Genomic DNA, 65,460 nt, shown 5'->3' with positions numbered 1-65,460 from the left:
ACTTGGAACTGGGGGGGGGGAGGGGGCGGAGGACTGTTACGGCGTAAAGTAAAGCGCTTACACGCCAATGGGAAACGAGAGAGCAGAGACGGCTGTGAGACAACGTCAGCCATTTGCACGCTGACCGACCCCTCTTCAGGAGACAGCAGCTTCCTCTAGGCGACGAGGACATAAGCGTCGCGCCGACTGGTCGCAGTCCATTTCTACAGCAGCATCAAGATAAGGTACTTCAAGACCAGCGACTTAGAAGCTTGTTTATTTTGTTTTATTTTGTCTGTCACCCTCTGCTTCGGACCCATCTAGTCATCCTCAGAGTTTATAACACTCCTGTCTGCTGCTGTTGTACTATAACCTTAAAGCTGTTAACAGGTTGTGAAATAAAACTATTTTGTTAAAGCAATTATGGTATAAAGCAACAGAGCAGTGTTACCCTCTGAGAGGAATTTTGTTATGTTGACCGTGTTGTACCTAACGGAGGTGGCTTATCGGAAATGAAAGTCAGAATTACGTAAATGTTTGAACAGTAACAAACGAAATTTTGCCTATCTGCACTGTTTAATTAATAAAGAATACGGTCGCCAGCCTAACTAGGCAAGAGAATGATTAACATTCTCGTTCAAGAAAATAGTTATTAGTAATTTTAATAGATAAACACAACCTATACTTTGTCACACGGGAGTGCAGTGAACTCTGACACATACATTTGTTTACGTTAAGATTGAAGCTAGCAGCTAGAGCAGCACAAACTATTTGCAAAATTATAATAGATAACGAAACACACTATTATTTTCAGGGATTATTCAAACTGAATGGTCTTTATAAGGTTACTATTTATATTCACTGCAGAATCATTAACTGGATATAGGTTAAGTCTCTCTCAGTTAAATACTTTACTATTTAAAATGAAAGTTAATTGGAATCCACTGAAAGGTTGCTTCTCACTATCATTTGAAGAAAGAAATTATGATTTTCATAATTAATGGCCTTTCCGTTACTTGTTACCGAGCATTAACACAATAGACAAACTGTGGATCCAGTTATACTATTAATATGCACTTCCAATACACAAGAGAGACAAACACTTAGCAATCATGAACATATAATTTCCTACTATTTCAGTTTTCCACTTTTACTACAGCGAAACACAATGTTGACAAAATTAACATATGTAAGATACTGACTCACCTTCTGCGATTTAGAACAGGCAGTAATGTGATCATTTACTAAGCAAAACTTTATAAGCCTCAGTCTTAAGAACTTTTAAGTTGAAGTTGGCAACAACACATTAATAAGCAGTTTTACTAGGAAAATTATTTTCATCAAGCATCATTAACTTTAACTCACTCTCTTGCCACATTAACTTTAACTTTCTTTTTACTATGTTCAAGAGGCATCAATTAGTAAAACACTGGGCTTTAATGTTCTTTCAGTAAGGACACTCGGATATCACTTTAGTTCAAACGGAGAGGAACCTGAGAGGTGTTATGATAAGGAAAAAAATCGAGGTAGGTACATAAATTCAGTTATAAATTACCTTATATTTGAGCACACTAACACTTCCATTAAGCTGATCCTTCACTGTACATCATTGTAGCATTCCGATGCAATGATTGCGCAATAAGGTGGCGATTGCATGTTGGCAGGTGGAATTGCAGGTCGAATTGCTGGACTCTGTCATTTCTTGGTGGCGATGATAGATACAAATTCCAGAATAGTTCCAGCTATTTATCCATCCATCCGACGCATTGGAAAGTAGCAGAAAAGCCTCTCTCGGAACCAGCACAATATGCAATTTTTACATGGCAGTGCACAGTTTGGTAGATCGTCCCCGACTCACTCTTGTTCCACCTTTTCTACCTAGGCCAACCACAATTTGCGCGCGCTACACAGTTCCGTTCCCGAGGGGAACCACTACACCTTTTATACATTAAAGAACTAAGAACCCTAAGTGAGGATCAGCAGTTTACATAACAGCAAACAATCATTTTAAACAAAACAGAACATTTGCACATATTGACATTTCTACAAAAAATTACAATTACATACAGTAAGTTTTGTTCCCTCCAAATGGGTCAAAGAATTTAAATGACAGATACACTACTTTGCATAGAACCAAACCATGACATCAAAGTTTGTACAAAGAAAGGAGTACACAAATTTGTGTTACCTACTCAATCAAACACATTTACAGAAGCTCAGGGATGTAATTTTAAATAAAACAAAAGCAAAATAAAACAGTAGAGCATTAAAGCTATGGTGTTACAAGTTAAGTACTGTCATTGTTCATTTCATAGTAAAACTCACTATTACGATTTGTTTGAATTGTTTGTCTAGCGATCCGAGAAAGCTGGTCTCCTAGAAACCCCCTGTTCGACGACTAGACAGGATTCAATTTGAATCACACATTTTCGAAAACTGGTCCTTAACTTCCTCAGTACTGATTCATGATGCTGTTGTACGATGGCTTCACAATACGTATTCTTAAAATATCTAAAATTATGAATTACAGCTAATATAGTTTTTATTTTCTAATGTCCTGACGTACGATTCAAGACTGAAACCAAAAGAATGGTTGAAATGGCTCTGAGCACTATGGGACTCAACTTCTGAGGTCATCAGTCCCCTAGAACTTAGATTTACTTAAACCCAACTAACCTAAGGACATCTCACACATCCATGACCGATGCAGGATTCGAACCTGCGGCCGTAGCGGTCGCGCGGTTCCAGACTATAGCGCCTAGAACCACTCGGCTATTCCGGCCGGCTTCAAGACTGAAACCGGATTGATTGATATACAGGTGAATGGCTATATCTTAAGAAGCTAGATGAAGCTTTATAAAGTGTCTGGGAATTCACTACATATTTTATAATCTATCTGCGATACAATAAATCACACGAAGAACTTTTCTGTAAAATTTTGCAGATATTAGTCCCAGCTGTAATAAAATTTACTGCATCTCATTTTCCAAACTTTCTCGTCCCGCGCTAGCCCCCTATTCCAAGAACTCTATCCTACCCACCCTCCCACCCACCCACATACACACACACACACACACACACACACACACACACACACACACACACACATATCCCGGTCCCCAGAACTCCTAAAGATAGACTGTGGATATTGTATCACAGACACAGTCCCTTTGACTGTTCAGAGATGTCACTAAACCCGCCAAGATGTAAACAACCTTGCATGAGCAACGCCTATTAGACGGAGGGGGGCCGACAGCCGATCAGTTATAGTCATTCCACCAGGAAGGAGGTACACGGCTCGTGTTGTCTGTAGTTCAACTGTGCCTAGACGCTCAATACCGCGGTTCCATTGCGTCCGCATTGTTACTTTGTGCCAAAAGGGCTCTCAACAACGGAAGTGTCCAGGCGTCTCGGAGTGAACCAAAGCGATGTTGTTCGGGCATGGAATAGATACAGAGGGACAGGAACTGTCGATGACATGCCTCGCTCAGGCCGCCCAAGGGCTACTATAGCAGTGGATGACCGCTACCTACGGATCGTGGCTCGGAGGAACCCTGACAGCAACGCCACCATGTTGAATAATGCTTCTTGATAAGCCACAGGTCGTGTTACCATTCAAACCGTGCGCAATAGGCTGCATGATGCGCAACTTCACTCCCGACGTCAATGGTGAGGTCCATCTTTGCAACCATGACACCATGCAGCGCGGTACAAATGGGCCCAACAACATGCCGAATGGACCGCTCAGGATTGGCATCACGCTCTCTACACCAATGAGTGTCGTATACGCCTTCAGTCAGACAATCTTCCGAGACGCGTTTGGAGGCAACCCGGCTAGACTGAACATCTTAGACACACGGTCCAGCGAGTGCAGCAAGGTGGAGGTTCCTCATTGTTGTGGGGTGGCATTATGTGGTGCCGACCTACGCCGGTGATGGTCATAGAAGACGACGTAACGGCTTTACATACGTGAATGCCATCCTTCGACTGATAGTGCAACCATATCGGCAGCATATTGGTGAGGCATTCCTCTTCATGGACGACAATTCGCGCCACCATCGTGCACATCTTGTGAATGACTTCCTTCACGATAGCAACATAACTCGACTAGAGTGGCCAGCATGTTCTCCAGACACAAACCCTGTCGACACATGCCTGCGATAGATTGAAAACAGCTGTTTATGGTGGACGTGAACCACCAACCACTCTGAGGAATCTACGCTGAATCGCCGTTGAGGAGTGGGACAATCTGGACCAACAGTGCCTTGATGAACTTGTGGATAGTATGCCACGACGAATACAGACATTCATCTATTCAAGAGGACGTGCTACTGGGTATTAGAGGCACCGGTGTGTACAGCAATGTGGATCACCACCTCTGAAGGTCTCGCTGTATGGTGGTACAATATGCAATGTGTGGTTTTCATGAGCAATAAAAATGGCGGAAATGATATATATGTTGATCTCTACTCCAATCGTCTGTACTGGTTCCGGAACGGAACTCTTGGAATCTAGGAGATACAAAACTTATGTATTTAGCATTTATCTACCTCAGTTTAGCATGTGTCCTGTTGTCTAGCAGGTACAGGGTCCAATATGGGCCCTAATAATATGTTCCTTTCGTGGTGGCATCGCCACCTATAAGGCGCGAATGGCGTCCTGTGGTATAGCCATCCATTCTGCATTAATATGGTTCCAAAGCTCATCTCTGGTGGTTGGCAATGGGTCACAGTCTGCACCCATCGTTTCAGCATATCCCAAAAATTTTCGATGGGCGACAAGTTTAGTGATCTGGTGGGCCAGGGCAAAAGGTTGACATCCTGTGACACCAAGAAGGCTTGTGTTCGTGCAGCAATGTGTACTTGTGCATTCTCCTGCTGGACTATGGCGTCTGGGATGTTGTGCAGAAAGCGCATGGCTACTGGTCGCAAGATGTCATTCACGTAGGTCACACTGGCCGCAGTGCCCTCGACACGCACTATCTTTGGTTTTTGGTCGTACCTGACAGCGCCCCACACCATAAGGCCATGAGTTGGCGCTGTTTGCCTTGTGCGAATGCAGTCATTGTGACGCCGCTCCCTATTTCTGCACCGGACCAAAATGCGACCATCATTTTTAACCAAACAGAACCTGGATTCGCATGTAAACACTATCTGACGTAGTTCCATATTTCATTGCCGTCTACCACATTTCTGTGCATTCGTCAAAGGTAGGCGAAGAAGTGGACGACACACACATAACCCATGCCCCTCCTAAAAAACGGCGAAGGACTGTCACCCACCACTGATAATGTACGATGTGTTACACCGATCCACTGTCGCACCAGAGCCGAGTAACACGCAGATCTGTCCTGAAATTCCATGCGAACGAGATGTCGATCTTCTACTGTGGTGGAGGTTGGAGAGCGGGTCTGGGTGGTGCGGCCTGACCCATCTCGTCGTGTTCTACGGGCATCCGTGAATCCGTGAACCATTTGGCACACACACATTGCACCGCCGAAATACTTCGTCCCACACTAGCAGCAATTTCCCAAATGTATCCATCACACCCCCACGCTCGGCATGTACACCCCTACCCTCAGCCATGGTGGTGCTATGGGTGCGAAGCGACATGTGTGCCAAGTCTGATAGAAATTGCTTTAGGTGTTATTATTACTGTCTGTGAACTTCACGCAACCTCTTTCCAATCTCAAGGGTGAACCTTCATTGTGACTGTCATCAACGAGTCTAGCGACCCCGAAAACTGGGTATTCGACATTAACATCGATTGTTAATGAACGCCGGCAGAAGTGGCCGTGCGGTTGTAGGCGCTACAGTCTGGAACCGAACGACCGCTACGGTCGCAGGTTCGAATCTTGCCTCGGGCATGGATGTGTGTGATGTCCTTAGGTTAGTTAGGTTTAATTAGTTTTAAGTTCTAGGCAACTGATGACCTTAGAAGTTAAGTCGCATAGTGCTCAGAGCCATTTTTTTGTTAGTGAACGTGTTTACGTATCACAGTTTCTCACCCACATAGGGTGGTAAAGGCGTGTTATCCTACAGTATTATCTTACAAATAAGTACAGTAAGGGCATGTTACCAGACAATATTTCTACAAATAACTACACAAATAATGCAGAAAGTGAGTCATGGACGCAGAAAATTTATTGACATTACTTAAGAAGTTCTTGCGTTACGCTTCTACTTCACCCTCTTTTCACCCTTATGCCCATGGGGATGTAATGATTTTTACTCCCACAGTGCTTGATACGTGTACCGATTGAGGACGGAATGGAATGCTTCAGAGGCGATGTGGAACGTACGTGCATCAAGACACAAAATTTCTTTTGTAAATACACTCCTGGAAATGGAAAAAAGAACACATTGACACCGGTGTGTCAGACCCACCATACTTGCTCCGGACACTGCGAGAGGGCTGTACAAGCAATGATCACACGCACGGCACAGCGGACACACCAGGAACCGCGGTGTTGGCCGTCGAATGGCGCTAGCTGCGCAGCATTTGTGCACCGCCGCCGTCAGTGTCAGCCAGTTTGCCGTGGCATACGGAGCTCCATCGCAGTCTTTAACACTGGTAGCATGCCGCGACAGCGTGGACGTGAACCGTATGTGCAGTTGACGGACTTTGAGCGAGGGCATATAGTGGGCATGCGGGAGGCCGGGTGGACGTACCGCCGAATTGCTCAACACGTGGGGCGTGAGGTCTCCACAGTACATCGATGTTGTCGCCAGTGGTCGGCGGAAGGTGCACATGCGCGTCGACCTGGGACCGGACCGCAGCGACGCACGGATGCACGCCAAGACCGTAAGATCCTACGCAGTGCCGTAGGGGACCGCACCGCCACTTCCCAGCAAATTAGGGACACTGTTGCTCCTGGGGTTATCGGCGAGGACCATTCGCAACCGTCTCCATGAAGCTGGGCTACGGTCCCGCACACCGTTAGGCCGTCTTCCGCTCACGCCCCAACATCGTGCAGCCCGCCTCCAGTGGTGTCGCGACAGGCGTGAATGGAGGGACGAATGGAGACGTGTCGTCTTCAGCGATGAGAGTCGCTTCTGCCTTGGTGCCAATGATGGTCGTATGCGTGTTTGGCGCCGTGCAGGTGAGCGCCACAATCAGGACTACATACGACCGAGGCACACAGGGCCAACACCCGGCGTCATGGTGTGGGGAGCGATCTCCTACACTGGCCGTACACCACTGGTGATCGTCGAGGGGACACTGAATAGTGCACGGTACATCCAAACCGTCATCGAACCCATCGTTCTACCATTCCTAGACCGGCAAGGGAACTTGCTGTTCCAACAGGACAATGCACGTCCGCATGTATCCCGTGCCACCCAACGTGCTCTAGAAGGTGTAAGTCAACTACCCTGGCCAGCAAGATCTCCGGATCTGTCCCCCATTGAGCATGTTTGGGACTGGATGAAGCGTCGTCTCACGCGGTCTGCACGTCCAGCACGAACGCTGGTCCAACTGAGGCGCCAGGTGGAAATGGCATGGCAAGCCGTTCCACAGGACTACATCCAGCATCTCTACGATCGTCTCCATGGGAGAATAGCAGCCTGCAACGCTGCGAAAGGTGGATATACACTGTACTAGTGCCGACATTGTGCATGCTCTGTTGCCTGTGTCTATGTGCCTGTGGTTCTGTCAGTGTGATCATGTGATGTATCTGACCCCAGGAATGTGTCAATAAAGTTTCCCCTTCCTGGGACAATGAATTCACGGTGTTCTTATTTCAATTTCCAGGAGTGTATAATGGCTGCAAATGATAATTGCTCCAACATAACACCGTGGCGTAGGGGAAGGTTTGGTCGGTAGGTGTGGGGTGTAAAGGGACCAAACTACAGGGTCATCAGTCCCTGGGGATGGGGGGGGGGGGGGGGGGGGAGGGGGGTAGGACAGTCTAATAATTTGATACAAGGCATTTGTGTGCTTCTAAGCAGGGAAACAGCCTCAAATTTGCGAGATTTTCATTTTCCTCTTGCTCTCTTATACCATTGACGTTCGCTGACATTAATAAGTTGACCTTTCCTCTGAGGGTAGTGATAGGAAGAGACATTTGAACACGTTATGCCGAAACGAATTACGTTTGAAATTCGATCTAAACTTAACACCTACAAACACACCAGTCTCAGAAGCCCACAGAAACAATTTAATCGCTAATTCGAAAATTGTGTAGTAAAATTTGCTCAAATTCTATCTTTACAATCTGTAAAGGCAATCCTGTGGTTGAAGAGAGCGAGAGGATATCTTAAAATCTTGGGCGGCGTGCATGCGCTGTATCTCAGGTGCCTTTTACAGGAAAATTTGGGATTGTTCAAATGGTTCAAATGGCTCTGAGCACTATGGGACTGCTTCTGAGGTCATAAGTCCCCTAGAACTTAGAACTACTTAAACCTAACTAAGGACATCACACACATCCATGCCCGAAGCAGGATTCGAACCTGTGACCGGAGCGGTCGCGCGGTACCAGACTGTAGCCATCCCGGCCGGCTTTGGGATTGTTCCTCGGCTTCATAGAATACTGGAATCTCAGGTCAAATTATTCGACTCTGCTTCACTTGCATCGCTATGGTGGGTTGTAAACATTGTTTACACCCTGTATAGAGACAGATTAGCCGTAACTGTAAGCGAATTCCCCATTACATTCGATGTTGATGAGGTGCTGCCGGCCGCTGTGACCGAGCGGTTTAGGCGCTTCAGACCAAAACCGCGCTGCTACTACGGTCGCACTACGGGCACGGATGTGTGTGATGTCCTTAGATTAGTTAGGTTTATGTAGTTCTAAGTTCTAGGGGACTGATGACCTCAGATGTAAGTCCCATAGTGTTAGAGCCATTTGAACCTTTTTTTTCTTTTTTTCTTTTGATGAGGTGCTATTCCCATACAGTTGGAGAGCCTCGACAATTCTGTCCGATTTTAGAGGGAATACCAAGTGGGCTGAGGTGAACAGAAATTAGGATTGAGGAGAAATGGATGCTAGGATAGTCTGTGCAGTTATGCAAAGCCATTGTGCATCAGTGACGTAGCAGTTAGCGAATCTGCGAAGTGAGCGAGGCACCCGGTTTCGAGTCCTGGCCTTGCTACAAATTTTTATTCCTCGCTTCAGTCTGCATATGTACATCATAGATGCTTGAGGCACGAAAGGTCTCTGCTACCATGTACTTTCATTTGATGTTGAGAATTTACAGTCTCCTACCTACCAAACTCGCTCCCATCCCTCCCCGCACACACATATGTTCTACCAATTATACACTACAGTACTGGCCCATATGGCAGATACCTTTTCAAAGAAAATCTCTTTCACAAATGAACTGGGAGATTAAAGAGAGGGAAAAAGAAAAAAAAAGAACAGGGAACTGGCAACGTAACGTAGAAAGGCAATTGGCTGACATTACCAGGAATCACTGTGCCGTAAGTCGGTCGCATGGGGCCGACCGTGGCACTCGCCACAAACCAGATTTAAGAGCCGCGACAACCAGCAGCCCGAAGCCCCGGCCGCAGAGTTGCGTAACCCAGCAAACACGACAGATGCGCGAACTGGGTCGGCAGCTGTAGAAACAGCAGTTTCCACACATCGGTATGAAGTTACAAGCCAAGGAAAAGGCGTAAGGCTGTTAGGCTCACTTTGATGAATCCGGGAAAAAGTGTACTGCGTCGTGTGTCGTCGCCACTATCCAGTGAGTGCTGCTTAAAATTAACATCTGTCACCAATTTGCTTGTTTCTTTTTCGTCTTTTTTCATTCTCGAGACGGGTTTAGCACTGTCCTATATTCTGTCTACTCCGTAGAAATCTCATTATCTCAGATAATCCCTTACAACTCTGTCGCAGTCATAGCAACATCGACCTCAACTCGCAGGTTGTGCCTCTCCACAACCCTCCTCTACAAAATTAGCTACTCCTAGATACTTCACCACACGTCCCACCTTTGTTTCTGTTCTTCTTCTAAGATTTTTCGACTGACTTCATTTGTTGTTTATTCTTTCTGTCTCCAATCTGGCTCTATTTGCGAATCTAGTGTCTACAACATCTGTATCATCTCATTAAAGATATAGTATCTTCTCATTCTGCTTCGCTCTTGTCATTTTCAGAGATCACGTCGGGAGAGAAAGGCTGCCCCACTTTCCCTTCTTCCTTGATGTGAAAGCAGAATTTCAGCGTGGCGCAGCTAAAAGTATGCCATTAAGTATAAAAGAAATGCAGTGAAATTCAGAAACGAAGAGCTGAAATAAACTTACCATTTATTAACAATGAAATATACTTTTATGGAAGATGCTGAAAATGATCCCCTGCAACATCAATACACAGTTGTGCAAGTGTAGGCATATTGAGATTCTCCCGGCGTAAAATTCGGATATCGATGGTGGCAACTTTACGGCCGATGTTGTCTTTTATTTCCTGACTTTGTGTGGATTTGTTTCATAGACCTTGCTCTTCAACCGTTCTTACAAGACAGAGAGGAAAAAAAAAAAAAAAAAAAAAAACACGTTGTTAGATCCGGCGGATGTGGTGGCCATAAATGTTTGCTGACAACTCATTCCTGAGTGAAGACATCACGGACTCGTTCCAGGGATATTTTAGACGTGTGGAATGTTGCCCCTTCTTGCTGGAAGAAGCAGTACTGCCTTTCATATCTGTGGTAAGTTCCTGTGGGACCAAACTGCTGACGTAATAGGTCCCTACTAATCTAAGTAATCTAAATTTTAGTAACTTACGCTAAGGACGCGCGCACGCACACACACACACACACACACACACACACACATGCCCGAGGGTGGACTCGAACCTCAGACGGTGGGAGCCGCGCGAACCGTAGCAAGACGCTGTCTTTCATATTCCGTGAGTTGAGCTCAAAATCTAACAAAAAGCTCCATATATGCAACTGTGTTGAGGGTAGTGTCAAAAAACGACGATTTTTTGATCGTGGAGCGGTTGCTGACACACATTGTTAACGTTCTTAGTTGCCCAATAGCTCGTGTTCTGTGAAATCACATAAATCAGAAGGATGAAACCATTCTTCATCACTGCTAATGTAATGGAAGTGTCTAACAAACCATCGTTGATGTTATTGAAAAGCTTCGAGCGGTAATCTACACGTTTCTGACTGTCATCCTTTCGTAATTGCTGTACGGCCTTCAAGATTTATGGCTTCAAATTAAGACTTTTCAATATCTGCTGGCAATTACTTCTACTCACATGAGCCTGTTGGGCCAATTTACGTGTACACTCATTTGGTCTGTGAATAATTCTTCGGCGAATGGCTGTAATAGCGTCTGGTGTGCGAACTGAAGTAGTTTTTTTGTCAATTTACGTTTTCAACAGATCTGTAGGTGCTCCAATTTTTATACAAACTCTGTTTTCCTCTCTTTGCTGATAGTGCTCTATCCGAATACTTCACCCTGAAAATTTCGCTAGTTTCCCCTGATCTAACCTGTTTTCACGTATGCTTTCACAATTTCAGTTGTTTCTTATATTGAGAAAGTCATTTTGCAGACTTCAAAGAGAAGCGTCTAACTTCACTGATGACAAAACTGAAATGCTGACAGCAGAATCCTAACAATCGATTACTGCACAAAACTGTCCACTGTTATATCCGTTTACTCTATTTCCGAAGTCGAAATATTGTATCCGTATTCAAATGAGAGACGGGCTTTGTTTAACTACGCTACCCTATGTTTTCTGAATGTCTTGACATTTCATCATGTAGACTTTTAGTATGAATCGATAAAATCTGAAACTTCCCATTTGCATATTTTTTGCAAACTGAAATAATGGCGAATTATATACCTTTGAAGGTAGCGATATTTATTATGATAGAAATACCTCATCTCTACTTAATGGTTCCAATGCTATGAATTATTTTACTGTTTCGTTCAGAAACGCCTCATGTCCAGTGATATGAGGTATTTCTACGCTTAATGAGTGGAAATATCATTTTTATTTCTCGCTGGCTTTCTTGGTAGTCTACTTTGTTTCATAAGGTCGTTGTACCTGACTGCTAAGATGCTGACAGTCAGTTATATACACAAGCGTTATATGACTGTAGTGCAGCTAATATTACACTCATTTGTCATTGCATTATTACATTGTTTAACTATTACTTCTGTATTGTTAAAGGATTTACAATTTGAGTGATGCAGAACCACCAAGGAAGAGAAGGAAAGGCGTTAGCAGGCAAACGTAAATGTGATATTATAAAAGACGCGAGACTGAAAACCAGAAAATACACAAACTACAAGGGGCAGGACGTTTTTCCCAAAGCTCATACTTTATTACATTAATAAAACACTAAAACGTCATTTTTTGCAGTTCGTTTGATGTTGAGACAATCATGTCCACACTTTTGGCCAGGAACCCCACATGTCCATTAGTTATACATATTAATGTATCGGTTTCTATAACATGTAAGTGAATTCTTTTGGGTCTATAAATAACAAACCGTGTAGTAGAAAATTTTAGACTTTTCTGAAAAAATTTCAATTATTGATCCTTGTGATAATCACGTTTCTGCTTCTCCTGCTTTTTTTGTTGTACTGGATACCTACACCCATCTACATCTGCATGGCTACTCTGCGAATCACACTTAAGTGCCTAGCAGAGGGTTCATCGAACTACCATCACATGATTCTCTATTATTCTAATCTCGTAAAGCGCACGGAAAAAAACGAATACCTACATCTCTCCGTGCGAGTTTTGATATCCGCTATTTTATTATGATGATCGTTTCTCCCTTTGTAGGTCGGCATCATCATAATATTTTCGCATTCGGAGGAGAAATCTGGTGATTGAATCCTCATGAGAAGACTCCGCCGCAACGAGAAACGCCTTTGTTTTAATGATGTCCATCCCAAATCCTGCATCATGTCCGTGACACTCTCTCCCTTATTGCGCGACACTGTAAAACGTGCTGTTCTTTTTTGAACTTTCTCGATGTTCTCCAGTAATCTTACGAGGATATCGTAATAATCCCAGACCGCGCAGCAGTGTTCAAGAAGAGGTCGGACAAGCGTAGTTTCTTTAGTAGATCTGTTACATTTTCTGTTCTACCAATAAAATGCAATCTTAGGTTTGCCTTCCCCACAACATTTTCTATTTAAATTGTTCGTAATTGTAATTCCTAGGTATTTATTTGTATTTACGGCCTTTAGAAGTGACTGATTTATAGTGTAACCGAAGTTTAAGGGATTTCTTTTACCACTCATGTGGGTGATCTCGCACTTTTCATTATTTAGGATCAACTGCCAATTTTCACACCATACATATACCTTTTCTAAATCGTTTTGCTATTTGTTTTGATCTTCTGATGACTTTACTAGACGATAGACGACAGTAGCATTTGCAAAAAACACAAAACGGCTGTTTAGAATGTTTCCTAAATCGTTTACAGAGACAAGAAGCAGCAGAGCGCCTATAATACTACCTTGGGAAACGCCAGAAATCACTTCTGTTTTACTCGATGACTTTCCGTCAGTTACTACGAAGTGTGACCTCACAGACAGGAAGTCACGAATTCAGTCACATAACTGAAACGATATTCTACAAGCACGCAATTTCACTACAACGTGCTTGTGTGGCACAGTGTCAAAAACCTTCTGGAAATATAGAAATACGGAATGAATTTGAAACCCTAGTCAACAGGACTCAACACTTCGTGTGGGTAAAGAGCTAGTTGTGTTTCACAAGAATGATGTATTGTAAATCCGTATTGACTGCGTGGCAATAGACGGTCCTCTTCGGGGTAATTCATGATGTTCGAACACAATATATGTTCCAAAATGGGTTTCTCACTTTATCAATTCATTTAATCTTCACTTTACTTTTGTCGCAACCTAGAAATATAAGACTTATTCCTCTAAAAGCAACGATCAACGAGGAGGTGGTTTGAAACCACCGATGCCCTCCAGTGCATAGTCTTATTTTAGTTGGTAAGGGCTTTCCTTCCTCCTTTCCAGGAATCGACCATCCTAGAGTAACCGAACTACTGCGGAACTCGACATTTATCACATCTACATAGCACTTCCGGGAGTGAAAATCGCGTTAAGTGCATTTTAGAGGAGCAAACATTCGAACAGGGTGCACGTGAGTCATTTTTATAATTAAAAAGTACTGGTTTTTAACTATCAGACTGTTAAGCACTATTACTGAAAGCTGTTAACATATTTAATTTTATACTTGATGAATTTTATGCTCCCTTAGAGGTACACGAGTAGCACTGTTGTCGATAAAATTTGCGACCAAATCAAAATTTGTTAGTGTAATACTGAAATATTGTCTATACTCTTTTAATTGGCAGAACTTATTGTTGTCTTGTACAGTAGCACTGATTCCACAGATGCCGTTTTGAGGTCGGTAAAGACTGCAGAGGAAATTAATAAAAAAGGTCATTGCAGTTCAGGGTTCATTCAGCATTTTTATTATAGCAGGGACGAACACCATTAATGATTACGTCAGAATCTGTAGTTGCAGCGAAAGATACAACGTTGCAAATACTTATTAGAAAGAGGAAGCTTGTATCACCAGCAATACTGACGACGCTTGAGATACTTTCAGGTTATCGAGAATGTACCATCAAGATTCTTAAATAGTTTACTGTGTTCAGTTTTCCCGAACTGATTTAAATATTAAACTTCCTGGCAGATTAAAACTGTGTGCCCGACCGAGACTCGAACTCGGGACCTTTGCCTTTCGCGGGCAAGTGCTCTACCAACTGAGCTACCGAAGCACGACTCACGCCCGGTACTCACAGCTTTACTTCTGCCAGTACCTCGTCTCCTACCTTCCAAACTTTACAGAAGCTCTCCTGCGAACCTTGCAGAACTAGCACTCCTGAAAGAAAGGATTTTGCGGAGACATGACTTAGCCACAGCCTGGGGGATGTTTCCAGAATGAGATTTTCACTCTGCAGCGGAGTGTGCGCTGATATGAAACTTCCTGGCAGATTAAAACTATGTGCCCGACCGAGACTCGAACTCGGGACCTTTGCCTTTCGCGGGCAAGTGCTCTACCAACTGAGCTACCGAACATCCCCCAGGCTGTGGCTAAGCCATGTCTCCGCAAAATCCTTTCCTTCAGGAGTGCTAGTTCTGCAAGGTTCGCAGGAGAGCTTCTGTAAAGTTTGGAAGGTAGGAGACGAGGTACTGGCAGAAGTAAAGCTGTGAGTACCGGGCGTGAGTCGTGCTTCGGTAGCTCAGTTGGTACAGCACTTGCCCGCGAAAGGCGAAGGTCCCGAGTTCGAGTCTCGGTCGTGCACACAGTTTTAATCTGCCAGGAAGTTTCATATCAGCTCACACTCCGCTGCAGAGTGAAAATCTCATTCTGATTTAAATATTATTACCGAAGGCTTGGTGTATTTTACTTCCTAGTCACTAAAAATCGAATATAACATTTTCATGATTTCCTCGTTTCATTACAGCAGTCATCGAGCAGGATCTGCGCGCAGTCTGCCACATAAGAGTAAATACCTGATACTTTTCAAAACAAAAGTTCATAGTTCACGAACAGCATGTTACAATTATTATATTTGTTGTTGTTTAAGTCATAAACCCAAAGACTGTTTTGATGCAGTACTCCTCTCGAGACGCTTCTCAGCAGCAGTCTTCATGTTCGTGAAACTACCTCCTCCACCACCAACGATCTGTCATATACAGTGCGTCCCAAGAGGAATAGTCACTAGTCATGGATATGACAGGAACGCTTGTTTGAAGCCAAATATCTTAATATGGACGTGTACCCTGTTCCCCACTGTTTCCGAGATTGAGCACATTTAATGTACTTTTTTGTCATTAGTGTTTTGTAAGTGAGAGGGCTGAGAGTGTATCAGAGAGAAGCATCGGTTACCTAATTGTACACGAGCTGGCTAAAGCGCTTCACATCTGCACTAATGACGAATATGCGGATGTGGCGTGTTTACAGCTTCTGCATTGATAGTGCTCCTGCTGACGTCCGATACGTCGAATTCCTCACCTATGTTTTTCAACTAAACGCATGTTTTAATATTCACTAAATGTTGTGGTTTACATATACCAACCTGACAATGTATTGAATAATTCAGAAATAAATAATATTGTGCAATAAATTTATTACATCCCGAAAACCATTCGGAATGGAGCATAAGTCCACATGAAGTCCTGTGCTTCACGTCATCGTTTCTGTCATATCCCCGAATATTGATCATTTCTCATGGGACCCCCTAGATACTCATATCCTGACCAATGCCAGCTATATTTTCTTACTACAGACAGTTTTCACCAACGACTCATGACGTAATGTTAGCACAACCATTGTATTTCTTCCAGTCATTTTCTTTATTTGGGACTTTCTCGAGATGACACCTTCCAAGACGTCTCATTCCTTACTCGACCAATCGATCACATCTTCGAGTCATCGTTTCCAAAGGTTTCTAATCATGTACCTGTTGTTCACATTTCTGAACCACTGTGAACCAAACATAGCTTTCAATGAATCTTTCTCTGGTCTCAAGACATGTCTTTCCAATATCTTGTGTTGTGCCTAGGAATCCGGCCTACTGGCTACGCTAGGCAAACAATCAAACAATTCGTATTAATAAGTTTTATTACAATGTGAAAATTACAAATATTCAACTCTAATAAATGTGTCGCAAGCAAAGAGTGACATCAAGTTAATCATCTTCTTCAGAATAGACAAGCATTAGTCTGTGCTACATAGAGATGACTAATGTAGAGGCTATGGAAGAGGCTAATAGTGACGCTGCTATCAAAGTGGGCCCCACCAGTCGTTTATGTCAACTTCACTTGGGGACCGCTAATGTCACGTTGTCGTCCTGGAAGGGAGGTCGGTCAGCATGCAATTGGCTGACTTCTTATCACAGCTCTCTCTTCCCTATCGTTCCCGAATCGCGTGCCGGTGTTGACTTTATGCCATAACATTCCTCCCCCCCCCCCCCCCCCCCCAAAAAAAAAAGAGTCGGATCGTCGTCGCGTAAGGAGGACTGCAACGGAGGGAGGGGGGAGGGAAGGGCAGGCAGTAGCGTCGACACCCTGATGGATAGGAAGCTGTGGCTACAGGGAACGTCAGACTTCCGGTCGTACCCCGCCATCCGCCCTTCGCTCTGGTGAAAACGTCCACCGAAAAACGCACATGAGTGTACCCGTCCACCTCCTGTGGCACATACCACGACATAGAAGGCGTCGACTGCTGCTGTGTGGGCGGGTCCAGCTCCATCTGTAGGACGAGAGGAGGCGGAATAGGCGGAGGCTCCGTCGCCACGGGGTCGCCCCACGATGTGGTGATGACAACCTCTGATGCTGCATGCTGCATGCCATTGCGTTCAAAGAACGTTTCAATTTATTTGAAGTGAACTAAGGGCCTTTGTCTGACACTATAACTTCCGACAAACCGTCGAGGCAAGAAACAGAGGACAACGCCTGAATTGTTCTACGTGCCGTCGTCGAGTTCATTGGTAAAGCAACAGAAACTTGCTATAAGAGTCTGCCACAGTCAACCAACGAATGTTCCAAAAAGGACCCGCAAAGTCTACGTGCACACGTTGCCACGGCGATTGTGAATTGGGGCAAGCAGAGAATTTTTGTGGTGGAGCGGACTGATTTCCCGCACATGCGTGACACTGTGACGTCATCTGTTCTATTTGGGTGTCCAAATCCAGCCAAGTACAGGTTCGACGGACTAACTGCCTCCTATCAACAACCCCCGCGTTTCCTTGGCGAAGTAACTGCAACACGTTCTTTTGCAAAGCTTTGGGATCAACACATATGACTGTCCACTGTCATTTTGAACAATAATCAAACCGTGCTGAACAGTGAGGCCGACGTGGAAAGTATTGGTGCACTACAGAGTTCTTTATGCTACGCAATGAGCGAGGCATGTGTGAATGCATTTTAGCAAAATGTTCAATCATGAATCAGCTCCCATGGCCTGTGGCCTGTGCAATTTTCCTGTAATTCAGAGGAAAGGACTGAAGCAATTCAGAATCCTGAGCATCGACGTAACAAGATGCAGCAGAAGCGTCAAAGTCTGTATCAGGGCTAATCGGAAGACGTGAAAGTGCGATCGCATTACCATGTTGAGCTGTCGGACGTTACACAATCTCGTAGTGGTATTGAGACAACAACGAAGCCCATCTTTGCAAGTTTTGGGTAGTTAGTACATTAACCGGCTTCGTCGGATGAACGGACTGCAGTGGCTTGTGATCCGTTACTAAGTAGAATGTTCTGACATGCAAATAGTGGTGGCATTTGGTGACATCAGAATAGCCAATGCTTCTTTCTCAATTTGTGAATAGTTACACTGAGCTTTGGACAACACTTTTGATGCGAAAGCAATAGGCCTGTCTTCATCACCAAATCTGTGCTTAACACTGCACCGAGTCCGTAAGAGAAAGGGTCAACTAGCAACGCAACTGGTTTGTCAGAATCAAAGTGGACCAATCGTCGATCACTGAGAAATTTATCTTTAAGTTTCTGGAAAGCTGCTTGGCACTCATCTGTCCAAACGAAGGGGACGTTCTTGCGACGCAAAGGAGCTGCGATTTGTGCAGCATTCGGTATGAACCGAATACAATAGTTCATTTTCCCTAAGAGTGACTGCAATTTGTGACATTTCGAGGAACTGGCAGATCACGTATGGCTAAAAAATGTGACTGAAGAGGATGTACACCTTGACTGTTTATGACGAAGATACTGCTATTCAGGTTTTAAAAATTCACACTTGTCCAGTCTACACTATAGTCCTGCAGCAGACAACACGCGGAACAAAGCACGCAAATTTGCAATGTGTTCTTCAGACGTACGACCTGCTACGAAAATATCGTCCAAATTCTTTGAACAGTTTGGTACTTGAGCATTCAGCTGTTCCAAATACCATTCCAAAATAGCGGGTGTGGAAGCACAGCCAAAAGGCAAACGCAAATATTTAAACAAGCCCAAATGCGTGTTCGCAACACATACGGCTTGATATTCTTCGTCTAGCGGTATTTGAAGATATACGTCGCGCAAATCAAGTTTTCAAAAGTAGCGACCAGCGCCTAATCTGTCCAAGAGATCCTCTGGGTGTGGCAATGGATAAGTGTAAATCACAGTTTGCGGGTTGACTGTAGACTTAGTCAACACAAAGGCGAATGCGATCTGAAGGTGTGCGTAGCAAAAACAGTGGACTTGCTCACTGACTAGCTTGTAGGAGCGCAATAGCTTCTGTATCTTGCAATTCTGTAAGTTCAGCAGCAACTTTTCTCCGTAATGCAATGGGAACAGTTCTGGCTCGGCAAAATTTCAGCTGGATATTGTTTTTCATAGTAATATGCGCAACAAAATTGTTAGCCTTGCCTAAAACTTTAGAAAAGAGCCCAGGAAGTTCTTTCAGCAAGTTAGCTGCACTGTCTTTGGCATTGAGTGCAGTCACTGACAACACATTGTCCTGAATTTGAAAGCGTAACAAACCAAACGAATCAAGGCCAAAAATGTTCTCACAATGACGTGATTGTAGCACAGTGAAAGTCACAGTTTACGTATGCGAGCAATACATGGCAGACAAAGTACATTTTCCGAGAATGGGAAAGTCCTGTCAATTATAAGCAGTCTGGTGCATGCTAGTTCTTAACAGGCGTGAGGAGCCTAACGTGTTACGATTCAGCACTGTAACAGAGGCACACATGTCCAACTGAAATTTCACACGTTTTCCACTAAGATGCAAACGAACAAAAAATTTGTTAGACTGGCTTAGCACTGAAGGAACTGTATGCTTGCTAATTTTGCTAATGCCTGGAGCAGGATTTGAATACACTGCATTAATTACATGGGCCTTGTGATTAGATTTTTGTGAGTAGATAAAATTCTCATGTCTGTTCCGTAGCAAACATACGGATTGTATGCGACCTTTCTTGCCACAAGCGAAACACTGTGCTTGTCTGGACAGGCAATCTTGGCGTTTGAGCCGTGAATAGCACTGACTGCATTACTTAATTCTGTTTTCGGATGTAGCTGCTTGTTTAGAGAACCGTTTACACGGCTTAGTGTGTTGCTGCCTACTGGGTCGGTCTTGAGCAAGGGACGGCTCAGCCTGACAAACTGGTGGCTACTCAAATTTATCGGTCGATATGGCACCTGAATCATACTGATTTAGAATTTGCATTACGTGATGAAATGATGGATCTGGCTGTTTCAAAATGTGATCTCTTAGACTGACATCAGTTACACTGTACACGATTCCATCATGCAACATAGCATCCGAAAATAAAGCACCAGAAGCACATATGAATTTGCATTTCCTCTTCATACCTTGCAAATCTGTTACCCACTCGCGGTAAGTCTATTCTGACCTTTTCTTGCAATGAAAGAATTGGTACCTAGCTGCCACCACATTCACTTGTTGGTGGTAATTGTTAGTTAGGTAACCCATAACCCGAATCACAAGAAGTTCACTTGGAGTGGCGTTAGGGAACAATTTCTGAATGAGGCGAAAGACTGCACTTCCTATCATTCACAAAAAGTAATGTAGTGTCACAGTACCTGATACGTTGTGTGCAATGATGTGGGCTTCTAATGTTGCAACCGCTCGAGCCATTCGTCTTCTTTTTAGTGAAACTGGCGAATAGGCAGTATGGCACTCGGAGCTACAGATATTGCATGTTGCACAGCGTTCGTTACTCGGTTTACGAGGAACCGCTGTACCATATTGAGAAGGGTAGCAATCTGCTGCGTCTGAAACAAGCATCTCACTTAGCTGAACTGCATCTGTCGCTTGCAGCTGAGGCGCCTGTGAAGGGGGTGGGAGAGGCTCTTTGCTCATTTTAGAATAGGCAGTTGCAATAAACAGACAATGCAAGCAATAAAAATAAGTAGACAAGCAAGGAAAATTTCTGGAACGCCCATCTAAAAACACTGAACAGAAAAAACTCTACAAGAGGCACTGTTAAAACATGTAAACACCCCCCTGCAAAGAAAAGACAATGCAGAATTACGACGCCAGCAAAACACAAAAGCCCACCCCAAAAAACAGAATCTGTGGCAGTGGATGGCTCTGTTAACAGGTCATCGCTATGGTATTCATTCACTTTGTCGCCATTGTCATTCATCCATCCTCGTCGTTAGTGTTGTTGTGTCTATGAATTCCGACCACTCGGTACGCTGCGCAAACAATCAAACAACTCTGATAATAAATTATATCACAATGTGAAAATTACAAATACCCAAATGTGTCGTAAGCAAAGAGTGACATCAAGTTAATCGGTCTTCTTCAGAATAGACAAACATGAGTCTGTTCAAATGGTTCAAATGGCGCTAAGCACTATGGGACTTAACATCTGAGGTCATCAGTCCCCTAGACTTAACAACTACTTAAACGTAACTAAACTAAGTACATCACACGCATCAGTGCCCGAGGCAGGATTAGAACCTGCGACCGTAGCAGCAGCGCGGTTGCGGACTGAAGCGCCTAGAACCGCTCGGCCACAGCGGCCGGCATAAGTCTGTGCTACATAGAGAATACTAATACAGAGTCTATCGAAGTGGCTAACGTTGGCGCTGCTATCCAAGTGGGCCTCACCAACTGGGCGCGGCGCTTATGTCGTCTTCTCCTAGAGGATGCTGCTGTCGCGTTGTCGTCCTGGAAGGGAGGTCGGTCAGTGTCTTATTGGCTGACTTCTTCTCATAGCCTTCTCTTCTCTGTCTTTCCCGACTGACGTGCCGGTGCTGACTTTACGCCGTAGTATCTTGTGCCATTTTACATTGTCGAACACTTTTTCTAGGTCGACAAATCCTATGAAGGTGTCTTTATTTTAGTTAAGACTTGTTTCCGTTATGAAGTCAGAACTGCCTCTCGGGTGGCATTAACGTTCCTAAACCCAAACTCATTGTCATGTAACAGACGCTCATCTATCTTTACCTTTTTTTGTGTATTAGTTCTGTCAGCCAATTATTCGCTTCGGTGAGACTTTAAACTCTCTGTACGAAAGTTGTAACACTTACCTTCGGGACTGTGTGGACGATACTTTTCCGAAAGTCTGATAGTACATATTCTGTCTCTGACTCACCTGCCACTTTCCCAAATGAAATTCCGAAAGTTAGTTGGTTAGCTTCTCGCACCCCAGACCATATGGAATCGTGCAGGGCCAGTGTGTCCTTGGATAAATGGACTGTTTGAGGCAGCACTCGTCATGTCTACGTCGTACTCGCAAACGACCATCACATTTGTGCAGCCAGAATATGCTTTTATGACTGAAGATCAAGTGATCCACTGCCGACACCAACAGAGCTGTGTACGTCGATGCTGTGGTGGGAGTGGAAGACGGACGTGCCCTTAGTCCCACTGGTAGTAACTGGTTCGCAACAGTTCGTGTTGACACGTCTATGCTGTATTCCTGAACATTTTTGTACCGCCTTTGTTAATCGATCAGAATTTCTTCTATTATACAATGTTTCTTTACAATTGCTTTCCTTCAGCATGTCTGTTAAAATTTTTTGATTGCATTTTTAACCATTTCCATTTCTCTTCAACTGAACCTCCTACTCTGAGCACCTATAACCTTAGAAAATCTTATCGTACCTCAAAAGTTCCGTATCCCATATCTTTCCACATTGATTTTGCCGACGATTCTCATAAACTGAACTGTGTCATGCATCTGTCTCTGCTCATGGGTAAACCTTATAATCCATTAACTTATTTCCGAATGATTTGAAACACTTCAAATGGCGCTAAGCACTATGGGACTTAACATCTGAGGTCATCAGTCCCCTAGACTCACAACTACTTAAACGTAACTAAACTAAGGACATCACACGCATCAGTGCCCGAGGCAGGATTAGAACCTGCGACCGTAGCAGCAGCGCGGTTCCCGACTAAAGCGCCTAGAACCGCTCGGCCACAACGGCGGCCCGAATGATTTAATCAAGCAGATATCTTCCCGTGTCTACATGCAGTTTCCAAAAATATCTACTGCTCTCGTTATTTTTGAACAAGGTATTTTCTATTACTCGACGAAATTTGTTGTAGAACTTGGTTAATGTTTCTCTACTCTCATTTCTAATACGGAGTCTACATCTGTCTCCTACCCTAATGCAGTATCTTAGCCCTCCATGTTTTTATTCATCTCCTTTTACGTATTGAATTACTGGTTTAATGTCTACTCAATTAGTGCCAGGCAGCGGGTTCATCAAAGCACCTTCAAGTTTTTTCTTTACCGTTCCACCCTCGAGAAGTGCGAGGAAAAAAGGGAACACTAAAACATTTCCGCACAAGCTCTAATTGATCTTATTTTAATATGATGATCATTTCTCTCTACATAGCTGGATACCAAAAAAATATTGTCACACTCTGAGGAGATAGCTGGCGATTAAAATCTGATGAGAAGGTCCCTGCCACAACGAAAAACACCTCTGTTTTAATGACTGCCACCCCAATTCACATATTATATCCGTGTTGTTGCTGTATTACTCAAGACCCCCCCCTCCCCCCCCCCCCCCCCCCCATGAACCATGAACCTTGCCGTTGGTGGGGAGACTTGCGTGCCTCAGCGATACAGATGGCAGTACCGTAGGTGCAACCACAACGAAGGGGTATCTGTTGAGAGGCCAGACAAACGTGTGGTTCCTGAAGAGGGGCAGCAGCTTTTTGAGTAGTTGCAGGGGCAACAGTCTGAATGCTTGACTGATCTGGCCTTGTAACACTAACCAAAACGGCATTGCTGTGCTGGTAATGCGAACGGCTGAAAGCAAGGGGAAACTACAGCCGTAATTTTTCCCGAGTGCATGCAGCTTTACTGTATGGAAATTATTCAGGTAGTGAAGGGAGACGAAAATTTAATAGTCATGGAATTCGATAGTAAGGAAAAGGGAGTGAAGGAAACATAGTAGGTGAATATGGATTGGCCGGCCGAAGTGGCCGTGCGGTTAAAGGCGCTGCAGTCTGGAACCGCAAGACCGCTACGGTCGCAGGTTCGAATCCTGCCTCGGGCATGGATGTTTGTGATGTCCTTAGGTTAGTTAGGTTTAACTAGTTCTAAGTTCTAGGGGACTAATGACCTCAGCAGTTGAGTCCCATAGTGCTCAGAGCCATTTGAACCATTTGTGAATATGGATTGGCGGTAAGAAATGAAAGAGGAAGTCGTCTGGTACAACTTTGCACAGAGCATAACTTAATCATAGCTAACACTTGGTTCAACAACCATAAAAGAAGGTTGTATACATGGAAGTATCCTGGAGATACTAGAAGGTATCAGACAGATTATATAATCGTAAGACAGACATTTAGGAACCAGGTTTTAAATTGTAAGACTTTTCCAGGGGCAGATGTGGATTCTGACCACAATCTATTGGTTGTGAACTATAGATTAAAACCGAAGAAAGTGCAAGAAGGTGGGAATTTAAGGAGATGGGACCTGGGTAAACTGACTAAACCAGAGGTTGTACAGAGTTTCAGAGAGAGCATAAGGGAACAATTGACACGAATGGGGAAAAGAAATACAGTAGAAAAAGAATGGGTAGCTCTGAGGGATGAAGTAGTAAAGGCAGCAGTCGATCAAGTAGGTAAAAAGACGAGGGCTAGTAGAAATCCTTGGGTAACTGAAGAAATATTGAATTTAATTGATGAAAGGAGAAAATATAAAAATGCAGTAAATGGAGCAGGCAAAAAGGAATACAAACGCCTCACAAATGAGATCGACGGGATGTGCAAAATGGCTAAGCAGGGATGACTATAGAACAAATGTAAGGATGTAGAAGAATATATCACTAGGGGTAAGACAGATACTGCCTACAGGAAAAGTAAAGAGACCTTTGGAGAGAAGAGAACCACTTGTATGAATATCAAGAGTTCAGATGGAAACCCAGTTCTAAGCAAAGAATGGAAAACAGAAAGGTGGAAGGAGTATATAGAGAGTCTATACAAGGGCGATGTACTTGAGGGCAATATTATGGAAATGGAAGAGGATGTAGATGAAGAAGAAATTGGAGATATGATACTGCGTGAAGAGTTTGACAGAGCACTGAAAGACCTGAGTCGAAACAAGGCCCCCGGAGTAGACAACATTCCATTAGAACTACCGACAGCCTTGGGAGAACCAGTCCTGACAAAACTCTACCATCTGGTGAGCAAGATGTATGAGACAGGCGAAATACCCTCAGACTTCAACAAGAATATAATAATTCAATCCCAAAGAAAGCAGGTGTTGACAGATGTGAAAATTACCGAACTATCAGTTTAATAAGTCACAACTGCAAAATACTAACGCGAATTCTTTACAGACGAATGGAAAAACTGGTAGAAGCCGATCTCGGGGAAGATCAGTTTGGATTCCGTAGAAATGTTGGAACACGTGGGGCAATACTGACCCTACGACTTATCTTAGACGAAAGATTAAGGAAAGGCAAACCTACGTTTCTAGCATTTGTAGACTTAGAGAAAACTTTTGACAATGTTGATTGGAATACTCTCTTTCAAATTCTAAAGGTGGCAGGGGTAAAATACAGGGAGGAAAGGCTATTTACAATTTGTACAGAAATCGGATGGCAGTTATAAGAGTCGAGGGGCATGAAAGGGAAGCAGTGGTTGGGAAGGGAGTGAGACAGGGTTGTAGCCTCTCCCCGATGTTGTTCAATCTGTATATTGAGCAAGCAGTAAAGGAAACAAAAGAAAAAAGAGCAGTTGAACGGAATGGACAGTGTCTTGAAAGGAGAATATAAGATGAAAATCGACAAAAGCAAAACGAGGATAATGGAATGTAGTCGAATTAAGTCGGGTGATGCTGAGGGATTTAGATTAGGAAATGAGACTCAAAGTAGTAATAGAGTTTTGCTATTTGTGGAGTAAAATAACTGATGATGGTCGAAGTAGAGAGGATTTAAAATGTAGACTGGCAATGGAAAGGAAAGCTTCTGTGAAGTAGACAAATTTGTTAACATCGAGTATAGATTTAAGTGTCAGGAAGTCGTTTCTGAATGTATTTGTATGGAGTGTAGCCATGTATGGAAGTGAAACATGGTCGGTAAGCAGTTTGGACCAGAAGAGAATAGAAGCTTTCGAAATGTGGTGCTACAGAAGAATGCTGAAGATGGGATGGGTAAATCACATAACTAATGAGGGGGCATTGAGTAGAATTGGAGAGAAGAGGAGTTTTTGGCACAACTTCACAAGAAGAACTGACCGGTTGGTAGGACATGTTCTGAGACATCAAGGGATCACAAATTTAGCATTGTAGGGCAGCGTGGAGGGTAAAAATCATAGAGGGAGACCAAGAGATGAATACTCTAAACAGGTTCAGAAGGATGTAGGTTGCAGTAAGTACTGGGAGATAAAGAAGCTTGCACAGGATAGAGTAGCATGGAGAGCTGTATCAAACCAGTCTCAGGACTGAAGGCCACAACAAACCACAAACAACATCCGTGACACACTCCCTTATTTCCTGATGTCATCCTGTATTATCTCTGTCTCTTCTTTTGCTTGTGACCCGGCATATATATCTGAACTATGTTGTTTACCTTCGTTTTGTGTCAATGTTGGTGAGAATAATCCGACCATCGAACCGTTTCCCTACCACATTCACACTTTCCGCAATCCTAGCTGCAGCTCATAGAATTTTCGTTACTTTTCTCACTGCGGTTTCTCTTCGCAGTCCCCTCCAGGAGATCGGAATTCATTTGGAACATTTTGTCAATGGAGAGATCATCATCACACTTCTTACTATCTCTGGCCACATAACCAGTGAAACCAACTTATGTGCCTTTAAATGCAGTAACTTCCCCTGTATTCTTTATCCCCATTCCGTTGACGATGGCTGATTCGTCCGTCTTTTAGGGGTAGTTTCCCACCTGAAGGGCAAGAGCATGGCCCGAATCTCAGTTCGTTTCTCCGAATTGTTGCAGTCTAACTGCATGCCTTCATGTTTTTCTCCGACGGCGGTGACATTTTCCAGTAGAATAACTGTCCATGCCAATGGGCCTGAACCGCGCTACAGTGATTTGAGGAGCAGGATGGTGAACCCATGTTGATGTCTTGCCACCAGACTCTTCTGACAGAAGTCGGAAGGGACACACCCAGGAATCTATTGGGCACCAGCGCCTCACCCACAGATTTCAGGTCTCTAATTTGTGCGAACTGCGTCACCTGTGCGTCAACATCTGGTGTTGCATACCTCCAGAAGCCTATCGAAGTGATGCCGATACCAGCTTCGACGAATTTAATTGATTTCCTTCAGCAAAATTTCTCACTGAACAACAGAAACAGCTTGACCGAATTTAGTAGTGTCCAGTAACAAAATTAGTATTATTGTTTCAGGTCGTCATCTTTTACATGTCATAGGCAAGCAGCGTGGAACAAGATGCAACGTAGGTCCACTCAACTGACAGCAGTCCAAAGATATTACTTATCCTATTTCGTCGAGTATTGTGTGCAAAATATCCAAACTCATGTCTACAAAACGACTTCTGACAGTATAGTGAGTAACAGAGTGCCCTTACCTATCTTTTCCACATATTGCTCTCCTAGAACTATCTAGTATGCAGTGCTTCATGAGGTCCCTCCTATTGTATTAGGTTTTGGTTTCAGCAATTCGATGACTGGAAAAAGTAGCGTCATGAATCCACGCTTGAACATTACAGAGCAGCTTCTTTGAGCTTGAAGAATTCAATGACTTTTCCAGAGAACTCCGAATGACTTCTTTCAAAGTGGTCTTTTAATTTAACGGGTTTCATACCCTCTGCTGTTAGCACTTCACTGCAAAGAAGACATTGGCCTCATCAACTATCAATGTAAAATCCCATTGCAGAAAAACTTCTTTGTACGATTTTTGTCACCCAGTTGCATGGTTCCTCATATCAGGAAGAACTGTGTACAGTACGAGTACTTAGGAGCAAGAAGGTATCCATAGTGCATTTTTGTAAAAAGAGCTTTGCGAAAATGTAACACTATCAGTCAAGTTATAATACAATTGATGTTTACTAGAAGGAGTGATCAAAAGGTTTTCGTTCAGAGGCCGCACAGTTCAGAATAGATACGGCAGTCAGGTAAAATCGCTGTGATCATTGAGGCAGTCATCCCACTGATGCATGATATTGAAGATATCCATTTGATAAAACACCGTGTCCAGCTGGATTAAGAAGTCCGTAATTTCCTGCTCCACATCCTCCTCCGATAGTAAACGCTGGCCATTCGGCAAGTAAGAAAGGAAAAACACTACGTTGGTCCTATTCGGACGCATTTTGTGATAACGTCGTCATAGTTACGGCACGCACAAATTAAAGACACGAATAAATGGCACTGCTTGTATACCACGCGTCGGATTTGCTCTACCTTGCATGTAAGTAACAGCAACGCCATCAAAAGGAAACTTTTTGATCGCCTGTCATATACTGATTCGTTTGGTTTACGTCAATATGCAACTGAATTAATGCAATTTCTGTTTTTCCATACACATTTCTCTTGAATTTATTATGAAGCATCTTCAGAAGCATGAAGTATACACACATTCAAGTGCTGCTCATGCAGTTATTTGGCTGGTGCATGAATGTACTCATCAATGGAGTATTGCTACACTCTGTTCGGCATGTTTAACGAGGACGTCGATATCGTGTTACGTATTGTCTGGCAGCACCTTGTTTGGATCCGAGAATGAGAGATGCGGAGGTAATAAAACCATACGATGCTGTAGACTTAAGCCTAGTCCGCACTGCGATGCAAAGCTGCGACTCATTATCGCAGAGCTGTTTGTAGACCGCAAGTGAAAGAAGTCCGAGGCGTATCTTGAGTTTCGTGGCTGTGGGGCAGTATTTAGCAGCCGTTTTGAAACCAACACTATGAGCCGTGCTGCGGCTCGCGTTGGTGCTGTTTGTAGGTTTCCGCCCTCTATTGGAGGCCAGACGGTATCGTTTACTTGGCATGGTTGCGGTTGTCTGTCTTCTTCTCGTGTTGACTGGTGCCACTCGGTTTTGCAAGCGTTGCCTGTCCGGTAGTGGCAGCAGCGGCGATTATCGATATGTAGTAACTGTTGCACTATCTTTGGGGCGACGCCGTTGTTTTTCTGGGTCGTGTGAGTGGGTCAGTTCGGTTGGGGACTCAGGAGCAGCCAGGTTCGCGCAGTGCCAGAACACGCTGGGACCAATGGCGGCGCGCATGGCCTGCCAGATGGAAGGGCTGTGGTCACGAGGATATACAACCTCGTCGTAAACCGGATCCAGCAAGCTTAAAGATGAGTTCATTTCAACCACGTAGAGAAACCTCCACCACTGTGATACTCGCGGTTCTCCAGTGACTTGGGTTCGTGTTGCTGCTAGTAGTATCGCTGAGGCGAAGAGCAGCGAATGGAGTGCTTGGGGAAGGCGGATCATATTAGCTTTACTCGACTTCTTATTACTATTTACAGCGTTCAACTTGTTACAATTTGTTAAGTTCAACCAGCAGTAATTTTTCTTGCCTGGTGGCCGCTAACGCCCCAGTTAACTGGCCTGGGCGTAAGTGTATGTAATGGCAGTGTACGTTTCCTCGCCTTGCCGCTACTGTCCGGAAAGGTGTGCAGTTTTGACAACTGTTTTGATTGTAGGCCCGTGGGTGATCCTTCTACTCTGGTGGTACTGGTTCCTCTCTCGTTCCGGGCACTCTAAACACAGTATTCTGGGGACATAGTGCAGACCGCCGGTTCCGGCTTTGGCGTATTGTTCCATCGTTGCATTTGGTTTATCGGACGTCAGGTAGCTTCAGCAAGATTATCATTAGTCATTCGTTAGACTGCTACTAGTGCGAGTTACCATCTTGTGAAGTGAATGCAACTCTTGGCTGCCTATCTCATCGCTCCCAAAAAAGTTTGTTGCCGGACCTTCTCAGAGGTCGATTCCTGGAGCACTGTCTGTGGCCCCTTCGTTCTTGTAAGACATTTGTATTTTAGCAGTAAGCTTTAAAACCTTATTTACTGCCATTCCTGGCGTCTGATGCCTTCTGCTGTGTTTGTAGCAACTTGCCTTTAATATTTCAACACCTGTAATTTTTAAGTTGCAGCGAGTTTTAAACAATTCTTAATTTATTGCCATTCCTGGTGTGTAAGGCCTGCCCAGATCACACTGCCTTGCTTTTAAAACATTATCTGCTGTACCTGTATCTAATGGTGATTTGCTAAATTGTAACTCACTGAAAACACTATTATTAATATAGTTCGTTATTCATTCATTAATAATGTGTGGTATTTTTATTTATTGTTGAGTCTGGAATTACTGGTTTAAAATAAATAGTGTGCAACTGTAAAAGGCAACCAATAATAATTATTACGGCCCCGTCCACAATCATAACCGAATCCTGCCTTCCCTTGACTACCATGTTTGACACGAAGTGAGACTGTCAGTGCAGTGGAACAATGCCGGTGTGACCTGAGAAAGCAAAAGGTGACAGCGGAATATCCCACAGTGCTGCAACGCAAAATACAGCTTAACAAATCACAACCTCGCACAAAATTTACAAACAGATTGCTTGTATTACACTGGAAGAATGCATTCTCACTAAGTGTGGAGCAGAGCTACAATGAAACCAACTTATAGAGCTTTATGTAGAAAAAAGGGAATGGGCAAACCCTAAGGACAATAATTATCGCATAAAAACTAAACGAGTAATGGTGACTGACAATGAGTCCTTTGCGGTGTCAGTTGCGAAATGGATGAAGTGAAGAACAATCAGCGAACTTCTGTGGCAATCCTAGCTATACTCTGGATATCTTGAATATATCTCCAGTTGCCAGATAGCACAAAGGTAATGTCAGATTCTCTTCGCAGTATATTGCAGTTGTGCAATTTCTGTCCACCATTTATGATCCAGATGATAATGGGTTGTAAGGGTTACGAGCTTCGACGCAGCCGTCGCATGACTACACGAGTGCGAGCTGGCGCTATCTCGGAATGCTGACGAAGTGCGGTGTCAGCAGAAACCGGCTGCAGAGCGCCTCCACGCACGCAGTTGAGTCGTGTCGCTGGCTGCCTACACAGGCACAACAATTTTCAACGCGCATCGCTCCGACGCAGAGTTTTTTTTCAGCTTACAATGGAGTGTTGACAAATCCGTATTTATTAGTGGTAGGGCATCAGCCACAGTTATGACGAGTCGGCATAGTTAGTGTGTTGTTATAACTGTTCTTAAGGAGAGGTTTACTATCTTTTAGATCAAAAAATCGATTTTTTTTAAAATTGCATTTTTGGACCCACAAAAGTGTTTACCATCCACCCCTGCAACGGTTTTTCCGAATAATGAACGGGAATGTTTGTTATTCGCGGTTGAGCAAAAAATTGCACCTGCCTCAAATCGGCCTTTTTCTCGCACAAGTATTTTTCTTTCTGAGAACTAGTACTTGGGAAGAAACACACAAAATTCAAATGCAATTTTGAACGCGTGTGTTTGGAAGTTTGCCACTAAGCAGTTGCATTCTGGTGCAAAGACTGTGGAGATTGTGACTTTCCTGGCAGTGAGCAGCTTCAGCGAAGGGTATTCAGCAGTTATGAAGACCATGAGGGCGATGGACGTCACCCTGGGACTATAATCGACGCAGTTCGCCAAGCATTCGGACGACCACCGGATTGAAGTGGCCGAAAACCGCTTCTCACCGGCCGTACGAGCGGCTCTGGAGCAGCACAGGATGGCTCAGATCGAGCAGAACGCCCTCTATGAGGAAGAGTAAGGATAGTTTATGAATGCGGAATAGCAGATTGAACGTAAGTTGCATAAAATTGCTTTTATATGTAGTCAAAACTTCAAACACGTTTTCCTCCATATGACTTTTTTTTATCGCGCGGCATGGTAACTTCAAATCTACCGAACCGATTGGCATGATTCTTTGTTTCCGACGAAGCTATCTAAATTGTCTAGGAGTTGTACTACTTTTATTCCGATCCATCTACCATAAGTATTTTTACTTGGCCGACGAAGTCGAAAAATCTATGAAAAATTCCCTAGTTTTCTTCAAATAGCCGTCAATTTTTTGTTATGCTCCAAATAACTTAAGCGAGGTACAACTCCTAAAGACTCTTATATACTTCGCTAAGGTCGACTCAAATTTGATTTCAGACGAGCCGGCTGACCTGTGACATACCGCCCGTGGAGGTCTACATAGAAATTTTGTTTCGTTCCGACGGCACTTCCGCCTTTGCTCTTCGACATTTCCGGTCGAATAAATTTCCAATTGTAGAGGAAATATCAATAAACATTTTGAGTAAATTTGATATTGATATCTGTAACACATCCCGAGAAAAAAATTCTCAAGAAACATGCTTTTTTTTTGGGCCAAAGATAGTAAACCTTCCCTTAAGAAACTAAAGCGGTGAAGGTTAAGAACTCGGTGGTAACGTGTTTTTCTAATTCACGGACCGAGTGCCTGCTAGATCCTGATCAATATCAAGGGAGGTCCTCAGCCGAGGATACAAAACCCGTAACCGTCTTATACTGCGTAAGTGATGTCATCATGAAGATCAGATATGGAAATCCTGTAGTTCTGAGGAGGTGCAGCGATGTATGAACTTCCGAGAATTCCGAGTTTCTGCCATATCTCCCTGGGGAATCAGCACCAGCAGCAGCGCTGACGTCATTCGAAAACGCGATGGCACCCAACACTGAAATTCGAGATTAGTCTATTCAAATTTTGTTGCAATACGAATGGCAGTGATGGATTTGTAAAACTTTTTCTGCGCTAGAGTGATTTTGCTGGCGAGCATAAATCAATATAGCAGAATCCAGTCCGAGTAACATCGCCGGTCTCCAAACTGTTGTAAACGATTTGCGAAACGAGATTGAGCGGTTAAGAACAGACGCAAGTGAGCGCAGCCTTCAACATGACTTGTCAAATGATAGCTCTTGCAGGGTTTGCCCCATAAAAAACTTCTCGTTGTTGCAGACTGTACCAGTGTTTAGCTGAAAAACCGAGGAAGGCGTAAAAGTATTCTTCTGCAAACTCGAAGGAGCTGTCTTGTTGGGTTCTTTGACTGATTCAGGTAGATGAGCAGATGCTAAATTAAGATTCTAGGGAGCCGCAAAAGATTTCATTAGCGCGGAGTCCACTTGCGTGAAATCAGACGATTACAATGAATTCAAAGCGACAATTGTTCAGAGATTCAAATGCAAAAACTGCTTTGAGATTATAAAGGGAGCAACTTTATCGTCTACGGATACAGCCAGACGAATCTGCTGGGTAGTTTTCCAAAAGAATTCGGAGCATTAACGCTCAAGCGTACGAGACGGTACAAGAGAAGAACTAGAATCGCATTCTGCTGTTCGAAGCCGATCAGAGAGCTTCAGATACATTCATTCGCGGGTTGGATGGCAAGAAAGCAAGCAAAGCAGTCAGTTTGGCGCGCGATGTAAGACCTTTCAGGAAGCAGCAGCTGTTGGCTTCGTGGAAGCATTAAGACGGCCGAATGACATGCAAAAAGAAGAGTATCACATGTTCAGCACAAATGTAGAATGTTACAGATGTCGGAACCCTGGCCACAAACGTAAATATCGTAAGTAGGAACAAATTTCCTACTACTGTGGGATACAGGGTCACTTATCGAGAGATTGCCTCAATAAAAGAAAGTATAATGGGAGCAACAAACAACTTGACAGAGCGTTAAAAGAGTACGGGGACGTATGTACCGCCACACTGCACCCCAGTGATTCCTCGTAGCTCCACCGAAAACCATATCGAAAATGTCTTAATGGTAGGTGCTGTATGTCGTGGACGACAGGTCAAGGTAATTATTGACACAGGAGGACAGACCTCACTAATGTAGTGTTACATTGACAAAAGGAACAAGTTCAGACTGGCAAAGTTAAATGTGCGCGGGTTAAACGGCGGGAAGTTACGTAACAACGGAGAGGCCGACGTAAAATTATGTTTAAGCCCAGACAAATACACAGCAAGGGTGCATGTAGTTTTAAACAACGAAATGCGCTATGAAGATGTACTTGTATTTGATTTCTTGTCAGCTAACGGGTCAGATATATTTGTTGCATGTAGAAAGATCAGACACTGAACAAGGTACGATATAGGAAAATCGTTCCTCATATCGTGTTCAAGGGAGCAGCAACACTTACATCTTGGGATTAATCAACGTGACTGACGCATCACTTCAAACCTTGAAAGTCGATATACAATTTAATCAGCCTCACAAAATTCTCTAGGAAGCAGGAAAAACAATCTACTTCGAAGACAAGTCACCCACAAGCAAAAAGGGAGATCTATTGTCGACCGAACTGTCGGGTAAATGTGTTACTGGACAAAATGCATTGTTATGTCGTCATAAGTATAGGCATGTCTACTACAGTGAGACAGAATCAGTGTTGTTAAGAAGTCATGGCAAATGGATCATGCGACCCACTGCAAAAATACCGCACTACAGCTGAAAATATCATATATTTTTATTTTTCGTTCTCTGCCAACGTGCTACCATCTTGGTCTACGCTGATAATATTAATTGTTCTAAGTTCTATAGTTACAAAAAACATTAAAACTATTTAAAAAATAAAATCAATATAATCAATGCCACTGCTATAACTGTTTGTACTCGACTGGATGAATCTGTTCACTGTCACTGACTTCAGTACAATCATATTCTATAGTTGGAAACTTATCAACTACAGCCATCGATGTGTAAAGATGATCAGTGGTCATTCTTTCAGTTATGGGCTTGATCGACTGGAATACAGTGCAGGAGCCACCGGACCATTTGATACAGGTGTTGCCAGCAGAGTTCCACTCATTGTATTTGCATACAGCCGATTTATCAACTTGGTTTTCATTCTGAACATATCGCTGAAACCAAAAACTTACAAACTGAAATTAACTGTAAAAAATAATATTGAAAATTTTGAAATTGCGGTGTCTCATCTTCCGCTCTTACTCGTTTATTAAGTAATCCACCTGTTGACAGTTTGATTGTTAACGGTAACAACGAAACAACTTAATATCTTCTGGTAAATAATGATTTCTTATTTGAATACTCGCTCGCATTGTGCTGTGGAAGGCGGATGTGATAGTACTGCCAGGGCGATGTTCGCTAAAGTACGATACAAATGCACACTGTCATTGGCTGAGATGTGTCCAGTCTCAAAAATAAATACATTATCCTTTACTTAGGCCTGCAATTATATACGTTTAAAGCATGTCATAGCACTTTTCCCTTCGTATATGGATTCAAAAAAAAAAAAAAAAAAAATATTTTAAAAATTCATACACAGCGTATCATTATGGAAAGCTAATTGTAGCTTGTGCCAACGTCTGTCAGGTACAGATTCGAGAAAACATCTCCTGGAAGCACACCCAAGGGTAATGAGCGCCATTTATCACCCACTTCTACAGGTCAGGTGGTATAACTCTTGGAAGAAGGTTTGTGTTGTTGCAGTAAGTGTAACTTCTCCCTCTGTGCGATATAAGGTTGTTTTTGAAGGTAATACAGATAAATGTTGCAGAATAGGGTCATTAAATTTAAACTTAATCTTAATTTCTTTACATCCACGAATTAAGAAGTGGCGGCATCTCTCCCTAAATTTCCTTAAAAGATGATGACAGTTTTGTCTCAAGAAAAGTAAAAAAAAAAAAAAATTGGTCTCATCAGCAGCCCCTACAGGATCCTCAATCATTGAATCCATAGGGTCTTTGTTAGCAAAATCCTGTTTCATGTAGGTTTGCAAGATGTCTTTGAAGGAAAAGAAAGTTCACAAATGTAACTTTTGACGAAAGAAAATAAGCATTCATTGTATTAAATATGGGAAAATACACTTTAGAAACTGGAAATACTGTTTGATAAAAGTATCATGGAGCAAGTTTAGGATGTCTTTGGAGTTATTAACGTTTTATGTTTTGTATCTTCTTTATCTTTGGCGTACAAACACCGCACATCTCTTTATCACTACTTGACATTACGGCCACTTAATAAATGACACAAATTAACACAAAATGTTAATCTTATTTGTTGTTCTACAAGATGTGCTGCTTACCGAACTAGAACACGAAGAGCTGAGAATGACTGTTAAACAGCTCACGGCTCAGCTGCCGGTACAACCATATGTAATCAGAATATACGCTATAGGAAGCACTATCAGAAATCAAAAGTTAGTTAAATGTTTTAGTATTAAGCCGGACTTCCATGGACATGCAGCCCTAAAATGAACTTTACTGCGCAACAAGATCCTTGCGAGGCGCGCGTCTCAAAAGACGTTCTTTTACTCAACTACAAAACCTTAATGTGAGCGTATTTCGTTGTTGTGCACATGCTTCCTAATCGCTTGATAATAACGTGTATGCAGAGTTGATTTGTTTCACAATCGTTTCTCGCTCAGAAAGTAAAAATCCTAAAATTATCCTATTTTCGCGTACAATCCTTCCTTCACTTACTATCTTACATCATACAGGACTTGAAACTATGGTATGTTAATGACCTTTATCATACATGCAATAACCATGGATAGAATGCAGATAGAGTCCCAATAACAAGAACGTTATATTGCCACGAGGAACGAAGGTTCATAAAGTGTCGAGCATAAGTAAATGTGATGTCACATACATTCAAAATGGTAACCAAGATACGAAATTAATAATGAAGTAGCGAACAAGATTTGGCGGAACAGGCAACATTTAACAGTTGAAAAACTGAAGATTTTAGCTCCTGTTTCGCTGGAATGTGCCGATCTTTTCCGAGTGCGTTCAAATTTACCTGTCACTTTTTGAACTAGAAACGCAGAACTGATCACTCAGAAATCTTGTGGAGTACCATTCAGTAAAAGAGGGCTGATAGAAAAAACGGTTAAAGAATAATTGGATGTCTGAATTATGGAACCAAGAGATCCTGCAGACCAGTATGGTATTCATCAGTTGTTCTGATTGAAAACAAATCTGTTTCTGGAGAACCACGATTCTGTTTTTGCATGGATTACTGTGCTCTGAATGCAGTAACCACAGCGGACATCAACCCTTTACCAAAATTGGTTGAAACCGTGGATTACTTGGGTAGATGCCGAAATTTTTCGGTTTGTGATCCAACAAGTGGATATCATCAGCTGACAGTTTATCCAGATGATCAAACGAAAGCTTCATTCGTTACGGCAACAGGACTGTATAAATACTTTCGTACGCTATTCGAACTTTTTCAATGTGGTGTCATCCACTTTTCAGCACCTGATGGATTCAGCTTTACGAGGGCTCACACCAACACAAGCTCTTATCTACCACGACTACGGAATAATTTTCAGCTGTCGCCGATTGCAAATGTTTACAAGGTTTCGCAAAAGGGAGGAGGCGGTTGTTACATATGCCTTGTGATGGCAGTTTGCAGGAGGCCGAGCAGTCAGGATTTGAGAGTGGGCATCCAGTGCTGCCGTTAATTAACAAAACTGGAAATTAGGTACAATAAAGATAATGTATTTCAATGTACAGTGTACAAGCTGTTCACCTAGGGTCAGAAGTTACCAGGTTTAGGCCAGTCTAGGAGGTCGAACAATTAATTGATATGGACAACGGAAGGGAAAGCGGTTCGTGTTAACATACGTTGGTGGCCGGTCGTAAAAAGCAGAGCTGGAGGCTCTGCCTTCAGAAAAGACGTCTGTTCTGCTCGAGGTCTGGGTTACAAGAGAGAGAAGCAACTGTGTTCTGCACCGCAGCGTCCACACACGTGATCGGTAACGCGCGCACGCTATTGGCTAAAACCAATGGCGTGAATTCGCTAGCGGTTTGAGCAGGGGGCTCAACGCGTCTCTTTTCAGCAGCTTTAACTGGACAGAACTGCCTCGGTTTTGAAAGACAAGCGACTTGTGTCATGTAGGCACGGCGTAAATTACTCGGGGAGAACACTTGTAAGGATTTGAGGGGCCTTAGAAATAAATTTTTTAAACCAATTCCCTAGAATTGAGTGGCTGCCACCATGTACACTCCTTCCCCCTTCAAGAGAAGTGGTGACAATCATTGTTTACAAAACGGCGTCAGTCAGACGGTTTGCAATAGTAGGGGTCTTAATACTATGGGATGGATCTGTTGCAATACTTCATTTAGTGTGTGTAAGTGGGAGGGGATTTACACGCAGTCAATTTTATCAAATTTCATGAGTTAAGAAAATAGAAAAATGTGAACTGTTCAAATTACAGTACAATATTTCCTGTAATAGTTGAAATCATCACTGTCCATATAATCATATCTTAAAACATACGATATTAAAATCATACCAGAAAGCTTCACAAAAGAGGAATAAACTATTTTGGTTTCTGTTAGGTTGAGGGAAAAATCTGCTATTATAACAAAATATTAAATTCTATGGTAATCAAAATATTTGGGTAAAAAACCTAACAAATCAGCTTAATGCAATCGTTAGTATCTGACTTGGGAAAGAAGTGGGTGAAGTACATTTAAAAAGAGTGACAACAAACGTAAAATTGTGCTATATCTTCCAAATAATAGTTATGGGTAATAGTTGCACAACGTTTCACAGGCTACAAAATATTAACACACTTCAGTAGAATGGAGAGTGCAGTTAGGAAGCTGAACAGATGATTTTCCATAAAACATATGAAACTCTTTAATCGTATTAACTCATGTTAAATGCAAAGTAGAAAAGGTTTCTTGAATAAAACTAGAATTATGCATGAATTAAGGGGATAACTTAGGCTACACATCAAAACCCATAAATATCTAATACCAAAATGCTACATGCTCACTTTAAAGTACCTGAAAATACTTCACATAGCAATCGTCCTTCAAAACATGGCATACTGGAATGCTCAGGAATACACAGTAAGAGAGTAAAATAGTGAAATATTACACCTACGTCAAAATTACTGAGTAATTTCAATTGGGAAAATTATAGCATAAAGTAACCAAATCATCTGATAAGCTGTCACTACCTCAACTTGGATGCATCATTTAAAATGGCCAATACAGACAAATGATAGTGAAAATCTCATCAAAGTAAAATGAAGAAACATACCTATTCACAAAATTTCACATAAAAGACGGGAAAGAATGCAGTGAGTTTATAATCATTTCGCAAAATACGAGAGGATTCACAGCTAGAATGTGGTTCTGTGCGACAGAAGATCACGTATTGTTTCGACTGGCGGCAGAAGAGCATGTGGCTTGTCCGGCGAGGAAGTGTGACGTCGACAAACTTAAATGCCGCTTCTCTGTAGTGGGTGATGGAGGGGGTATTATCTGTGGCGTAACGCACGTCTTGCGGGAGGGGAAAGAGCCGGGAAGTAAGTGGAAGGGACGATGAACGGTGAGGGGGGGGGGGAGGGGGGAGGGAAGGGTAGGCCGTGTGTGCTTGGTAAGGCGCCCAGCTGGTGGCGTGTACCGGCGAGATTTAGTGGTTTTGTAAGTGATTTGCGGAATCGGAAGCTGTAGTAAATGGTGTTGGAGCTTAAGAAGAAAAGGGATTTGACCAATGGGAAAATTATATTGTGTTTAACGTCGGGTTTTCCCTGGGTGTAATCGTGGACAGCCGTCCGCGATCACAGCATTCAGGGCAGCCCGACATATTGGCCATTTATGCCGAGCGGCCCACTCGCGGCGAACCGAAAGGGTGCTCACATTAAAGAATAAGGGATTGGATATAATCGGGAACAAGTTCTGGGGGGACGCAATGATAGCATTGGCTATCGACCAGGGTGCAGAGGAAGGCGAGCCTCGTCGTGACGTGTCAATGATGTATAGATGAAAGGGATTGGTAGGAGATCAATTTATGAAAGCGAAAACTGAAAGAATAGACTGAGCAGCTGGGTACTCTGCGGGCACTAACCGCATCGTGTGAGGAACAAATTGACGAGTGACTCAAAGCAATGGTAGTAACGCAGTGCAATGCATGGGCGAGGGCCCAACTGTGCTGTCTCCATAGGGGCGATTACCTCTCGTGCGGGTTAACTACCACAAAATTCCCAAATTCCATGAAGTAACACGGTGAGCTACGAAAAAACGGCGTGAACTACTGCGACATTGTACAATAGAATTTTTATTCGTTAAGGTGGAAGTCTCTTGCTAACTAAGTTTTCAACAAGATAACGCGTTACTGCGTTTGAGAGATGACGTCACGCCGTGGGTGCTAATCATCAACAATCTAATGCTTGTTTCAGCGGGTGCTTCAATCATATTTCATCAAGGGTGTATTTGTTTGAATAAACAAACGGGGGTCTCTCACATAGCAAGGATTTCCACGAAAATGCATATCGTAGTGGTCATGAGAATGAAAAACTCGCAGTCATTTTTAATCTCAGTGACAGCTTGAAAGAAAATACGGAAGAAAACGTTCCTAAACCGAAAATGGACTTCGTTCATGTGCAAAGCAGGGCAACAGTGGAGTATTAATTCCATAGGTTAGGTGAAAATCCAAAGTATCACAATCTATTGAACAATAAAAGACAAATAGAATAGGCACCGCAAGGAGGGGCTCCACATTCTGGGTTTGACAACTAAACGAAACGCTCAGCGACGTACGCTTGTAAAGAGCAGCATTGTAGAAAAACTTTGGTAAGGTAAACTTGATGCATTCTTTCGAAAGGCAAAACAAAATCATTGTCAATAAAGGAGATCCAAAAGTGAAATACAGTACGATACAAAAATTCTGCAACAAAGGTGAATAACACATAACAGCTTAATATCATCAAATAACACATACTTAGACCGAGCGAGGTGGCGCAGTGGTAGCACACTGGACTCGCATTCGGGAGGACGACGGTTCAATCCCGTCTCCAGCCATCCTGATTTAGGTTTTCCGTGATTTCCCTAAATCGTTTCAGGCAAATGCCGGGATGGTTCCTTTGAAAGGGCACGGCCGATTTCCTTCCCAATCCTTCCCTAACCTGAGCTTGCGCTCCGTCTCTAATGACCTCGTTGTCGACGGGACGTTAAACACTAACCTAACCTAACCTAACCTAACACATACTTATACAGTAGTTGGGAGAGGTACCTTTACACACTTAATACACTCCATAGATTGTCACTCAAAACTTGCAATAAATGACTTATAAATCAAATTAAAATTAGGCTTAATCTATGACAGACCAAGAGGGAGAGAAGTGGTACCGTTTGGGGGCGTGACTGGCTTATCGCAAGGAGACAGCTGTGCCAGTCCATGTGTTTGCACCATGCTTTGCTTGTACTAAGTGTTCACTGAGAACAAAGGCCGCGATTTAGACGACTAAAAAAACATTGTCTCAACTGGAAAATCGCTGCATGGTAAAATGAATCATGGCTAATGGTTCTGCTCTGACCTCTGGGGTGGCAGCATAAAACAGACCATTTAACATCACTTAAAACAACAGACACAGGACCTTTTGCCTGCTCACCAATATCCTCAATAAAACAACCTCATACATCGCTTCATATCAACAAAACTTCTCTGCCCCCTCGGGGATTACAGCCGGAAGTCGTCATATCCTCTCTTTTCAACTTACAGGGGTAGAACAGATCAAGTCTCTTTCATCATTATAACTGTTACTACGTTACATCATGTAATTCATCGTAGCTTCGTGCATTGAGTTAACCAATCAAGGAACTACCACTTACGAAAAACAGAAGGCATGGACAGAAAAAGAATAAATGGTCGGGAAAGAGGATGCAGAGAAAGAAAAGAAGGAGAAGGTAGAAAAAGTTCATTCCTTTCGTTCCGCAATCCGGCATGTCACACAATGTCCTATCGGTTTTGGCAACACAAGTGCTAATCGTGTAATTACGACTGTGTATGTGCTTGAGGACCTAAAGTCGCCTAGTACCAATAGTAAACAACGTACATCAACAGGACCGTCAGAATCCAATGGTTTGTTGCTTTTCTTACAAGGACTAAATGCTGATTTCGCGTCTGTGACTGGTCTTGCAATAAAAACTCCCATCAAGGTAAAAAGATTTAGTGCGCCAACGATTTCGGAAACCTTGCAGATGCGATATGATGGCACAGGGCGTTACGGAGCCCTTAAAGCGCTCCCATCTGTGGAGCAAGAAGAAGGATCCTAATTTCATTATACAGCTAAGAAAAATACTTACAGGAAAGATGAAAGAAAAAAGATTTGACCATGACACGAAAACGAAACAGAAGAAAATGCCATGAACAGCTGGGAGACTCTGTGGTTGCCAAACACATTGTGCAAGCTGCACATCCCTGGATATGGTCGTGCTGAAAGCTCTCAAAAAGTACCTTAAAAAACTACTCATCACAACAACTAGGCCTGACATACCTAGATGACAACAGAGTTTAAAAAAAGGATAAGAAATTTATGGCAGTACACATGATCAACGGAAGTGTATTTTCTCTAAGTTCTTCTCTGGATAAATGGCTGCATGTCAACACTCAACGGTACAGAAGAGACGGTGGCGGCAGCTGTGTGGTGGCTGAGGGCCGTACGCACGCGGCCCTCGCATAGGACCGGCGTGGGCGCCGGGGCGGCTGGTGGCACCAAGGTATATAGAAAAAGCAGGTAGGCCATTCCGGACCCAAGCGAGTTAAAAAACTCCCGGACGCCCTTGCGCGCCTTGACGTCACGGAGAGGACGCTGCAGTGCCGTGCATTCAGTGGAACACGGAAGTGGTAGTGTAGATCCAATAAAAGTAATTCGTTTTGAGACAGTTATGAGGAAGGATCGCTGTAACTGTGCCGTGGCACATTGCATTAATACTGCTCGAACGACGACGGACATTATTTATCAAGTTTTTCCCAAGGATGAGCACTTACAACGTGAATGGGTAGTTTGATGCAAATGCAAGGACAAAGTGAATGTGAAAACTGCACGTGTGTGGTCAGCTCATTTTCTGCCTGAAGATTATGAACGGGATCTGAGAAATGAGCGTCTAGGGTTAGCTTCAAGAAAGAAATTATTACCAACAGCAATCCCCTGCATAAACATTTCGAACTGGTATGGGGAAGAAATTGCGGAAAGCAGTAATGCTAACGAAAGGGTAAGACGTCTGCACGTACATAACACTTTAAATAAATGAAACTGAAAAATTACCGTAATATAAACGAATTCACATAAATGCTACGCTTTTTGACGCATTACTATATTGATTTACCGGAGTGAATGACTCGCTATATTGTACAGGCAATAGATAATGGCCGGCCGCGGTGGTCTAGCGGTTAAGGCGCTCAGTACGGAACCGCGCGACTGCTACGGTCGCAGGTTCGCATCCTGCCTCGGGCATGGATGTGCGTGATGTCCTTAGGTTAGTTAGGTTTAAGTAGTTCTAAGTTCTAGGGGACTGATGACCACAGATGTTAAGTCCCATAGTGCTCAGAGCCATTTGAACCATTTGAGCCAATAGATAATGTTGCTCAGGTGTATTTACTTTTCCTCCTGGATATAATAGCTTCATTTGTCGTAGAAATAGCCATTATTTTTACGTATTCTCGATATGTTAACTATTTTAAAGCTGGTATATAGTTCAAATGACAAAATCAGCATATTTAGCGTAATTTGTTTAGATTCATTTCTGTAGGAATAGCTGATACTGACCAGTTGACCTTGTGGCATAGTGGTATGGATACTTACTCCCATGTTGGAGGCTCTGAGTTCGTATGCCTGTATTTTCTCTTAAATTTTTATTTTTACATTTTATCAAATTAAGCTATTGTAGCCGCTTATGCCACTGATATTTAATCGCTTTTGTCAATTTATCTGATTTTTAATGAGAAAGTAATGCAGTTGCATAGGACTTAGTAAAAAATGTAGGAATAGTAGGCCTACTCGGTAAATAATTTTCGGTATAATAAAATTAAAATTAAATTCATTCCTTAGGGATCCGGAAGTCGTGCACAACGCTGTGCAGCAAGAAGTTTGCAAAAACAAGCTTTGACGACTTTAGAAATTGTGTCACTGAAAAAAAAGGAAAGTCGACCGAACCACATGTACAGATTACGTTCATGAACTCACTGAAGTAGTGAATAAGGATTTGGAAATTAAGGAACTGAGGGCCAGGACTGAACTTTTAAAAAAAACTGAATGCACAGAAAGAAGCAGCACTAAAAAAATGTGATGCAGCCTTACGAAGTAAAACGAACGATCTCCGACGTGTTTTTTCGTTGAAGCGGGCAGAAAAGTCATCTGACGCGAAAGAAAAAGTCAAATTGCACGAAAGTGTAAATAATGTATTGTGAAAGTGTTTTACACCGGCGCAGATAAGATGCCTATTTAACGAAAATAAAAGGGCAAAGTGGAATTCAGAGGACATTGCCCATGCATTGACTTTAAGAGCTCTGTCACCCAAGGCATACACTTATTTGCGAAAGCGAAAAATTCCTTTGCCGTGCAGGGCAACCCTTCAGAAATGGACGAAGGAATTTGAATGCAGACCGGGTATTCCTGAAGATATTCTGTGTTTATTGAAAGCCAAGTCACACACTTTTACTACTCAAGAGAGACTAGCAGTTCTGACATTTGACGAAATGAATGTTGATGGTCGCATATATTACGATGCTTCTGGAGACGTAGTAGTCGGACCACATTCCACTGTACAAGTTTGCATGATACGTGGGTTGTGTAAGCAATGGAAACAGCCAGTTTACTATGATTTCGACACTGTGATGACTAGTAATTTGCTTCAGAGCATCATTGAGGCAGTTGAGGAATCAGGAATCAGTGTTGTTGCTGTGACTTGTGATATGGGCGAAAAAATATGAAAGTTTAAAAAGGAACTATCTGTCGATACAGAGAGAACTTATTTCGTACATACAACAGACGACACCAGGAATGTATGGGTCTTCTTCGATGTACCACATCTGTTAAAGTTATTATGGGACCATTTCTTGGATACAGGCATTACTCTACCTGACGGATCCAAAATATCTAAGGCAGCTATACAGGAACTTTTAAAGCATCAAAAGAGTGACTTAATGATAACACACCACATTACTGAAGCGCACTTAAACGTAACTGGACGAGCAAGGCAGAATGTACGGATGGCAGCGTGCCTGTTTTCACAACGAACAGCTCAGGCTTTGAAGTATGTTCTTCATAAAGCCATAAAGTAATTTTATTGAACTTGTTAACGGCGTCTTTGATGTCTTGAACTCTAGAGTTCCGAAAGATGAATGCTCACCCCTACGAAGGGGGTTTGCAATGAATCTCACAATTCAAGAAAATACTTTGAAGAGATTCTCAGCTATCTGTTCAGCAATGCGCGTTGGTGAGAAAGAAGGAATGTTTCCTTTCGAAAAAGGTTTCATACCTTCAATAAAATCTCTCTTTGGTCTTTTCGAAAGTCTGGAAAGTATGAAAGTTAGCGATATATTAACTTGTAGACTGAATCAAGATTGTCTGGAAAACTTTTTTTCTGGGGTACGAGGATTAGGTATATTTTATAACAATCCCACACCTTTTGAAGTAAGGAACAGGATACGTCTCCTTACACTGACGGGTAATGCAAGTGATATTTCTTTATCTGGGAACACGCCAGTTACTAAAGAATTAAACACAGTCTTCCCTGTGTGACTTCGACCCAGATTCTGCATCCGTAAGTTTCGTTACCAGTGAGCTCTGTGTAGATGTTGTTGACGAAGTGCCGCTACGAGAAATCCCAGAAACTGTTAATGTGGAAGCAAATTTACTGGCAGATGTGGTAACAATGTGGGATGACTCTGGAATCTCAGATGTTCTTCCAGATGCGGTAAAACACATCGCAGGCTATATTGTATTTAAGTGCCACAACATTGGTAAATCACTAGGCTTTCTGGCACCAAAAAGTGGAGGAGATCATGCTGCAGACTGGATATCAATTATATCTCGTGGTGGTCTTTACACTCCAACGCCAGCATGGGAAAACAGAGAGTTGCACTTTGAAGAAGAATTTGCTGCTTTTCACGTAAATGGAATGTGTAAACAAAAAAATGTTGTAAGGTCTCTGTGTTCTATTTTAAAACAAAAGTTTCCTGACTTTCATGAAGCAGTTATTACTCTTTACGTAAAAATGAGAACATTTACAAGGATTAGGTATCTCAATCAAGAAGCAAAGTTGGAAGCAATGAAGAAATGTGCCACAAAGAGGAAGCAGTTAAAGACTGCATCGTCGTCTGGTAAACGGCAGTAGAAACAGACTACATTAACATTTGCTTCTTCATCAAACGAGTGAGTTATTTTTTATCTTAATTATCATTTATTTACTCTTAAGGTGTACAGAACCTGTCATGCCCCCTTGTTTTGACACGTACAGATGCGTATCGAATGAAACCGAAAGCAAAATGAACGAATAACATGGCACTGAGTCTGTGGTGCGGCGCATTTGCCGTGTAAGAATACGGCTGCGCTGCGCTAGGGTCCTCGTCGTGACGTCATGGCGCTCCACCCAATAGGAAGCGTTTTCGCCTGAGTGGCTTCCCCCCTGGGTTGCACGGCGCTGAAGCTACACGTCCCGGGCGTTGATGCCAGGACCCAAACGCAGATGACAGCTGGGAGCTGACCGGCGGCCAAAGTGAGGCGGCAGGTGGGCGGCGGCAGCAGCAGGGAAGCCGCGCCGACGGTGTATAGCGCGCTCGTGCGCTTTGCGTAGCAACAGGAGCGGCACGGACGCCTCGAGCATTTTCTTCATGTCTCTGTGCGTGGCTCGGCGGCTACTGAGAAGCTGGGCCGGCTGCGACCGTCAAATGGGGCTGGAGCGCACGCAGTGTGCATGTGCGTGGTGAGGCACGGCTCTCTGTACTCAGCGCACATGTGTTGGTGCGGCGGCTGCGTGCGAGAGGCAGGAAGTAGACTTTGCCCCAAGCGTTGGTATGTGCGGACGCAGCGTCTGGCGCGACATCGTAGCCGGCGCGCTGCACCCAGGCTCGGCTCGTAGCGGAATAAAAGTGGCGAATATTGACCGACCACACAACGTCGAACACGAACCAAAGTAAACGGCCACCCTATTGACCGTACGGTGGGAACAGATCCCGATTCTGACCCCAACTGTAAATGTATATGATCCCAAATGTGGTCACCAATTGTAAATGTTTACAAGGCTTGGGAAAAGAGGGGAAGAGGTTGTTACATATGCCTTCTGGCGGCAGTGTGCAGGACGTCGAGCAGTCAGGATTTGAGAGTGGACATCCAGGACTGCCGTTAAATAACAAAACAGGAAATTAGGTACAATAAAGAGGGTGCATTTCAACCTATGGTGTACAAGTGGCGCGCCTAGGGTCAGAAGTTACAGGTTTAGGCCAGTCTAGGAAGTCGAACAATTACTTGAAATGGACAACGAAAGGGGAAGCGGTTCATGTTAAGTTACGCTGGTGGCCGCTCGTAAAAAAGAAGAGCCAGAGGCTCTGCCTTCCGAAAAGACTTCTGCTCGAGGTCTGGATTACAAGAGAGACAAGCAACTGTGTTCTGCACCGCAGAGCCGGCCGGTGTGGCCGTGCGGTTCAGTCTGGAAACGAGCGACCGCTACGGTCGCGGGTTCGAATCCTGCCTCGGGCATGGATGTGTGTGATGTCCTTAGGTTAGTTAGGTTTAATTAGTTCTAAGTTCTAGGTGACTGATGACCTCAGAAGTTAAGTCGCATAGTGCTCAGAGCCATTTGAACCATTTGCATCGCAGAAAAAAAAAAGGTTCAAATGGCTCTGAGCACTATGGGACTTAACATCTGAGATCATCAGTCCCCTAGACCTTAGAACTACTTAAATCTAACTAACCTAAGGACATCACACACATCCATGCCCGAGGCAGGATTCGAACCTGCGACCGTAGCAGTCGCGGGGTTCCGGACTGCAGCGCCCAGAACCACGTGGCCACCGCGGTCTGCTGCACCGCAGAACACTCCAGCATCTACACATGTGATCGGTATCACGCGCACGCTATTGGCTAAAATCAATGGCGTGAATTCGCTAGCAGTTTGAGTAAAGAGCTCAAGGCATCTCTTTTCAGCAGCTTTAACTGGACAGAGCTGCCTTGGTTTTGGAAGACAAGCGACTTGTATCACATAGGCATGGCGTAAGTTATGCGGGGAGAACACTTGTAAAGATTTGACTGGGCCTTTGAAATAAATTTTTTAAACTGTTTCCCTCAAATATTCCTTGACTGCCTGCCACCATGTACACAGTATCTGCAAGACTTCAAGCAGTTTCCCAGCATAAAAGTAGAGATGGCTCTGAGCACTATAGGTCATCAGTCCCCTAGAACTTAAAACCACTAAAACCTAACTAACCTAAGGACATCACACAAATCCATGCCCGAGGCAGGATTCGAACCTGCGACCGTAGTGGTCGCGCGGTTCCAGACTGTAGCGCCTAGAACCGTTCGGCCACCCCGGCCGGCTAAAAGTAGAGCATACCTGTCTTTCTCAATAGGTAAGTGTTATTGAACTAAGCAGGTGTACTACATTGGACCCGTCATAACCAGTGAAGGCAGCTGCCCCGATTCAAAGTTAATTCAAGCCCTCAAGAACTTCCCTGAAGCACAGCATTTGAAGCAGTTACAGCCATTCTTGGGATTAGCGAATTTCTACCGACGTTTCATAGCCAGATATGCAAATATGGCCTGTTTACTGACACAGCTACTGAAAAAAGGAATCACATTTAAATGATAGTCAGAATGCAAAAAGGCAACAGTAAAACTAATAACTACCCTAACCACAGGTCCAGTGTTAGCCTATCAAATTTCAGCAAGCCCTTCATTGTTTCAACAGTTGCTTCAAATTTTGCAGTTAGTACTATTTTGTCTCAAGGAATTGATGGCCATGAACACTCAATATCAATTGCCTCCAGACATCTAAACAGAAAAGAGGCTTTATACTTTGATTTTTGGTATAACACATAACTAATGTTTATTGACTGGAAGAGGGTTTACGGTGATCGCACTCCATGCCACATTAAGACGATTACTGAACTTAAAGGATCCAAATACCAGACTAAGGAGGTGGACTTTGAAACTTAGTGAGCTGCAGTTTAAAATCATTCACTGACTTTGTAGACTACACGTAAATGCTGACGTAATGAGCTGAAAGGTTCATGTTTATGTCACAACAAATTGCGAGGAAGAGTTAAAATCAGCTCAAGATTTGGAAGTATGAGAATGTAGGCTTTCTCAGTGAATCTCGATGATAAAATCTTCTCGGGTTGACAGCCGATCAATACGTCGTTCTCCAGCAACGTTTCAGCATGTTTCTTACTTGCCATCTTCAGGCGAAGACTTCACCTGAAGATGGCAAGTAAGAAACTGGCTGAAACGTTGCCGGAGAACGACGCATTCACTCGGCTGTCAACCGAAGGAGATTTACCAACGAGATATGGAAAACTGATCAACGTTTTGTCGAAAGAGATGGACTGTACACAATCACTTGCAAAGGATTAGATGTCTGATGCTTTCCAGAGTAACTAAGCTGTTAGTTATTCCCGAAAGCACGAGAGAGCAAACCGTAACATGATTCTCTATCATCTGGACACGGCGGTAAAAATGCATGAAACATTAAAATAACCGAGGCACATTGGTGGCCAAGCCTTGAGCTGACGATTTTGAGTGTGTTTCACAATGTGATTCCTGTAGCGCTTGGAATAATTTGGGAAAAACTTATTCACCATTAGAAGAGCTGCCAGAGACTAGTGAATCATCGAAAGAGTATGACTCGAAGTCGCTAGACATTCTCTAAGACTAAATATGCGAATAAATGCATATTAACCATATTATATGGTTTCTATAGATATCCCCTCATCATACCCGTAACTGATCAGAGTGCCGAGGCCGCAGACCAAGTTTTTGCAAAAGAATGGCTTCTAACGTTTGGATCACCATTAAGCGTAATCAGCGACCAAGGATCAAATTTCATGAGTGAATTGCTTAAACAGACTTACGGGCTAATGCAAATATCGCAGTTAAGAACTAAATCAGCGCACTGTGAAGGAAATGGACGCATAGGGCGAGTTCACAGAACGATCATTAAGGCAGGTAGCCACCACGTAAGCAGAAAGCATGGGACTGGGGTGTCTGTTTTCCCTACGCCGTGAGTCCTTACAATGGAAAAATGCACAATTCAGCGGGCCAAGTCCGTATGGAAGAAAGATGCACTCACCTTTGGATTCTGCACAATCGACCTATGAATCAGAATAATGAACATCTAAGACAATTAGTGCGCAATCTGAAGTGGACTTGGAAGGGAATGAAGCAGCAGAATGTTCAAGCTTTTCTGCAGCAAGCGAAACAACACGATCGCCAAGCAGATCTTGTCTACCTCAGTAACGTAGTGTTAAAGAAGCGTTACATGAAAATATTTATTAAGTTTTGGAAAGGACCACACCTGATTTTGGTGGTGTTGACACCGGTAAATCTCAAGTTCCAGCTGCCTTTTTGTTCGATTGTCGTTCATATCAATCGTATAAAGCTATTCCTGGATAGACTTCCTGTAGGACCGCAATACGACGACGAGGACAGACCGAGCGCTTACCAGCGGTTCGTACGCCCAGGGAACGAGCAGCGCGACGCGATGGTCCACACTTCGAGGCCCTGGCGTCGCCATGCATCGAGTGATCCAGTCACAGATACCCCTACAACCTTCGCAGACGTGTGCAGTATGAGTGAGTGTTAAGCGTGTGTTCATTTCTCAGCCATGCGCATATGGGAATGTGTTGATCCAATATATACTGCACCTATTACATCAAGTGCGCAAGTGTAACTAAATCTAAATCCACAGCGTGCCACAGGAGACGCATTTGTATTATGGTCATTGTTTAACTCTAGTGTTTAGAATTAATTAACCATCTTTATTGTAATTCTAATTTTTGCTAGAACAATGTATTCCATTAATGTTGGAGTATCACAGGTACCAGGTTTGTTGTTCGAACCACGATCAGACATGGTAGTTTCAACCAAAGGGCAAAACCTTTACTTAAATGAAATCTGAATGAGATTCAAGAAAATTCAACTCTGTTAAGAAGCAATTGGATTTCATTCTTTCTGTCAAAGATAATGACTCATTTTTGGAGATGGGAATATTTTCGTATAATAACTAGACCACAGCCAAAATGCTGGTAGAGCCCACATGTGCTAATTACGAACAAGATATTAACTGTTTCTTAAACCTTTTGCCACACGAAACCTTGATTAGGCTCAAATGTGCCTGGTCTAATTTTGGAGGAAATATCCAGCCGTTATCTATTGGTCGATAAAGACAGAACGTTATCTCTTGAACAACAGTCTAGTACGAATTCAGTTAACCTGTCTAATAAAAAATTGCATTAAGAAATACGCAAAAAACCATTACTAACCACACAGAATTTATTGAACGGATTGTAAGGCAATGCAGTACATATGTCACCATCATTCGTGGTAAGACAATTGCAACCACCCATGAGATTTCTGAAGGATAAATGTTGTAAGGTCCTCTTACATTTTAAGATCCTGCTTTAAGAATTACTGAGACTCAATCAAATACTGGAGCTAATGGTCTTAGTTTAAAAATAGCTCTAGAAATTGATTAAAAAGATTGTTCAAGCAAGTGTAGTATTGCACCAATATCAATTCTTACATATGCTACTATTAAATGAATGTAAATTAGATGCAACATTTTCAATGATTTACCCCGTTAATTCTTGTAATTCGTATGCTCGCTACAAGTTAACTGCATTCTTTAATACATATGTGTGTATGTGGTGTCTATTTAGTGTCCTAGCCCATTATCCTCATTGCTCGTGGCGTTTCAACGATTCCCGTAAGAATTCGAGCCTAGGTTGCATCCGCACTGAAGAAATCATTGTGCACAAAAAGACCTCTCAATTATGTCCAATAAATGTCCAATGGGATTTATGTCAGGCGATCTAGGTGGTCAGTTCATTTTATTGGATTTTCCGGAATGTTCTTCAAACCAGCCGCGAACCACTGTGGCCTGGTAACATGACGCACTGTCATCCATAAAAATTCCATCGTTGTTTGGGAACATGTAGTACATGAATGGCAGCAAATGGTCCCAAGGCCGAACAAAACCATTTCCAGTCAATGATCTACTCAGTTGGACAAGAGGACCGAGTCTGTTCCTTGTAAACACTGCCCACACCACTGTGGAGCCCCTATCAGCTTGCACAGTGCCCTGTTGACAGCTTGCGTCCGTGGCTTAGTGGGGTCTGCGACCCACTGGAACCCTACCATCAGCTCTTATCACCTGCAATCGGGACACCTGATCAGGCCACGGTTTTGTAGTCCATATAGGGTCCAACTGATATGTTAACGAACCCAGAAAAGGCGCTTCAGGCAATGTAGCGCTGTTAGAAAAGGCATTCGAGTCGGTTGTCTCCCGCCATAGCCAATTAACGCCTGATTTCGCCACTTTGTCCTGACGGATGTGTTCGTTGTATTTTCTTTTTTTGTCTGAGTTATCAGTCTTTTGACTGATCTGATGCATCCCACCAAGGATTCCTCTCCTATGCCAATCTCTTCATCTCAGAGTAGCACTTGCACTCTACATCCTCAATTATTTGCTGAATGTGTTCCAATCTCGGCGTGCCTCTACAGTTTTTGCCCACTACAGCTCCCTCTGGTACCATGGAAGTCGTATATCCCACATTAATTTATGCTGTTACTTCATTCAGTGTTGTTTGTCTGTTAGCAATGGCAACTCTAAAAAGTCGCTACACTCAGCCGCTAAGGTCTTTGGCCACTGCGTTGTCACAGATGAGAGGTTTAACTGAGCGAAGGTATTGTCTGCACGCCCTTGGCACTGTGTTTCTCAGAATATTGAATTCCATAGTAATTTACGAAATGAATGTTCCAGCACTTGGTTCAAGAATCATAAAAGAAGGCTGTATACATTGAAGAGATACTAGAATGTATCAGATAGATTATATACTGGTAAGACAGAGATTTAGGAACCAGGTTTTAAATTGTAAGACATTTCCAGGGGCAGGTATGGACTCTGACCACAATCTGTTGGTTATGAACTGTAGATTAAAACTGAAGAAACTGCAAAAAGGTGGGAATTTAAGGAGATGAGACCTGGGTAAACTGAAAGAACCAGAGGTTGTACAAAGTTTCAGGGATAGCATAAGAGAACAATTGACACGAATGGGGGAAAGAAGTACGGTAGAAGAAGAATGGGTAGCTCTGAGGGATGAAGTGGTGAAGGCAGCAGAGGATCAAATAGGTAAAAACGCGAGGGGTAGTAGAAATCCTTGGGTAACTGAAGAAATATTGAACTTAATTGATGAAAGGAGAAAATATAAAAATTCAGTAAATGAAGCAGGCAAAAAGGAATACAAACGTCTCAAAAATGAGATCGACAGGAAGTGCAAAATGGCTAAGCAGGGATGACTATAGGACAAATGTAAGGATGTAGAAGCATATATCACTAGGGGTAAGACAGATACTGCCTACAGGAAAATTAAAGAGACCTTTGGAGAGAAGAGAACCACTTGCATGAATATCAAGAGTTCAGAAGGAAACCCAGTTCTAAGCAAAGAATGGAAAGCAGAAAGGTGGAAGGAGTATACAGAGAGTCTATACAAGGGCGATGAACTTGAGGGCAATATTATGGAAATGGAAGAGGATGTAGATGAAGATGAAATTGGAGATATGATATTGCGTGAAGAGTTTGACAGAGCACTGAAAGACCTGAGTCGAAACAAGGCCCCCGGAGTAGACAACATTCCATTAGAACTACCGACAGCCTTGGGAGAACCAGTCCTGACAAAACTCTACCATCTGGTGAGCAAGATGTATGAGACAGGCGAAATACCCTCAGACTTCAAGAAGAATATAATAATTCCAATCCCAAAGAAAGCGGGTGTTGACAGATGTGAAAATTACCGAACTATCAATTTAATAAGTCACAGCTGCAAAATACTAATGCGAATTCTTTACAGAAGAATGGAAAAACTGGTAGAAGCCGACCTCGGGGAAGATCAGTTTGGATTCCTTAGAAATATTGGAACACGTGAGGCAATACTGACGCTACGACTTGTCTTAGAAAATAGATTAAGGAAAGGCAAACCTAAGTTTCTAGCATTTGTAGACTTAGAGAAAGCTTTTGACAATGTTGATTGGAATACTCTCTTTCAAATTCTGAAGGTGGCAGGGGTAAAACACAGGGACCGAAAGGCTATTTACAATTTGTACAGAAACCAGATGGCAGTTATAAGTGTCAAGGCGCATGAAAGGGAAGCAGTGGTTGGGAAGGGAGTGAGACAGGGTTGTAGCCTCTCCCCGATGTTATTAAATCTGTATATCGAGCAAGCAGTAAAGGAAACAAAAGAAAAATTCGTCGTAGGTATTAAAATCCATGGAGAAGAAATAAAAACTTTGAGGTTCATCGATGACATTGTAATGCTGTCAGAGACAGCAAAGGACTTGGAAGAGCAGTTGAACGGAATGGACAGTGTCTTGAAAGGAGGATATAAGATGAACATCAACAAAAGAAAAACGTGGATAGTGGAATGTAGTCGAATTAAGTCGGGTGATGCTGAGGGAATTAGATTAGGGAAAGAGACACTTACAGTAGTAAATGAGTGTTGCTATTTGGGGAGCAAAATAACTGATGATGGCCGAAGTAGAGAAGATATACAATGTAGACTGGCAATGACAAGGAATGCGTTTCTGAAGAAGAGAAATTTGCTAACATCGAGTATAGATTTAAGTGTCAGGAAGTCGTTTCTGAAAGTATTTGTATGGAGTGTAGCCATGTATGGAAGTGAAACATGGACGATAAATAGTTTGGACAAGAAGAGAATAGAAGCTTTCGAAATGTGGTGCTACAGAAGAATGCTGAAGATTAGATGAGTAGATCACATAAGTGATGAGGAGGTATTGAATAGAATTGGGGAGAAGAGGAGATTGTGGCACAACTTGACAAGAAGAAGGGACCGGTTGGTAGGACATGTTCTGAGGTATCAAGGGATTTTAGCACTAGAGGGCATCGTGGAGGGTAAAAATCGTAGAGGGAGACCAAGAGATGAATACACTAAGTAGATTCAGAAGGAGGAAGGATGCAGTAAGTACTGGGATATGAAGAAGCTTGCACAGAATAGGGTAGCATGGAGAGCTGCATCAAACCAGTCTCAGGACTGAAGACCACAACAACAACATGCATCTAGTTCCAACCATCATTCCACGTTCGAAGACTCTTAGTTCCTGTAGTGCAGCCATAATCAAATGGGAAATATTTTCACATCAATCACCGGGCAGACGGCAGTACCGGTAGTGCACCACCCTTTCATACCTCGCGATAATACCGCCAACTGTGTTGTAAGTGCACATCGCTATCCCATGACTCCTTCAGCGCAGTGTATAACCAAAAGTGCACCAGCCGAAAAGAAGCATCTCTTTCCGAAAATTGGTAGATTCATGAGCTTTTTCAAGAAAGGAAGCAGACATGACCATGTTCTTCTTGACATCTTAGAAGTGGTGGTCAGAATGGGATTTACAGATCCCTTGCGGATGGCTTCAGTTTATTCCAAAAAGACTGCTACAAATGGTTTGACTACATATTCCGAAAAAATACAACAATATCAGACTGAGATTTGGTTCTTCCCCAAATAAGCACTCAAGCTTCACATTCACAATTCACTGCAAATTCTTAAGACAAAGGGCAGTGAACTATTTCACTCCAAGGTATCAGTATCACAGTAGACCTAATTGCAACAATAAGATGTGAATGAAATAAATGTTTTACCGAACAGTTTCCCGAACGTTGTCTGAGAATGACGGCAATAGAAAAAAATTTGTGAATACGAAATCTGTGATTTTTGAGTTTTTATGTTGGAAGTAAATGTTTTCTGAAAGACTGCTTCAGTAAGGGATGCAGCTTGGGTTCATTCACATAAAGAAAATTTTTTCAGCAGCCCTGCAGATGACGCAGAATGAAGGACTTAGTTTTCCTCAAATCAAACAAATACGTGGACACGATTGGTTTCATGACAGTGCGGGCAAGTCTGTCACAACGAGTATTTGACAGAGAATGTGTCAATGAGTAAGAACAATGAATCATTTCATGCTAAGCTTTATAAGAAGAATAGTGCCATGGACTACACATTCAGATCAGGCAGGTGTCATTGTGTTGTGGAATTATACATGGAGGGGATTGATAATGCTAACTTATGCAGTTGATGGACTCGCATTCGGGAGGACGACGGTTCAATCCCGTCTCTGGCCATCCTGATTTAGGTTTTCCGTGATTTCCCTAAATCACTTCAGGCAAATGCCGGGATGGTTCCTTTCAAAGGGCACGGCCGATTTCCTTCCTCATCCTTCCCTTACCCGAGCTTGCGCTCCGTCTCTAATGACCTCGTTGTCGACGGGACGTTAAACACTAATCTCCTCCTCCTCCTCCTTATGCAGTTGAACTGTGTAGACTGCGTGACACATCACGGCATACATTGAAATGCTATGGCAAAGCTATAAGAAGCTGGCTATAATGCAGTGAAATGCTATGAAGCAGCAAAACTGTAGAAAAGTCCCATGTTATAGTAAAATTGTAACAAAGCACCCTACATTTCAGCAAAAATTGTTACAAAATATCCTACGTTAGAGCAAAATTGTAACAAAGCGGCACATGTGTCAGTAAAAGTGTAACAAAACGATTCATCTTACAGACAAATTCTACAAATTACACCATGTTACAGCAAAAATTTGACAAATTGCCTCTCAATATGCATAAATGTATAGCTTTACATAGAAAAATCTATTGCTGCTACCAATATCTATTACTCCAACGTTAAACTTTCTAATGCTGACGCAGTTACAGGGATGTCATACGATATATGTGGGAGACTATCCAAGAACAGTGAAAATATTCAACAATGGGAATACCAGAATACCATGTTCATATTCAGAAACCTGATGTACATTAGCAAAACCACCCAGCACATGCATATTCAGTGGTGTTCTTATGTTTACAGGGTTTATGGCAGTGTTTGATGGCCCATATAGAACTAACATTGCAGAACACTTAAGAAGAAGTCTTCGTTATTAATTTCGAATGTTATTCACTCTAGAGGAGTGCAGTATTACAATATAATAAACTACTATTTGTGGTCTACTTTCACATATACCATTATCATACATGGACCTCTCTAAGCTAAAAACACACTCCATCAGCTTTCAAGCTTACAAACATTCCATAGCTTGTGCAGCTTCATGATTGTGAGAAATCTAGGATTTCCCTATCACTCTCTGATATTAGAATCCAAGACAGATATGAGAGATGCAGTTCTAAGATGTTGGTTGAAGATTGTGATCCTGGGGATATTTGTATGCCTGCAGTGTTACCAGTTCAAAATAATTGTTCGAATTTCTGTGATATAGTAGTTGCTTACCCACAACTTTCATACAAAGTTCAGGCTTAATAGTCGTCAGGTGGTCTCAGAACTTATGTTCAGCATCATAGTGGAAGGTTGATTAACATGAAAAGTCGTCAGAAATCTGCCAACATCATACAGAAAAAATTGAATCACGCATACATCTTTTCCCCCCATACCTTTCATAATGTTTATTATTATTATACGTTATCTGTGTGTATGTATACTTGTATTTTCATAGTTTTCATTTACGTTTACCTCATCATAACAGTTTCTTGATGTAGACAGTGCAATTCCTTATTAAACAGCAGGAGAAATCAAGTCAGCACTTAGGCATGCTACCTGATACAGCTCCCGACACTGAAGTGAAAATCAAGTCAGCAAACCGAACTGTTTGCAGACTTGAGTTTCCATTTTATCCAACACTTGCACCACTAAATCCCAATATGGTGCATGTGTTTAAGGTATCTAGGTGTAGCAAATATACTTCTTGAAGTAAACAATGGAGTGCCGTATGACTGTTAGCCGCGCGTGCCGTATGCCGCAGTGAATATACCGAAATGAAACTCAGTGAAATACAAGTTATTAATTTACTGAATATTCATTTTTACTTACAAATTTTCACATTAAATGTTGAAAGTGTGCCCCCTGTTGCTGAGTACACAATTTAATTCGTCTAATCACGTTTCCAAACACAAAATGTAACATTTCTTCTGTAACAGAAGCAGTGAAAATGAATATTGCACTTTTCAATTCATCGGTGGATTTTGGACGGTATTTGTAGACAGTTGCTTTCGTCGCACCCCAGAAGAAAAAGTCAGGTGGTGTTAGGTCAGGCGATTGTGGAGGCCTAAGTCCCTGTGAAATTATGTGATCACAAAAAACATCAGGAAGCAGTGACATTGAAACGCGAGCTGTATTCGCGGTTGCACCATCTTGTTGAAAATAACAGTTCAGTATTCCAATTAACACAAGTTCTGCTACGAGTGGGCCGGTCGTGGTGGCCGAGCGGTTCTAGGCGCTACAGTCTGGAACCGCGCGACTGCTTCGGTCGCAGGTTCGAATCCTGCCTCGGGCATGGATGTGTGTGATGTCCTTAGGTTAGTTAGGTTTAAGTAGTTCTAGTTCTAGGGGACTGATGACCTAAGAAGATAAGTCTCATAGTGCTCACAGCCATTTGAACCATTTTTTTCCTAGGAGTGCGTACAGAATATCACTGCAGTATCGTTGTGCGTTTATTGTTTCGTTGAAAAATATGGGACCCACAATCCGACGTCTAGAAATTGCAATACAAACTCCTATTTTCACAGAATGAAGTGGTTCCTCACGAATACGCAATGGATTTGCAGTACTCCACATACGAGAATTTTGCGAGTTCATGTACCCGGATAAATGAAACCACGCCTCATCAGTGAAATACGTTTAATTAAGAGTATACCTTCCATTTTGTTGAACGAAATTTTTGAACCATTGTCAATAATGCAGTCTCTTGCCACGATCAGTATTTTTCAGTTCTTGCACGACTGTCACTTTGTATGGGAAAAGTTCTAATTTTTTCCTTACAGCTGTGTGGGCCGTTCCGACACTAACATAGATTTCCTGGGCGAGTTTTCTTACTGACTTGTTCGGACTCATGAACATGCTATCGGAAATATCGAGTAGTTTATGCTCAGACAAAACGCTAGGACGACCACTTCTCGGCGAATCTGTCACTGAACCCGTACCTCGAAATTTGTTAATCATATCTCACACACCATCGCGATGTGGGAGTGTTGTCTCCGGGAAACTGAATTAAATGTTTGACGAACTGAAACTGTGTATTTACCGGCAGCTTTGAACACTTGTTAGACTAAAAACACACGTTCTTCAATGTTTTCTATTTTAATAGTGACAAAAACGAAACAAACGAACAGAGGAACTAAACTTAAGCGTTCACGTCAACACGTCACGACACACACCAATGGTGCTACTGATGCTGCCTGAGGTAAACGAAACAGTGGAATGTTGGGAGAGTCCACTTGAAGGGAAGTAACAAGGCAGGCGGACAATCATACAGCACGCGCGGCTAACAATCATACGGCACTGCGGGGAGACTTTTTGAACACCTCGTACATTTAAACTGCAGCAGAAACCAAGTGAACATGGACACAAACTCCTTGACACAACTCCTGACGCAGTGTATGCTGAATTATTAACAGATTTGTGTTTCCACTATATCCATCAGCTGCACCGTTAAGTTTCAACGCAGTGTTCCAAGCATTCAGGTGTTGTGAATCTGTGCATCTTACGTTCTGCAATAAGGATCACTATGGAAAGACGCAGTTTACGGCAGACACATCTCGAAGTGCTCTTTGATGATGTTGTCGAGTATGTTGTGGAACATAAAGTTCATGACGAGGAGGAGGATGATATATCTATGTGTGGTTTACGTAAGTCTGCTAGTATTACTCCCATAAACAGAAATTTCATACTGGCGAAGATTACAGATGGCATACGTAAGTCTGTTAGTGGTGCAACTGGTTTGAACAGAATAAAAGCTAAATTTAAAGTTTATAAAATACTTACTGAGAAAATATTGCAAAGTGGTTAATGGGATTGCTGCTGAAAAAGAGAACCACAATGCTTTTATGATAGTGATTTTCACCAATAAGAAAGTATGAAATAACACTATAAAACTTGTATCAAAATATACATTGTAATAAATAATATTTTACGAGTTACACTATGCTTTAATCCTTTACACATGTTTCCCATGAGACTTGAAAGTGCACCTGTTAGAGTTTCAGAGTTTCACATATCTGCCGTGTCAGAGGATGTTTATAGCCCAGTTGCTGCTATGCCGAGGAGAATTACCAAATTTTTACATCGGATGAAATTTAACAGTTCTGGTGTTGTTATTCAGAGCAAGAGAGAGAGAGAGAGAGAGAGAGAGAGAGAGAGAGAGAGAGAGAGAGAGGGAGGGAGAGAGAGACTTAACAACAGTTCATACTTTTTTATTGTTGTTGCTGTGTTACGGAGGGAGCCATATCAGTTCATACAGTTTTCTGTTGTTTTTGGACTTAGCATTACATTATTAGGAGAGGCAAAATAGCGAACGAAAGTAAAGCACTTAAATATTATATATGTGAAAACTATTCTTTGATACTAATTTATAACGGCAAAAATGCTTTTACTGTATCAAAAATAGGATTCCGACACACAAACACACAAGGAAAGGGTATGCACATATTTAACAAGTAAGCTGCAATGTCACAGGAGTTGAGAAAACAAATGATTTTTAAATTTCCTTCCATTTCAAACAGAATCGGATTTTAAACTTAGCTCAGGTGGTCTGTGATGTCAGAGGAAATGCCCCAGTCATTTTAATTGTCCACGATTTTATACGTACACCAGTTGCCCTATGACGTCAGAGGTTTGGGTGGGGGAGGGGAATCTCGCAGTGTTGCATGGTGACATTATCGAAGGCATGTTCATAAATCTAGCAACAATGCAGCTTGTCTTCGGACTTCCATAACCATACTACTGGTGACAGCACAGTCTCACGAATCGTCTGCGGAATGATATAACGGTATCTAGCAAAAAGTCAGACATATGTTTCGTGTCAGATATTTTAATATCTCATCCGCTATGATCAGATAAATAAATAGTGATGGGTTTGGCAAATGAGAAGGAATCATTGTAAAGATTCAAGAGTCCTTTCTCGGAGTCCTTTTTGTAACGGCATGTGACATGCAAGCTTGATCAACAATTTACAGAAATAGTGACGCCCTTAAGGCTTCCTACACAAGCTTAGCAAGTATTTGCCTGCTACTGTCTTCCACATTAGCTTTTATATTCCTTTGCGTCTGGTTGCGCTTAGACGCATGCACTTCCGAGTCTGCAGTGACTGTTGATGTTTCTACAAGCCTAGAAGGAGACGTACTGGTACAACGTATTGCATCTGACAAAAGCGGCGAAATGTCTCCATTTGCTCTTCTTAACTGTTGTGGTATTAACATATTCCTCAGAAACAAACATAGCTACGAAAAAAACACACTTAAATATAAAAAAAAGTATATATGCCTGTATTGTGCAGCAAAGAAGTTACTTGTGTTTAAATTAAAATTCGTTTATTCTTTCCTGAAGGAATGTTAGCAAACTGGAATTCAAATCTACTTGCAAACATTTTATGTTATTTGGTGAGTGAACGAAACTTTTTTTCTTTTTTGAGGGCATTACACTGCGCGTTCTTGTCTTGCTGTTTAATTTCAGATCGGTCGCAGCTGCAATTTTAAATTTATCTTCCTTCCTGATTATTTTTTCCTCGCAATATGGAAGTTAATGTAGAACATTGAAATTCTTCACTGCTTAGATCAGTTCTTCTGGTGACGTAATTTTAATTAGCTGTAGCTTCTGCGATTCCGCGACGGCACGATGAAACGCACAGAGAACTGGCGGCCAGGCAGAAGAAAGAAGGCTGTACTGCTGGGCAACAGTCAGCGTGTCTGTGTCGCATCGTTAAGATTACGCTATCTAATGACACAGAAGCCACTTCTTGTCGCGGTAATCAGCACGTGGTTTTTACCGTGATTGTGTGGCGAACAATTTATGGACAGCGATGTCAAGGAAAGCAGAATTCCGGTGGGCACACCAGCAAGTAGACTCCACTGCAGAACAGCTGCGGAGTTAACATGTTAGCCTGAAAAATGATAAAGGGCATCTATCCCTATGGTGAGATCCTTGGGGAATGTGATGACTCTGGAAAGCGGAGACTGTTTGTGTGATATGTCTGCAGGTGGTCCTTCGACATTGAGGTTTGTAACTCCTGAGCTTAGACTGCTATACAAAATCTATGGAATATATAGATAAAGTAAGAAAACATATTCACTACTCAGTGGAAAGGGATGAAAGTACTGGAAAATGTTGCCAGAGGAGTCTTAGTCGTGCATAGAAGGTTGAACGCTACATCGCTTAAGAGCGTCACTATAGAGCCAAATAGGGCTAGTCCCACAATATGAGGAAAGAACGGGCAGCGGTGGCGAGCAGTTCCAGTGCGCTATGTAGTATTCTTCATTACAACATGGACATTTGAATGACTACGCACAGGCAGAACTATCGAGAAGATTACATGCTAACTAATACTACAGGCAACGAAAAGACAGAAGAATGCTTGGTGAGGGAAAAACGTCATTCATAAAGTGAAGCAGTCCGTCTTCAGACCACGAGTGACCTACTGGGACCATCCGACCGCCGTGTCATCCTCAGTGGTGGATGCGGATGGGAGGAGCGTGGGGTCAGCAGACCGCTCTCCGAGTTGTTATGATGGTATTATTGACCGAAGCCGTTACTATTCGGTCGAGTAGATCCTCAATTGGCATCACGAGGCTGAGTGCACCGCGGAAAATGGCGGTCTGGATAGTCACCCATCCAAGTGCCGACCACGCCCGACAGCGCTTAATTTCGGTGATCTCACGGGAACCGGTGTATCTACTGCGGCAAGGCCGTTGCCATGCTTACAGTTAAGGGAGACGAAAATTTAAATGTGATGGCTGACTGTAATTCGACAGGAGGAAAGGGAAGGCAACGAAATATGATAGGAAAACACAGATGAGGGGAAAGGAATAAAAGAGGTCACGTGGTAGAATTTTGCAAAAAAAACATAATTTAATCATTGCCAACACTTGGTTTACACTGATCAGCCAGAACCTTATGACCACCTAACTAACAGCCGCTATGTCCACCTTTGGCATTGTTAACAGCGGCGACGCATCATGGCATGGAAGCAATGAAGCCTTCGTATGTCACTGGGGGGAGTGAGCACCCCGTTTACACGCACAAGTCACCTAATTCCCGTAAATTCCTGCGAGGATCTGATAGGCTCTGGCGCAACGTTCAGAAACATACCAAATGTGTTCGATTGGGTTCAGATCTGGCTAGTTGTGGGTCCAACACATCACTGGACCTCACCACTGTGTTACTCGAACCGCTCCATCACACTCTGACCTTGTGACATGGCGCATTACCTTGATGAAAAATTCCATTTCCGTTGTGAAACATGATCGTCATGAAGGGGTGTACGTGGTCTGCAACCGGTCTACAATAATCCTCGGCCATTATGATGCCTTGCACGAGCCTCTAGACCTATGGATACGAACGAGAGTATTTCTCAGAGCATAAATGGATCCCCGACATCTTACCTCAGTCCCGCAGTACAGGTGTCAAGCAGATGTTCCCTTGGAAGACGACGGATTAGTGCCCTCCCATCGGCATGATGAAGAAGGTATCGGGATTCGTCAGACCATGCAACGCTCTGACAATGAGCCAACGTCCAGTGCCGATGGTCACGTGCCCCTTTCCGTTGAAGTTGTTGACGTCGTGGTGTTTATGTTGACACATGCACGGATCGTCGGCTGAGGAGGCCCATTGTTAGGAATGTTCAGTGCACTGTGTGTTCAGACACTTGTAATCTGTCCGGCATTAAAGTCAGATATTAGTTTCGCCACATTTCGCCACCTGTCCTTTTTTTTCTTTTTTTTTTTTTTTTTGTTCGTTATAGTTCGTTGCATTTCGTCTGGGTGGACGTCACAAGACATCCGTTCAAGCTGATCGTTGATTCCTTGACTCAGTTTTTTTTATTGAAGAGAGCACGCAGCCCTCTGACCGAACACGCTGAGCTACCGTGCCGGCGGTCCTGTTTTACCAGTCTGCAGTGCCAACGACGTCCGACATCTCCAATGGGATGTGGCTGCCCAATCCCATGACATCTGGACGTCGTTTCTCCTTGGTTTCATAACGTGTTTAAGACACTCACCACAGCACTCCACAAACTCCTGACAAGTCGTGTGGTTTTCGAAATGCTCGTCCCGAGCCTCCGAGCCATCACAATTCGCCCTCGCTCAAACTCAGATGTGTCAAACTTAGAAGCGCGCCTTCCCCATTCTACAAACGGACAGCACCCTCACTCATTCTACATATACCGGCGTTGTGCCTGACTAGAACTTGTTCCTCGCTAGGTGGCGCTGCTATCGCCTGGACGATTTTATATCAATAGTAGGCCGTTAGTCAATGATTTGGCTCATCAGCGTAAAAAATCATGAACCGTGGTTTACGTGGAAGCAACATGGGGCACTGGAAGATTTCGGACTGATTACGTAACTATTAGACAGAGATGTCGAAAGGAGACTTTAAACTGTTAGACATTGCGAGAGGCAGATGTCGACTTTGAACATAGTTAATTGGTTATAAATTGAAAACCCGACTTTGAACATAGTTAATTGGTTATAAATTGAAAACCTTAAAATATTATTAATACGTAGGAAGTTAAGGAGATGGGATCTGAATAATCTGAAGGAAGCCGGCCGGTGTGACCGAGCGGTTCTGGGCCCTTCAGTCTGGAACCGCGCGACCGCTACAGTCGCAGGTTCGAATCCTACCTCGGGCATGGATGTGTGTGATGTCCTTAGGTTAGTTAGGTTTAAGTAGGGGACTGATGACCTCAGATGTTAAGTCCCATAGTGCTCAGAGCCATTTGAACCATTTTAATCTGAAGGAACCAGAGATAGTTGAGAGTGGCAAAAGTGATTCTAGGCAACATATTACAAAGGTTGCCCAGAAAGTAATGCACCGGATTTTTTTTCTCAGCCGAAAACAATGCTACGCATGCGAAACGCTACGTATGTATTTTTTGAAGTTTCCTGAGTGAGCACGCCAAGTTTTTGTCACTTCCGACAGGTAGCGTAGCTGCAGGACAGTTTCAAAATGGCATCTGTAGGTGATGCACGTTACAAGCAACGTGCCGTCACTGAATTTCCCGTCACTGAATTTCCCTCTGCAGAGAAAGAAACTATGGGGAATATAAGCAAACGCTTGTGCAAAGTCTGTGGAGCATCTGCTGTCTACAGAAGTACAGTCAGTCGCTGGACACGGAGGGTGAGGTCACCACAAGGCAGTTCGGCGGAGTTCAACGATTTGCAGCGGTCGGGGAGACCATTTTCGGTTGTCACACCTGACATGTGGCAGCGATCTTCCACTAGTTTGGGCCGTTAAAGGATGCCATTCGTGGAAACAGTACGAGGACGATGAGGAGGTGATTCACACAGTGAAGCACTGGCTCCACCACCAGGACAAGGATTGGTTCCGACATGGCATACACGTCCTTGTTTCGAACTGGAAGAAGGCCATAGAACGGAAAAGTAGAGTGTGTAGATAAAACACCAATCTTTCGTGTGTGTAATTCTCATTATGTTCGATAAAGAAATGTTGAAGAATAAAGATGCGGTGCACTACTTTCTGAGCAACCCGCGTAACTGAAACAGCGCAAAGGTTTACTGCAAAAGACAAATCGGTTGCTTCGAGAGATGA

At 43.0% G+C, this 65,460-nt stretch overlaps 1 non-coding gene across 1 annotated transcript; it reads right to left on the bottom strand.

Moving 5' to 3' along the window:
• Nucleotides 1–14,935: 14,935 nt before the first annotated feature.
• On the bottom strand, nt 14,936–15,009 carry Trnas-cga. Its single transcript has one exon. It is a non-coding gene; the product is annotated as a tRNA-Ser (tRNA).
• Nucleotides 15,010–65,460: the final 50,451 nt, after the last annotated feature.

The sequence above is a fragment of the Schistocerca americana genome, chromosome 7 (genome assembly GCF_021461395.2).
Source record: "Schistocerca americana isolate TAMUIC-IGC-003095 chromosome 7, iqSchAmer2.1, whole genome shotgun sequence".
Classification (NCBI taxonomy): Eukaryota; Metazoa; Arthropoda; class Insecta; order Orthoptera; family Acrididae; genus Schistocerca; species Schistocerca americana.
Note: the sequence above shows the minus strand (reverse complement) of the source record. Positions and strands in the feature narration are given on the sequence as shown.